The 72,089-nt window shown below is 33.5% G+C and overlaps 1 protein-coding gene across 1 annotated transcript; it reads left to right on the forward strand.

Annotated features, from left to right (window-relative positions):
* The first annotated feature begins 25,536 nt into the window (after positions 1-25,536).
* Positions 25,537-56,723, forward strand: LOC123533448 (sodium/iodide cotransporter-like). Its single transcript, XM_045315088.2, has 2 exons — positions 25,537-25,600; positions 54,985-56,723. Exons 1-2 carry the CDS (start codon positions 25,537-25,539, stop codon positions 56,721-56,723), a joined length of 1,803 nt encoding a protein of 600 aa, XP_045171023.2.
* The last annotated feature ends 15,366 nt before the right edge of the window (positions 56,724-72,089 follow it).

A 72,089-nucleotide genomic window follows, 5' to 3' on the forward strand; every position in this document is an offset into this window, starting at 1 on the left:
GAACCTAGCCGTTGTACGGTTTTCGTAGCGCCGTTTAACTTTTTAATGTTTTTGGGAGAAAAATGAATCTTAGCCTCGCACTGACAGGACGTTTCCAGTTCTTAAATTGGCTAAACGAGGCTAAACCCGAGACGGTGACATCAATATTTGCAGTCTTAGTGTGTTGTTCATAACATCGCAAGTGAATGAATACCAAGATTTTGTTACTTTATACAAACACTCGCCACCATTTTTATGAACTCGTTCCTACTTTTGTACTGAACAAAGTTTTGTTTGAAGTTTGATTTGATTTGGGTTTTACGGCGCACCAACACAGTATAGGTTATATGGCGCCAAACAGGACTACAAATTTTGGTTTCACATCTCATTTACATCGAAATAAAAACATGAGGTATGGAATCAAAATTTGTATACCTGCTGGAATCACAGAGTTACAGCAAAGCAATCTGTTAAGACCCTATTAGTCGCCTCTTACGATCATGCAAGGGTAAGACAGTGGTTCCAATTCTGTTCATACACAGATCGTCCCAGAACCACATGGGGCTTTGTTTGAAGTAGTCTTCACGTAGCATTCGCCACTGATGTTAATTCTTTGACAGATTTTTATTGCATGGACTCGTGCTGCCATTTTTTATTAAAAGCGCCCCACTCCTTGTACACTTGGGCAGATTTAATATGGAGTAGAAATATAACCTGTTGCAAGTAAGGGGCGTGTAACACTTGCATACTCCTAAAGAGGAATGTTTTAGGAAGAGTTTAATGGAAAATATAACCTGTCGAAAAAAGTATGAAAATCGAACTACAAACAAAAAAGATATAGAAATTCAAATATTGTCAATTTAATGAGACGAAAGCCGTTTTGGGCACAGTGACGTCATCGTTATTTCCTTATATAGGCTTTACCAAATATGGAATTTATGTCAAAATTATGTAAAATTCAATAAAACATGGAGCTTAAATTTAAAGTATACTCTTTTACACATATATTATATTATAGCCAACAAAATATGATTCTCTTATTTGTTATTCACTTATTTTCCTTATATGGTAATGCCCATATATGTCAAGAATGATGATGTCACTGTCCCCTAAATGGCTTCCGTTTCATTACATATGTGGTGCTCAGATGGCTATAACTTATTGTTTGTAGTCCGACTGCGATACTGAATAGCGAACAGTGAAGATCATGATCAGCCTACACGGATGTGCCTTCACTCACGGGTGGTAAACGCGCAATCCAACTCCCAGTGGGAATACGCTAAAAATGGGTTGCGCGACTTCCGGTGCTGGTGTTGCGCATCAATATATACAAAATCGAGGAAGGTGGGTTTTTGTTTTTATAAATAATGACACATTTACGAGTGCTTTCGAAAAAAAGCAAAATGCTATTCGACACAAAAATGAATAAAGATCATATGTGAGAAATACCAACTTATTAATTTAAGAATCAGCTCTGTTATCACGAAAACTCTGCTGGCTCGAACTGTCAAAAAAGCATGGAATCATGAAAATATGCAAATTTTCTAACTCTTATGCCTTCTTTCTGGAAATGTGACGCTTGTAATGATCAAACACGTGTAAAACAGTCATGAACATTACATACACTTGAATGAAATTTTGCTTTTTGGGGGAAAGATTGGCAAAAATAATCGGGAATGGGGATGCGCCCCGGGAATGGAGTTGCGCGTATACATTATATACATTATGATGTATACGAGCAACTCCATTCCCGGTGCGCAACCCCATTCTCGATTATTTTTTTGTCAATTATGTCCCCATAAGCAGGATTTGAAGCAAATAATTATGATAATCGTTAGTTTATAGCAGTTGAGTTATCATATAAAGCATCAGATGTCCTCAGATTAGGCATATGAGGTCAGAAACTTCCATTTTTGTTGATTTCCTACTTTTTTCACGCTTCATGTCGCCAGAGTTTTTGTGATGATAGAGTCGAATCATAAAATACCAACCAGATATTTTATATATATATGATGTATTATCATATTTGTGTCGAATAGCATTTTGCTTTTTTCGAGAAAATTTATTCTTGTCTCATACTAAGCAAAATCAGAACTTCACATGCCTCAATTTCGTCCTTTTTACGCGCAACACCAGCACCGGACGTTGCGCAGCCCATTTTAAGCGTATTCCCAGCGGGAATTGGATTGCGCGTTTACCACCCGTGTTCACTGGTCGCAAAGACAGAATTACTTGCCGGCAGCAGGCTAAAGGTTAAGCTTGTAATTTTTGTTTGACTGTTTTGTTTCTATGCTGTCTCTTTCTGCTGTATGTTATTTATGCAATGCCAAGTTTGTTTGCTGTGTCTAGCAATTTTCTGTAAGTATAGGCCATAATAGACTATTCAACACCAAGTTTCGTCAGCATCTTGCCATAGATCACGGTGTGTGTGATTGATACTTTTCGTGGAACAATGTTATCGAGTCATGTGCTTTAAGACTTGAAATTTTAATATTTAGTAATTCAGCCCTTAAATGCTGATCTGTAAACAATTTTTCTGACATGTATTATATAAACCGTTGCTAATTTTGTTTATCAAAATCATAATATAAGATGTTGTGTTTCAACGAATGATAACTGAACTGTGGTACACTTAGCCAAATTGGTCAAAATGTAAATATCTCTTCTTTTCAGCATCATATTGTATGGTTATCACGTTTATGCTGTAAATTATCAGTACCCATTTTTACATACCTCGTGTTCGGATTTGTGTATACACGGTAATTACGGCACTCGTCCGTGTGTCAGCCTATTTCAGGGTGAGGACGTATGGTGGTATGCTGTAATGATTAAGTGAGCGAAATGTATCGCTGTAACAAAAATGGCGGAAATTTAAACAGAAAATACACTTTGCAGACATATTTTTGACAGGTAAGTGGGTTTTTCCTTCACATTTCACGAAATAAATATGCCAGTGCTGTGGCGCAAAGCCTATTCTTTAGCTATATAGTCTTTACAGTCGGATAAGTATAGAGACAAAAAAGGTTTCGCGGTCGGGTGCAATGTTTACAAATAAAATTTCCAATTTTTCTCGTAATTTTGCCCTTTCCCCCTGTAAATACGAGACTTTTCTGCATGTTATACGTGTTCATTCATGTAGTTGTGCTTATTTTCCAAAGTTGATGGTTCTACTTCAACTTCCCACATTTTCTGGCCATTTTCTTTTACTGTAAGCCCTGATTTGGTAGAGTGAAAACAACTTAAGCACGTTTAGTCTGACTGTAAACATGTTTGTCAAAGCGGCTTTGTTTTTCAGATATTTCTGTCACTTCCAATGGAGATCATAAAAGCTGCATATTCATGATTTATTCGTTTCAGAGAGGTCACGATATTGCCACATCCAAGAACAAACGGACTTGTGACTGTGAAGCTGACCGTGCAATGTAAGTAAAGATGAAGCAAATGAATGAAAGGTACCTCTCCGGAGACGGAGAATTAGCATATATGTTATAGGGATTATGTTTCCTTTTGTGAAGAAGGCACGAAACTTTGCATATTACTAGCTTGAAGTATGCTGAATCCAAACATAAAGGAAACACGCGGTTCGCTTACTTCAATCAGCTTAAAATGAGACCCCAAAAAGTGACCTATGTTTTATTCATTTTAATCATATATTTTCGAAAGTAATTCCCAATAAAAATAATTTATGACCTCAGTAAGTAATAATTGTTGAGACAATATTTATTCAGTTACATTTTATACACATTTGATATATAAGACACAGACAAATGACATAAATGAGGCCAAAAAATAAAGGGAAAATTTGTTTAAAAATCTTATTTACAGGATGACTTTATTTTTTAGTATGAATATCATATCACTTAAGTAAACAAAACTAATTGTAGTGTTTGTAGTCAGTAGCGCAATTGTAAGGCGTAAATTAATTGCTTGTTCAGGGTAACGCCTAAAGAACTAGTTAAACGATAGGTAGGCTTTCTAGTTTTTTATAAAACATTAGAAAAATCATTTTTACATTATATGTCAGACAGGGGTGTACCTGGATGATTTTGAACTGTATGTCATATATGAGCAGCAGCTACGACCCAAGCAGAGTTACAGCGATAACTACGAAGCAAGCAGAAATGCTGCGAGTGTGGGGTAGGTAAGTGAGAGGGTCTCCATATATGAGCAGCAGCTACGACCCAAGCAGAGTTACAGCGATAACTACGAAGCAAGCAGAAATGCTGCGAGTGTGGGGTAGGTAAGTGAGAGGGTCTCCATATATGAGCAGCAGCCACGACCCAAGCAGAGTTACAGCGATAACTACGAAGCAAGCAGAAATGCTGCGAGTGTGGGGTAGGTAAGTGAGAGGGTCTCCATATATGAGCAGCAGCCACGACCCAAGCAGAGTTACAGCGATAACTACGAAGCAAGCAGAAATGCTGCGAGTGTGGGGTAGGTAAGTGAGAAGGTCTCCATCTCCGGGCGGGATAGGTTTTTTAGGGTTTCCCCTTGAAATGTTGAAAACATTTGGCAAGAAATGCGTTCTCTTGCTATATTCCAGCGTTAATATATTTTGTGTGTCACATTTGTACTACATATTACAACGATAATCATTCAAATTTACAGTATATCGCTTCGCTCGTGCTTACTGGCAGGGCTCGTGACCGTGTCTAAAAAATTGCAACTGGAGCGGCCCCGGATATTTTGAGGAGTATAACCATTTTTCGTATCGAGTCCTATGTAACTTTACCCAGGAACGTGTGTGCTTCAATAGCGTGATCGCTCTGGCACGATACTTGGTCCGTACTAGTATTCATTAATGATTTTATCTAAGATTTTAAAACGTTTAATATCTATTTCACAGATTTTTCCTTTAATACTTCGATACAACGATAGATAACAAAATGAATTATGCCAGACTTAGAATGTTGAAAAATCAGAGTTCCGTGAATTGCTCTATACAATACAGTCCATGACACAATTTTAAACCGACAGTAACAGTAGATATATAGTTTTGTTTCAAAATATTTGCGCCACTGAAACACTATGTCATTCTATGATATATTCTATTGTCAAGACCAGCACAGGCATATTGTGTATCGCCAAAGGGACCTTAAAATGTGTCTGTTAGGTTAGCTGCATCTAAACTATAACCTACTCCTAACTGCTAAACATGTGAACAAATCGCATATTCGAACCGTGTGCAAAGCTGTTATTTAACATTATTTATTTATTTGTTAATTTAATATCCTAATATCCTTTCGTTGCATTGGCAAAATTCACACATTAAGGATATACTAGTTTTTTGTTGTTATCGTTTTAAAATCTTCGTCAATGTTTAATTTAATGGATGAGTTTTGCATCCGCATTTTGACAGGTTTTTTGATATATTGCATTTACTCAGACATTGCAAATATTTCAAGTTTTCTCACGCGAAACATATCTTTTTTTCTAGTTAATTTAAACAACAACTAATATTGGCAAACGCAAATTAATTTTTAACTTCATAATTTGATATGTAAAATTCGGATATGGTATACTTTTGAGATATGGTCTGTAGCTTGTATCCGCTCGTATCTTTATATATTCTAAACCCCGCTCGAGGTGTCTACTTTTTTTAATAAGAGTAAGTCATCAAGCTGGCTTTGTGAACAATTCATAGCTTTATTCAGGTACCAGTTCATGGCTAAAGTTATGTCCGAAAAAGGCACCCGGGGTCTTTCTCGCAACATTAAACACTCTTAAAAGCTGGATAGTTCTTATGAGACAAATATTGCAAATTTACTTTAACTGATCAGCTTAAAGTTTCTAAACGTTTCATGGTTAACCTGCATATTTTCCATGGCATTAGTACACTTGTTTTACTTTCATTGTTCGAATGTTTCTACTTAAGTTTGTCACTTCGGCATTTTGGTTCGTGTGGGACGTATCGATGCGAATTGTCTTCTACAGAAAACTTTAACAAAGGGATGCTAAATATAATCAAGATCATATGACATTGTTGTAAAAACCTTTAAAAGTTCAATTAAAGATATACGATATTTGAAATAATTAATACATTATCGACACCAGTTGGTTGTTATGTCTATACTCACTATTCGAGGTCTATTCAAGTTCATGTTCTGGGGAGACATTAGGGCATGAAAAAAGAAAAATAGCTGGCCTTTTTTTTCTATATAAAAATGACAATTTTCACATGGTTGCAGCACACAGCATGACCCATTTTAAATGTCTGTAATTGAAGAATATTGTCAGAGCTGAAACAGAATCAAAAGAGAAATGTGTTCATATTTTTCAGCCAAACACACAAGCTGCAAAATCAGCTAAAAATGATTCCCCAAATTGTAGTAGTGGTGCATGACCTAAGTTTCCATGATAAATTTTGTCATAGAATCATTGCATTATGAAAATGCTTTCCAAATGTTAAGGATAGATCTGTTTTTGATTTCAGCATAAAAGTTACAAAGAATGAAAGGAAAACAGAGCAAAAAAGGAGTACCATTTTTTTTCGCACCAGTTTCCTGTTTAGTGCCTTGATTGTGACCGTCGCATTGCTTAATACTGTTGACTCTGTATGGACCATTAATAACACTCGAGTTCCATTATAGTGTACACTTCATAGAACCGATTAAATGCCAGTGCAATAACACAGTCATATGTAGGGAAAGTAAATTTGTCAAACAAATGTATAAATACTGGAAAACCCATTACAGTTCTTAGATATCTATTGGAGCGGTGCAAATATCAGTTTCTTTTATATTATGGGTCTTTGGATGAGTCATTGGATTTGAAAACATGATTGTGTCATATACTGTAATGTAACAGACAAAAGATTAAGGGAGTTGATTTTGATGTTCCCTACAAAAACAAACAATAATGATCCGTTGAGGGGCTTCTCTTTTTAATATAAATCTATTGCCCTAATGTATTACTATTAATATTTACTTCAAAATAAACCAAATACAGTGTTACTATTTTCAAATGGATGTGAGGATGAAATTAGTACAGGACTGAAAATTGAATATTCAAAAATTGTGAAGCGGATTATTCATTTATTACATATAAGTACATTTAAGTATGTTATATAAGATACCTCGTGGACCTCAAAATGTGAATAGCTTTTAACTTTTGATATCTTATACATGATATACATGAATTCAGTTTATTTGTTTGTGTTAAGTTCAGTAATATGATATTTTAACGATTAAAATAAATTGATTTGCCCTCTGAATGAGATTTTTCAACAATTGCCTCTTTGACCTCATATCATTTTTCCTGAGCCATGTATTTCAAAAGCCTATACAATGTAATTGAATAAATTTTTTGTCAAGAATTATATTTGATCAAGGTCATGAATTAACTTTTTTGAAAAATGTCTAGATATATTTGATTGAAATAAATACAATGAAGTTCCCCTTTGGCCTCTTTTTATGGTTGATTCAAGGCAACAAATCGTATTTGTAATCCTTTCCTGATTCAGTATACTTTATAATAGTTAACTACAAACTTTCGTGCTTTCTTCATAAGAAACCACTTTTCACACTCAGTTTTAAAATTCAACATACAGTAAATATCTGATTACATCCCTTTTTAGTACGTGTCTTGAGAAATAGAAGTGTTTTGAGGTAAACTTTGTATATTTGCCAATACCAAATAGTTGTCGGTCTATGTCAGTAATATAGATGATATGAAACATAACTATATAGATAAATTTCAGTTTAAAGGAAAAACTATTTTTTCAAGACATTTATACCTCCCTTTCTGAAATTTATTTAAAAGGAGATTTCAGGGCAGATAGAGCATGTCTCCTCCTCTTGTAGGATTTGGGATCCCATAAAGTAATTTCATGCAAACTTTGGTGCTTTCTTTATAAACGGGAACACATTTGCCGTTTTGTTCCATATCTTATTTGCTAAATGTGTAGTTTTTCTCATAGAGATAGGGATCCTTTTGGTTTCCTGTCCTTTTGTTTAGGAGTTGTTAAAATTTTCTGGAACCTAGCAGATGTACGAATTTCACAGAAAACAGAACATAGCGCCATTTAACTATGTTTCTGGGAGGACAAATGAATTTTAGCCTCTCACTGAAGGAAGATTCCAGTTGTTAAATTGGCTAAACGAGTGGTGATGGCTAAACCCTAGATGGCGACATCAATGTTTAAAGTCATAGTTGTGACAGGAAAGGCCGTACCGGCGACAGTAACCATCAGAACAAATCAACACCCTTTACAATATTTACAAATTTATTTACAAAAGATGATTATTAACAATGAATAGATATGAAAAGAAAAAAAAACTGATTATAAGAAAGAAAAAAAAAAAAAGTTCAGTATCTCTAGATACAAAAGTTCTTATAGTCCATTCTAATCTGACGTGACACAGGTCTTTAATGTAATTGTGAACTTTAAGTAGCACAAACAAAACATAGCTTCTAAATTCAGTCCCTTTAAACCGTGAATACGTTGATTCCGTGTTGGCTCCCTATGGTGGTAGGTGATTGCATCCCTGAGCTGACTTCAGAGGATAACAAAAATCATCGTCTTTGCGGTTTACGGCACAACCATGGGACGTAAGCTCTGCGCTGGGAATATCACATCCAGGCGAGTGAAGACAAGTGAACCTCGGACATTGTACTTCCGGGTTATGACATCACCAGGTAAAATCGTCTGGCGGAAGAAGCTCGATCGAGCATAAATTTCTAGCAAGAAAATAATTCAGACATAGATTCGTCTATAAAGTCGGAAGGTGGTGTGCGCAAGGCATATCTAGTCCAGTCTACTTAAAGGATAATGTCCCGCCAAATACTAAATTTCATGGGATTCACGGTTAAGCCGTGAGCTCCGACTATTGTCATTTTCACGGGATTCACGATATAGCCGGGAAATCTAACTACTTTGGCGCGAATTTAAATTGACAATTTGAGGCCCATTATAGTGGTTTTGGGGATAAAAACACGAATTACTGAAGTTTATAAAATATCAACTTTCTTATTACTGAACAGAATTCAATGAAATTTACATGGAAATTTAAGTAATGAAATACAGAAAAACATGAGAGGTATTTCATGCGTGAAATCTGACATTTACCTCAATAACTCAAAAATTTACAAAAAAATGATGCAATACCTGCATTTACACTACAGATAAATTAAGGCCCGTATGTCAATTTGTGACACACGTTCCCCCTTAAAAAGAAAATTTATAATTTTCTTAAATGAAAACAAAATGACATACTGAAAATAACAAACAAACACACAAAAAAGACACTGTCACTATCTGTACACCATATAATATAGCCACTTGTCTACACTCTACTCAAATAATCTGCGCCTACATTTTCTCTACCAGGAATTGCTCTAATACTGATCCTATATGGCTGTAAGGCTAATGCCCATCTCATCAGCCTGGAATTGCTAAGTTTCGCTTTATTCAAGTAAGTGAGCGGCTGATGATCTGTCTCTAAGACAAAGTCTTTACCGAACAAATACCGGTGAAACTTAGCTACTGCCCATACTATCGCTAAACACTCCTTCTCTATCACTGAGTACTTTTGCTCCCTAGGTAGCAATTTCCTACTAGCATACGCTACAGGTAATTTCTCTCCATCACTTTCCTGAAGCAATACTGAGCCTAAACCTAAATCTGAAGCATCTACTCTCAATATAAAAGTCTGATCTAAATCTGGCAACTTCAAAATAGGCGGACCCATTAAGCTAACCTTCAAAGTCTGGAAAGCCTTTTCTTGACTTTCACCCCACTCTACAAGATTTGGCTGACCCTTTTTCGTCAAATCTGTGAGCGGAACTGCAATGGCGGCAAAATTTGGGATAAACTTTCTGTAAAATCCAACTACACCTAAGAATGAACGTATTGCCTTCTTGGTTTTCGGTCTCTCGGCATCCTGTATAGCCTGTACCTTATTTGGAACTGGTTCAAGGGTCTGAACATCTCCTATCATGTGCCCTAAACATTCTAACTTCTGAAAACCTATAAAACACTTAGTCGGTTTTGCGGTTAACTTAGCCTCTCTTAGTCTGGTTAACAATTCAGAAAGTGCTACTACATGTTCTGGCCATGTGATTGTATACACCAGGATATCATCAATGAAGCTATCTGAGTGCCCTAGGTCCTTCAAAACCTTCCGCATTAGTCTACAAAACGTTGCAGGTGCGTTAACTAATCCAAAGGGCATCTTACGGAACTGGAACAAACCTTTCAGGGTTTCAAAAGCAGTCATGGGTTTTGCCTTTTCAGACAAAGGAACCTGCCAGTAACCTTTGCTCAAGTCTAGCTTAGAAAAATACCTATACTTAGATAGCTTTGAAAACATCTCCTCCATGTTTGGCATAGGTTCCGCATCGAAAACCGTCAGTTTGTTGACCTGGCGAAAATCTATACAGAACCTTATACTGTTATCTTTTTTCCTTATGAGGACGATAGGGGAGGAAAATGGAGCATTGGATGGTTCGATTACTCCCAACTCCAACATTTTATCTACTTCCTCTTTCACTACTGGCTGCGAATGAAAAGGAATAGGATAACCCTTTACTCTTATCGGATCTGTAGTTGACAACTGAATATCATGTTCAACTAAGTTAGTATTTCCAGGAATATCTGTCAGTACATCTGAGAAATTTTCTAACAAGTCTACTACTTCCTGCTTACATTCTACTGGTAACTCCGGATTTATCTCTACATCTTTGTACGTTTCTGTACCCTGCTTTATAGGACACAAAACTATATCCTTTTCTACTCTACTCGAAACTCATCACTACTTTCATTCGGATCTAATCTGTCATAATCTCTCTGATCCTCCTCTACAATAGCTGCTCCAACCTTACTTAAAAACCTTATCTGGTATAGACTTACTATCATCCTTCCTTTCACAGTACTGTTTCAGCATGTTTGCATGAAACGTTTTCAACTTTCGCTCTACATCTATCTGTAATCTAGTCTATTTACTACCTCTACTACTACGTAAGGACCCTTCCAATGTAACAACAACTTATTATGTTTCGTAGGTAACAATACAAGTACCTTACTACCTGCCTTAAACCTCCTATCTCTAGCCTCCTATTGTAATACTTCTTGTATCTAGCACTACTTTTTGCTAACTGTTGCTGAGCTATCTTACACGTATCTTCCAACTTTTCTTGCAAATCCATAACATACTGGTAAGTGGTTTTAAACCTCATCATTCTCCGTCTTACCAGCCCATAATCTCTTAGCACAGTTATCGGTCCACGGATTGTTCTACCATAAAGTAACTCAAAGGGAGAAAATCCCAAACTTTCTTGCGGAACTTCACGGTAAGCAAACAACATAGCATTCAAATACCTATCCCAATCTCTAGGTCTCTCACTACACATACGCTTCAACATTTGCTTCAAACTACCGTTAAACTTCTCTACTAAACCGTTACACATAGGGTGATACGGTGTTGTAGTTAACTGCCTTAATGACAATAACCTACTTACTTCTGCCATAAGTTCTGACGTAAACTGCGATCCACAATCGGTAAGCATTTCCTCTGGCACTCCTAATCTACTATACATATCTACTAATGCCTCTGCTACTCTCTCAGTTTCAATACTAGGTAGTGCTATGGCTTCTGGATATCTAGTAGATAATCTACCATAGTCAAAATGTACCTGTTTTTCCTATCAGTCATAGGTTCGATCGGACCAACGATATCGACGGCAACTCTCTTAAACGGAGTATCAATCAAAGGCATTTTTCCTAACGGAACTTTACTTACTCTACCCTTAGCTATAGTACGTTGACAAATACTACATGACTGACAGTACCTCCTAACCTCTGCCATTACTCCTGGCCAGTAAAATTCGCCTAATACCCTATCACTAGTTTTCCTTATACCTAAATGGCCTGACAGTAACGAATCATGTGCAACTTTCATCACAGTTTCTCTAAGACATTTAGGTACAATCAACTGTCTACTTTTGTCTAAATTCTGGGCGGTATACTCTCTATATAACAATCTATTCCTTATCTCAAACCTAACTGAACCTTTACCTCTACACTGCTTAATCGTACCTTCCTCAGCCTTCTTTCTACACAAATCTAAAGTGCTATCTTTCTGTTGCTTTTCTTAAGAATTCCTCTCTAGATACATCTAAAATCTGAGACGGAACCTTAAGCTTTACTTGCTTCTTAACTTTGGCTTGCGCCCTAGTTTCTAACTGCTGACGCTAAACTACTAAACTGAGGTTCTACAGCTCCCTCTACATTACCAATTATAACATCATTGGTAGGATTATCTACAACCAACGCCTCTACTGTACCTTGAAATACGGACAATCAATATCTATTATAGCTACATCTAGGCCTATGTTCACTCCCATCTATGTACTTACATCTACGGGTTTTCTCTAAAAACTGACTTGCTTCTACTAAGTCCCGTTTCACTATCACACATGTACAACCTGTATCCCGCATAGCGATTACATCCCTACCATTACAAGTACCGGGTTTTGTAGGACATGTATTACACTAAGCATACCTAACTCCTCTACATCACTTAGTTCTATAATACTATTTCCACTCTCTGACCTACTTGACTTACTCCTATCTCTATCTCTATTTCTTCCTCTACCTCTACTCCTAGATCGGTCACGGCCTCTAACCTCTATTTCTATTTTCCTTACTATTTCTATTCTCCCTTACTACTTTCCTGTTCCTGCTCTACCTCTAACTCTGCTGCTGCATGGCACTATTACGCCGTACTTTCCACTCCTACAGTAATATGAGCTATGCCCTATTCGACCACACTTTATTACACTTCAGTACATCAAAGGGTTGAAAACCTCTACCTCAATTAGCAACATTGCTACTACCTCTATTACTAGTGCCTACATTACGACTACTAGGATACTGTCTCTGAGGTATTTCGTATGGTTTATAGCTCCGGTCCTTATTGGTTCGATTCACGACATACTTGGGACTCCTCGAGTCTTTGCAAACAAATCTGCATCTTCTGCTCATCCTTAGCTTTAACTAACCTCTTACTACTCAAATTCTGTATAGTTCTCTATTACATACATCTAAAAAATTGGTCCCTAAGATAAAAAATCTAACAATCTTTCGTACGTTTTCTCTACATAACTCAATCTAAAGCCAACCATCTAAATATCTACTTATTCTGGCTAGAAAACATCACAAAGGTCTCATTATCCCGAGGCCTCTCAGTTCTAAACTTTTTCTTATAGCCATCGTCAGTGAGTTCGAACTGACGTAGCAAAGCGGCTTTCAGTTTATCATAATCCTTCCTATCTTCCAACGGAAGCCTATCAAAAACCTCTCTTGCCGTACCCTTTAGAAGGAACGGTAAGTTAAGTTGACCATATCTCTTTATCCAGTCCTGCGCAACAGCGTACAGTTTCGTACACATTTCAAGTACGCATCCATGGAATCAATTTTCTCATCAAAGGGAGACATCTTAACCTTTACCTTTTTCTTACATCTTTTCTAAGTCTGTCTTAAACTTAATGCTCTGTTTCTAATTTCTACTTTCTGCTTCCTCCATCTCTGTTTCTAACTTCCTAGCTAACATTAACTTCTCCTTTTCCATTTCTAACTTATCCTGTTCTAACTTACGTCCGTATTCTAACTTATCTAATTCTAACTTACGTTCATACTCTATCTTTTCCTTCTGCAACCTAGCCTCTAACTCTAATCTTTCCCTATCTGCTTCTAACCTTTCCTTCTCTCTTTCTCTCTCTGCTTCTAAACTACTTTGTTTTTCATATTCTATCTTTTCTTTCTGCAACCTAGCTTCTAACTCTAATCTTTCCCTATCTCTTACTCTCTCTGCTTCTAACCTATCTTTCTCTGCCTCTAATCTACTATGTCTTTCCTCACGTTCCCTAGCCTGCTCTTCCTTAACAAAGTTGCGTAACTCCTCTCCTTCATAACCTAACTCCTTTCCTACCTTCGTTAACTCTACTACACTAGTCATGATTACACTACGTTAACACTATATAACACTACAGTACAACAGCTACTATAACAACCTGAGACACTAAATAAACAATCGTGAGGGAATACTAGACTACACTAGTTTACACTAAAGCTCTACAGTTACCACTGGAGCCAAAACAAAATACTATACTCTACGTATAAACTACACAAAACGTCCTCACTAAAATAATACACTATGTTGCGCAACAGTACTATGTGTCAATCAAGGTTGCATAGGCAACAATCAACAAAGTACAGTGACAGTAGGCTGCAACAATACCCTAGCCTTATCAAATATCAATCAACTGTAACTAGTGTTAACACTTTAGTGTAACAAATAAAACAAATATAAATCAAAGTGTTTTATCCCAAGATCAAGTATAGGTATAACACAACTGTGTAGCACTAAAACTTAAAAGTAGGTAAAAGTATATGCAAGTAAACAATCTTGCTAACACACACACAATAAAATACTGTAGTATGTGTACAGTACACTAATACATATTAGGATCACTGGGAGAAGTAGGGCGACGCACAAGTAAAAGTGAGTAGGATAACTCTCCTTGTCAAGGGCGGTCACTCTCAGCACAGATATATGGTGGCTTAATCATGGAGTGACACAAAATAAACCCAAAAGAAAATAAAAAGAACGAACTCATCCCAGAATCCAAGTGTCGTAAACAACTGTCTATCAGTCTGTGACCACTAAAGCTGGTTAGCTGAAGCTATGGATCTGTCTTGTCTTGTCTGAGGTAAGACGTCACTCTGAAAAATGAATAAAACTATTATATGTGTACCAATAGGACAAAACAAGAGGAATCTTTACAAATTATTGCTGCAGTTAAATGGGTGTTAATAATGTTCGAATAGCTACTGTGTCTGGTCGACCAATCCCACTTCTGACACCATTGTGACAGGAAAGGCCGTACCGGCGACAGTAACCATCAGAACAAATCAACACCCTTTACAATATTTACAAATTTATTTACAAAAGATGATTATTAACAATGAATAGATATGAAAAGAAAAAAAAAAACTGATTATAAGAAAGAAAAAAAAAAAAAAGTTCAGTATCTCTAGATACAAAAGTTCTTATAGTCCATTCTAATCTGACGTGACACAGGTCTTTAATGTAATTGTGAACTTTAAGTAGCACAAACAAAACATAGCTTCTAAATTCAGTCCCTTTAAACCGTGAATACGTTGATTCCGTGTTGGCTCCCTATGGTGGTAGGTGATTGCATCCCTGAGCTGACTTCAGAGGATAACAAAAATCATCGTCTTTGCGGTTTACGGCACAAACCATGGGACGTAAGCTCTGCGCTGGGAATATCACATCCAGGCGAGTGAAGACAAGTGAACCTCGGACATTGTACTTCCGGGTTATGACATCACCAGGTAAAATCGTCTGGCGGAAGAAGCTCGATCGAGCATAAATTTCTAGCAAGAAAATAATTCAGACATAGATTCGTCTATAAAGTCGGAAGGTGGTGTGCGCAAGGCATATCTAGTCCAGTCTACTTAAAGGATAATGTCCCGCCAAATACTAAATTTCATGGGATTCACGGTTAAGCCGTGAGCTCCGACTATTGTCATTTTCACGGGATTCACGATATAGCCGGGAAATCTAACTACTTTGGCGCGAATTTAAATTGACAATTTGAGGCCCATTATAGTGGTTTTGGGGATAAAAACACGAATTACTGAAGTTTATAAAATATCAACTTTCTTATTACTGAACAGAATTCAATGAAATTTACATGGAAATTTAAGTAATGAAATACAGAAAAACATGAGAGGTATTTCATGCGTGAAATCTGACATTTACCTCAATAACTCAAAAAATTACAAAAAAAATGATGCAATACCTGCATTTACACTACAGATAAATTAAGGCCCGTATGTCAATTTGTGACAATAGTGTGTTGTTCATAACATCGCAAGAGAATGAATACCAAGAGTTTGTCATTTTATGTAACTCTCGCTATCATTTTCATGAACTCATTCCTACTTTTGTACTGAACAAAGTTTTGTTTGGAGTATTCTTCTCGTAGTATTCGTCACAGATGTTAATACTTTGACAGAATTGATATTGCATTGACTCGTGCTGCCATTTTTTATTACAAGCGTCTCACTTCTTGTACACTTGGACAGTTTTAATAGTGTCAAGTATTTTTCTGCTAGTATAGGCCAAAATAGTCTATTTAACACCAAGTTTCGTTAGCATCTTGCCGTAGTTCACGGTGTGTATGATTAATACTTTTCGTGGAGCTATGTTCTCGAGTCATGTGTTTTAAATTTTGAAATTTTAATGTTTAGTTATTCTGCCCACAAGTGCTTATCTGTAAACAATCCTACTAACATGGTTTATACAAACAAATAATTTTGTTTAAACAAATATTTTAATTTTGTTTATCAAAGTCATTATGTACAGATATTGTGTTTCAACGAATGATACCTGAATTGCGGTATATTTCAGATGCTTTTAAAACCATGACACTTGGTCAAATTGGTCAGATCAGATTGTAAATATCTCTTCTTTTCAGACTCATAAAGTATGATTATTATGTTTATGCTGTAAATTATCAGCAGCCATTTTTACATTTCTCATGTTCTGGTTTGTGTATAAAACACTGTAATTACGGCACCAGTCCGTGTGTCAGCCTTTTTGTTCTTCTGTCTTTCCATCAGCAAAATTTTGTATTAATCTTCTCTGCATAAAATGCGGAAGAGAAAGAAACTTACCTTATTTTCTTTGTTTGTTTTGTAAACATATAATATTTGTTTGTTTGTAAGCATAACTCTATGCTGTCATTCTACAATAATAGTATTTGAAATTTTGATCGAGTTTTGAATTTGTACAAACACTTTCGAGTTATTTTTTGTGGATTTCCATGAGTAAAAACTTTTATTGATAAAATTTTAACTTTGTAAAAAGAACGAAAAGTTTGCCCTATACAGTATGACATGATTAGGCGTGTACGGTAAAATTAACTGTCCCCTTCGTCACATTTTAGATTTTTTTTATGAAAATGTAGATCTAACCGGAAAGCATTAATTCCTCTGCAGTTTTCTTTTTTTCATTGTCAGGTTAACAAACACAATGTGTGTGTGTGTGTGTGTGTGTGTGTGTGTGTGTGTGTGTAAATACATATATAAAAATCAACCGAAATGCACAATAACATATTGTTAATTAATTTTGTTGGGTTTAACGTCGCACCGACACAATTATAGGTCATTTGGCGACTTTCCAACTTTGATGGTGGAGGAAGACCCCATGTGCCACTCTGTGCATCACGAGCGGGCACCCGGGTAGAACCACCTACCTTCCGTAAGCCAGCTGGATGGCTTCCTCACATGAAGAATTCAACGCCCCGAGTGAGGCTCGAACCCACATCGATGAGGGGCAAGTGATTTGAAGTCAGCGACCTTAACCACTTGGCCATTGTCCCGGCGCACATTGTCCACTGGATGTCCATTCCATACATGATATAAGTTTCTAATATTCATCTGTATATACTTTTCAGACATTCTAACGTATAAAATGGTAGAATAAAGGCTGTGTACCTGTTTAAAATGAACGTTATCTGTAGTTTTGTGTCGCCTATACCAATGTAAAGTGTCAGAATAATTTGTATATTTGATATATTGATAACGTTACACATAAGCACAGATAGTGCTTGACACCCTTTTCATGCCACCATTGCTATAATTATATTTGGATTGCTGTAAATAATAGGATTTGGGTCATTTATGGACAATTTGGATTAATTACAGTGTTAGCTGGATCCAAGCATTATATTATATACAATAGCTAAAGGGAACCAACTATTTGTTAAAGTAAGCACCCTTTGTAAAATACTATGAACTACTTTGGATCAATCAGAAATAAATTCTATAAATAGCACCAATCAAAGCTCAATTCTGCTAAGGTATTTATTTAAATAGGCAGATGGATCACAGAGAATAATAATGTATCCCAGTACATTGATAAGCATGTTATTGCAACTACACTGTCAGGGCGGATAAATTATTAAATTGAAGACGTTTGAAGTTCATAGCTAAAGAGGAGTTGCAGAATTTCAACAAGGTTTCGAGCTATAGGGCCGGCGCATAGGAGTTTTACCTTAAGGGTAGTTGAATGCTATTGACGCTAGCAAATATAGGCTGAGCATCGGTAAGCTGAGACAGAGACATAGTGTTTGGTAACCTACTGAGATAGTACATGTAGGAGAGTTCCAGCTTATAGACGAGGTTCAGCGCTATAGGCAAAGTACAGCCAAGACATCGGAGTTATATCTATATGATAGTTAAATGCTACATGTGATAGCATAAAGGCGCTGAGCATCCAGGAGTTAGGGCAATAAAGAAGACATAGGCTGAGCATCTATGCGATAGGACTCGTATGTTGTAGATTCAAAGACATTGTCTGACGGGAACTTCAACAAAAAGACCAGTCAAGTATATTATCTCGAGCCTAAAGGAATTTGAGTTGATATACATTAGTTGAAGGTTGATAGTTGAAACATTGAGTATTTTTTTGCCTGATCCATGTCAAGTCAAGTCAAGTCAAAAGTTTATTAAATGTAACAAAGGCCTCCGGCCCAAAATACACTACTAATATTTTAGTAAGTGGTTCAATCAGATAGTTGTGATCCCAAAAAAATGTAACATACATTTTTTAATTGGAAAATATTATAAAAACGCCACGCGATAGCAAAATATTTAAATAATAGTTCTCTAGGCTGGAATATCATAATTTTTGGATCAAAATTATTTAAAAGCTTTAAAAAAAACAGTGCTGTTTGATTAACACTTTTCATATCAGATAAGTATTTATAAAACTTTGTATATTTTGTCGATAATACCCCAAATTAAGAAGATTGTTTGGATTCCCAATTTTTTCCCCATTTTAAAAAAAAGCCAAAATTTACATTCAACAATATAGGTTTTTCTTATTATAACAAATTGGAGATACGGATTCCAAAAGGGGTATTTTTGTGCCCCCGTTTCAAATGCGCTTTGGCTTGCCGTTTTGCATCTGCCTTATTTAAAAGGCAAATTTATTTTTGGTAAGTTTTGTATTTTAAAAAAGTTTTAAAAGTTTTAAAAGGTGACATTACTTGATTCTCGAAGATCTTTCAGTTTTTTGTTGGCAATCTTGAGTCTTTGAGGAAAAAACTAAAGAAGTGTCAAAATCTCCAACATATGTGAAAACCCAAAAATAACCCAAAACCATACAAAATAGTAAATGTTTGACCGAGTGCCCCGGTGATTTTGCCCACGTTATCTAAAATTTTTGCATTAAAAACAGTTTTGGGTTTTTTCTTGAAATTATCCATCGTATAAAGTTTAACCCAAAACTTAACACTTTTTAAAAAATAGGTTTACAATTGGTTGTTGCCCCTTCTCCCCAAAAAAATTTATTATTCGTTTAGATTTTTTCTCAAAGAAATTTTTTACAAAACTTAGTATGTATGGTTTCTATTTCTGGCGATATTTATATCCCCAAATCTGAGATCCATAGCAGAGTACTGGTTTTACCATAGCATCAAATAACTGAAACAACTGTTTAATGTGAAAATATCCAAATGGCCTTTGATAGTTATACATAGCATATATCGACTTCTGTGCCTGTGACGCTAACTTTTCTTTAGCTGCTATCCAAGATAAGGTCGGCGTAAATAAGATGCCCATATACTTATAAACAGTCGTAACGCTAACTAATTGGCCACGGAAAAACCATCTTTCATTAATTCTTAAGGGTCCACCATTTCGAAATACAATTATTTCAGTTTTACTGAGGTTAACTTCCATCCCTGGTTGAATTACAAATGTTCTATTACGTTGAGTTGTTGTTGTAACTTAAATACAGTTTCTGCACAATTTGCAATGTCATCTGCAAACATCAGACATAATATATCAGGTATTGAATTGTCAATAAAAATACCTGAATTACATTTTTCACGCAGTAAGGAGGATAATTGATCAATAAATAAGGAAAAATCACAGGACTATTTTGTCCCTTGTCTTGTACCAATGTTACACGGAAAATAATCCGTTACTCTCCCTGTTGATGTCTTAACACAAGATTGTAAATTTTGATACATTTGAGCAAGGATCCTGAGAAAATTACCGTTTACACCTTTAGATTGTAACTTTCAAATAACTTTTTAGGTAATCTTTCAAAGCTTTCTTGAAGTCGACATATAGGCAGTAAAAACGACACACGAAGTATATTGAGCCATGGCTGTAACAAACACGTTATCAATGCAAATACCGTCTAAAACCTGCTTGGGCTTCATCAATTTTTTTATTGTTTTCAGCCCACGAATATAAACGTGAGTTCATTATATTAGAAAAGATTTTATACATTGTGGTAGTTATAGATATACCTCTATAATTGCTCGGATCATTAAGGGCTCCTGACTTATGTATTGGACAGATTATACTTTGACCCCATGAATTTGGGAAACTCCCACTCATGAATATCTTGTTAAATAGAACGCATAGTACATGAGCTATTATATCATCTGTATACTTATAAAATGCTGCATTCAATCCGTCATTACCTGGGCTTTTGCCGATTGCTAATTTTAAAATGGAGCTTTTAGTTTCCTCTAAGGTAATTTCAGAATTTAGAAATTGGTCGCGGGGACCTTCATCATTAATAACAATGACTTCTGCAGACTCATCAAATAACAGGCTACTGAAATATGTAAACCATTCATTTGCTGAAACAGTTAAACTATTTACGCTCTGATTGGGTCTAGATTTCTTCAGTACTTTCCATAACTGATTGATGTTATTACAACATTCAACGAGTTTAATGCGTTCTCTACTTTGAAAAGCATATTTTTTCTGATTTACAGCATTTTTAAAAATACTTTTCCTCTCTTTATAACATTCAAGGTCTTGATTACAATTTGTTGCTCTAAACTGACGCAGAGCCCTATATTATCTGAGTTTTAATATTTCGCACTCTTCATCCCACCATTTTGGTTGAGTTACTGATAATGTAGTATTGCTAGATTTAGAATACACTCGCATATGTGATGCTGCTTCTTGATATACATTAGTTAATGTACTAACTGCTCTATTTATGTCTGTATTTATAAGATTGAGAAAGGAGTCTCTGTGCTGTTGAAAAAGATTATTAAAAACAATGAAAAAAGTATGGCTCTTATTAGAATCCCATTTAAATTTCTGAAATATCATTCCAGATGTACTCTCTGAGACCAATGTTTATGTTTCATTATGACTGTATATACTAAAGTGTAATCTACAGGCTACAGGAAAATGGTCCGATTCATCTCTTTCCAAGACATCGAAATATGAAACATGATTAAAAAGATCTTCACATGCTATCATATAGTCTACCACGCTAGCTCCATCCCCAGATAAACAAGTAAAATTACCTTGAGAATCATCAAAACGACCATTTAAAACATGCATGTCGTGGGTACAGCAAAAATTTATAAGAGTTCGACCAAAATTATTACACCGATTGTCTTTACTTTGCCTTGGGATATCAAAGAAGCTACTATTATATTCTGTATCACCAAATACATAAAAAAAGGTTATCTGCTGGTATATAATCTAAAAGATCCTTAATCCTAGCATTCAAATCCCCAGCCCAGAAAAACATAGCATCAGGAAAACTTAATCGTATATTATCAATATTATCTTGTATTAGAATAATTCCATTTCTTTCATTATCATTATACAATGATGACCCTTCTGGTGATACGTATGAAAAGTACATGATAAGATCTTTACAGTCGCTTATCAACGAAAATTTAAATAGCATCACGATACAATCTTTGAATTCTTTCTTAATTCTAGTAATACTGATATGTTGAAACAATGACTCTTTAATAAATACGGATACTCCGCCACTATTACGAATCGAGTTCTTATTAACCTTCCGGATATTATCAAAATGCACATAATTACTCATAAAATGATCGAATTCACCTGTATATCTTGACCAAGTCTCACATAAACATATAATGTCAAAGCCCTTCAAAAAATATTTCAAAGTACAACCCTCAACGTATTTACTAAGTCCTTGAATATTCCAAGTCACAATATTTACATATTGTAAAAAACAGTCATTGTTTGGAACGCCTTGGCCGACTTCCTATTCGTCCACGCCACTTTCATCGTGCGCGCTCCAATCGTCTTCTTGCGCGGTAGACCACGTTCCTCCTACGTCACTGTTCACCTGATCGGTCTCGTCCAATCGTTCGCTTTCCCCAATGTTGTTTACACGTTGGCCATGTGCTTGAGCACGTGGCCGTCTAATCTGTCGTCGCTTGCCGATACACACGATAGCCTGTTTTATATCATCGTATTTATAGATTTGGTCATCCACAATAAGCTTATCGTACCGTATCACAGCATACTTATCTTTATCTCGTTCTTCCAACATACGGGTACCCAATACACGTCTGTGTCGAACTACACGGTCTGTGTAGTCAGGTTTTACATATTTGTCCGAATCTCGAGTTAATATTCCGTTAGCTTTATTCAAAATGCATTCCCGATATTTAAACCTACTGAATTTGACAATAATCGTGCATTTGGATGGGTCCTTTGATTTGACTTTGTGCGCTCTCTCTATTTCAACAGAATCCATTTCCGGCAAATCAAGAGCGTCCCTGATAAATTTCCTAATCTCAGACTCACAGACTGACCAGTCCTCACTCACGGGCCCAGGAATACCTCCTATGCGTAAATTGTTCCGACGAGAATGACTCTCTAGGCTGTCAATTTGACCTCTCAAATAGTTCAGCTCAGATCTAATAGCCTGGTTTTCAATTTTTAATTTGTCATTTTCATCACGTAGGCATTGCATAGAATCAGATAATGAGTCAATTTTTGTATTTACCTGTGATATGTTCTTTGACACACTAGTATACTGGTTTGCTATATCCGTTTTCATTTTCTTAAGAAAATCCATCATATGTGAATCTTGTAAGTCCGTAGGCCCCCTATCCTGTGACTCATTTGCAGCATATGGATCACCGACGGATGTCCGACGGCCTGTCGGCGGCAGAGACATAGAATACGAAAACGAAGACAATGTTCTCTGGCGGGACCGAGTTCCGATATTGTCTCTAGCAACTTGAATATTCCCGGCACCACGCCTTGTTGGCCCAGGGTTAGTCTCAATATCCCCATCAAGGATCAAGATTATCGACACAAATACAATCCAACGTAATCCTTTACTGCACATATATTTAGACACTTTTATTCCATATAATGTGAATCTTTGCTTATTTGGCTGCATAAATCCACCTATCGCAGCACGCCAAGTTTGTAAATCATTCCCCATTTTCACAAAACAAATATCAATGTCACTTATTTTGAAAAAGTGCGGCCATCTTGCCAAGGGACACAACTCCTTCTAGCTCATGATACAAATCATTAACGAATCAATGGTACACGAATCGTTTATGCAAGGTAGCCAGAGGAAAATTTTATATAAGAGATATTTGGTCTCACCAGCTATACGTTTTAACAAAAGACAGTCTACATTGTTTGTCAGCTAGTCTAAGATATAGTCACCATAGCGATTGGACCCATTTCATTGTTACAAATACTTAAGGCGTAGGCACTTCCCTGGGTCATATAACTCGTGTCCTGACATAAAGAATAAATGTCCCTTCCGTAACAGTCACTGCCGTCCGTCACATACAATGGCATTACGGTGTGGACATGGTCGTTACAACGTGGATCATATTGATGACACGAATGAACTGAATATCGAAATATTTACGTCATTAAGCACATTTCTAATTTATTACACTATTGTTAAAACGAATAATGCGTATCATTAAATTAGAATCAAGTATGTATTCGTATTTTTACGAAAACATAGATCTAGATTTAAATAAAACAGATAATGCTGATAGGAATAACAATAATGATAATAATAAAAGACATATTAATAGTAATAGTAATAATATATAATATACAGAAAATAATAACAGTAGTAATTATTTTCATTCAGGAATTCGAAAATGAATGATAGACCAGGTAAAGGTTAAGGAAGAGTCTATGCGTTCGGTTTTAGTAATTGTTATTATCAATTGCTAGTATTCATTGCTACAAATACTAGTAATTAACAGGACAGGTATACATACAATGTATGCCTGCTCTACAAAATATTTTTTTATTAGTTTAAACAAACAATTGCATTTGATCGTTACTTCTAGAAGATTTTCGAATGAAGAAACTTTTCTTTCAAACCCATGTAAAAAGTTTTGATTTACTTCACATTTATTTCTATGTTTTATCACTCTTACTCTAACTAAATTAACGTTTGCGAAAAAACATGCATCTTATCTAGGGCTACAACAAATTACATATGTTTTATATAACAATTTGAAATATCCATCTTTCTAGTGCTTTTTAAGTGAGGTATACACCTGCACACTCAGGAAGTGATCAATTCATTTCAAAACTGAACAACTGTAGTGGTAATTGTTAGCAAGGCATATAAGGTTAACTCGAATAAATTTATTTTGTAAATAGAAATTTTCTTTTCGGATCGCTTTTCTCAAAACAAAAAAGCAGGTCTTCAAAAGCGTCCCTGTTTGTGACATTGAAAATGCATAAAATTACACTGACATTATAAATATTAATAAATGCTCCCCCCACCCCACCACCAAAAAAAAAAAAAATAATAATAATAAGCATTGACCTTTAGGCTAGGTTGTGAGATTTGCATATTATCATGTTGTCAGCAGTGTATAGTTACAAACGTTGCTAGCAGACGCAAATCCTTTCCCAATTACCGTGCTACATTTTACCGTATTAAACACACATATTAATAAATCTATATGTTCGTTGTCAGCCGTTCTCAAAGATTTACAGGCTAATGCTACAGACATATTTCAACGGGTTAGTCTCATATCCAAGTAACTTCACAATACCAATGAAAACTAGTTTATCTCTACGGTTGACCTTGATCTATGAGCTCTGTGAATTTGTCGACCTTTGCTTAGTATGACAGAACACCTTTTTCAACTGGAATAGACTTAACTGGACATTTCTTTGCATGGGCCATTTGCATTTATAAGACTTATCGAGATTTGTCTGTGTCCGCATCAAATATGCATAGATCTTATTGAAATAGATATCTACTCCATGCATATCGAATGGAAACTATGGAAACATCAAATTACTCATTCAAAAGAAGTACATTCATTTATTTCTGATTTTGATTTACATGTGTCAGAGATCACATCGGGCATGATACACACCCAAATATGAATCGTATTTAGACACATTAAACACCACCACATAATTAATTCAAGAATTTTTTTACGATCATAACGATATCCACAACCATCAGTATAAATATCAAACAAAAAAAAATGCATGAAAATTGTAAACATGCAAAAAGAAAGAAATTGATATACAAATTAAAAAAAGTGTACAAACTACAAACTGTTCTTGAGATGTGCTCATCAGACATCTAGATACCATCGTCTACCAATTTTATTTCGGATGATAATTAACAACAATTACATAATAAAAGCTGTCACAGGAGACAGCGCGCTCGACTACTTCGATGCTGGAAAGTGAAAATGGGCACATCTGAGGAAGCTGGAGCAGTCACCGGAGTGTTTGATGACTCCAATGTGGATGAAGGTACTGGACAATAACATATTTTAGTGTCAAAAGAATGAAGTAATATGAGAGTTAAAGATAAAGTTATCAAAACTAGTATAACTCTAAGCAAAAAAGGGACATAATTCATGAAATATTGGTGCAAGAGTCCTTATGTCATATGATGTGGGTGATGATATGTAACAACTACTTTAAGTTTGAAACAAATCCATTGAGTAATAACTGAGATAGAGTGAAAGAAACTTAAACCTGAAATTCTAAGTAAAAAGGGGAGATAATTCATGAACTACTGGTGCTAGAGTTGTGGTCTTTGTGTTATAAGATGTGAATGATGATGCTGAACAACCATTTTAAGATTGAATCAAATCTTCTTTGTAATAACAGAGATATAATGAAAATGCATCAAAATTAACCTTAAATTCTTAGTAAAAGGGGCATTATTTATGAAAATTTGTGCCAGAGTAATGGACCTTGCGTCATATGATGTGGGTGATAAGGTGAAACAACTATTTTAAGTTTGAATCAAATCCGTTTAGTGTATTTTTGCAAATAAGTGGTACATCTGACTGTGCTTAATAAAAAAATACCTAAAGGTTAACAATACAACAGCCTTTGTTAAGTTGATTGACGGACGCCTAGATAAGGATAGGCTACGCGATCTTTACGATTACCGGACGAACAGAGACTGACGTCGTCGGTCTCATGGAAAGTTCCGAAGCAAAACCATGAGCGCCATCTGGTGTGATTATAAGGTACTTCTAACATACCGAAAGCAGGATGTTACATCGATATGTAATGAAGCATGATGCATTTTTGCCTCAATAACATTCCATAGTTTACATGTGTATTACTTTTGGTACCGCGGCATGCGCGATACAAAGCGGGTATCAAGAAGAAGATGTTCCCAGTGCCAGTTTTTCCGTTTCTAATCTTCTAGTATTTAGAGCATTGATAGAAAGAAATGCTTTTTTAAAGCATGCTGAAATTGGGACAAAGCATGTTCGATGGTAGCCACATATGACCAGTTCAGTAGTATAGTAATTGTTTGTGCGAAGTCAATCTGACCCCCCTGACCTATAACCCCTCGGTCCGAACTGACCAATGCCGGACAATTTAAAAAATAAGAAAAAAACAGGTTTTCAGGTTGCTTTAACTTGACAAAACCTTACCAGTTAACAAAAATGAGAACAAAATCTAAAATATATTAAAAATAATTAACTATAAAATAATTAACTATAAAATGTACCTCCTGTAATATTACTTCCGAATTTCTTATTTATATACTAACTATTATACCGCAGTTAAACAGACGATTTATTGTCGCATTCCTTTTATCAGCTGTTATTTGCAATAATCAATAAAGCGGCACCGGTGCATTAAACCAATATTTGTTTAAAGTTGTTGATATTGATAAACTTGAAAATGACACCGGTGTTGATAAATAGTTTTTGTTGAAACAGTTTATTGAGAATTACGCTGTAATCCGTCTGCACTTAATGACCTTAGTATAGAACGTTTCGCAGACGACATATGTGTCAGTTTTTGTTGAAACAGTTTATTGAGAATTACGCTGTAATTCATAAAAATTTTTAAAACCATTAAACGTATAGATTATAGCTTTGTAATTTGGTGACACACGGTGTGTTTACAATCAATATTATAAGTTAAACAGACGATTTATTGCATTCCTTTTAAGATAAACATATATCGAGGAGTTGTTTATACAACATATTTGATCTTATTTTCAATTAGTAAGTATATTATTAGGGTACATATAGTAATTAAACCTTTAATCCAAAAGGGCTGTTTCTATCATAGGATACAGGTTCATCTGATATGTAGAATTTGATGTAACTGCCCATCAAAAGCATAAATGTTAATTCTGTAAATGCTGAATCGTCATACGGGTGAATATCAAACATTGTTCCTTGTTTTAGATAAATTTTAATTTTTTTCTTATACATAGATATTAACTTATCAGTATCAAAGTCCTCAGCTGCCTCAGCTGTTATATTTACATTATCAAATATACCAAAAAGTAAAACATCATCCTGAGGCCTATTATTTCGCCACCTAAATATAAAATGTGATATTGGGCTTTTAGTCGGTTTATACGGTTCACCCGGGGAGCTTGCACCCTTTAATAAAATCTTAATATCTATTATATAAGTTCCGGTTTTATTGACTATAAACACACCACTCAAAAGCATATCTAGTACATCTATTTTATATTCTTGGTTTGTGTTTATAAAGTCTTTATAATCTACGAAAATTCCAGGTCTTATTTCAAATATATTTAAATAGTTCAGATCGGCCATATTTTTATATGTTGAATGTATCCAGGCACCACGACGGTCAAAATACTTTTTCATTTGTATGTAATCAAAAGTATGATTATAATAGTATTCAAAGAGAAACACTTCATGTTTTACTTCCTCTACCCTTTTTTCTATTTTCCTGTCTTTCTTTTTAAGTTTAAGAATTATTTCAGCTAAATCATCAACTCGTTTTGTTGTAGCAACTTCAGAAGCAGATAAATTGTCAACAACACCTTTTGTTCTAGCTAATTGTGTTTCTTGTTTTAAGAAAACATTTTTTACTTTTGTAATTTCTTCAGCATTAGTGGTAATTTCTTCAACATTAGCGGTTATTGCTTTAGTATTAGCAGTAATTACTTGGGTATTAGCAGTGATTGATTCTCCTTGTTTATCTGATATTTTAACTACAGAGTCCAAATCATTTATTATTTTTTTAATTTGATCATTAATTATCTTAATTGCTTCTTCTTGTTTAGCTGATATTTCAGCTACAGAGTCCAAATCATTTGTTATTTTTTTAATTTTATTATTAAATTCATTAATATCTTCTTGTAATTTTTTTGTAATATTACTTAATTCTGCATATTTTAAATTGTGACGGTTGTCAACAATACTAATCCAATTTCGAATTTGTTTTTTAAAGTCATCTATTTTAGAATTAATTTCTTTTTTAAGGTTATCTAATGCTGTATCATGATCATCACCTCTTTGTGAAGCTGCCTTTTCCAATTCAGATTTATATTCTGCAAATTTATTTGAAAATGTATCGAGTAAATCTTGATTCCCTTTTGCCATTTCAGTATTTAGTTTATTTATTTCTGTTCTGATTTCTAACTGATACATATTTTGTAACTTTTTCTCAGCTTCAATAATCTTGTCTTTTAGTTCTTCATGTTTAATCATACTATACTTGAGTGAATAAAATGTTTAAATTAACTCGAAATACTTCTTTTATGTTGTCATCTGTCAAATCAGATTTCTCTTCAAGTTCTTTAATAGAATCAGTCATAGCTTTCATTTCTTCTTCAATTTTACCTTGTAATTGATTAATTAATAATGAATTCTTTTTAAAATCTTTTGTTAATTCTTCAATATTCTTTACTTCTACTTCTAGTGTTTGTTTTATAGATTTGATATCTTCAAGATTATAGTCATCTATTACACTTTGAACTTTTTTAAACATAAATCGTCTTGAAACTGCATCGTTGGGTTTATCTGGATTTCCTAGGTTGATTATTTCATTACCTCCCATATCTAATGCTCTATTCATTGTGTTATCAAGTTCCTTATTTCTGTGAAGATATGATTCCGTTTCCTTTTTAAGCTTTTTGAATTGCTTTTTAGTAGCATAATCACTTAAATCAATATCAAATTTAACTTTACTTATACTGTCAGGTTGATTAATTTGTTTTACATCATTAAAAACTCCCATTATATAATTATTATATATTACCAATAAAGTTTTTTCTTAAAAACTTCCTTGGTTTGTCAATATATAAGAAATCATATTTTTGATCTGTTGCATTAGCAAAAGAATCACGATCTATATTTTGTTCATCACAAATCCTACCATTTTCCATTTTACCTGGACTTTCAAACAAAATATAATGTGAACAGTTAATTCGAATATCTTTTGGTGTTTTATAGTAAGACTGACTTAAATAAATAACACAACAGTTTTTGTGACGTCCTTGAATAAAGTATTTTGTTATTTCATTTTGAACTTTTTTATCTTCACATACAAAATCATCAAATATTACTACTTTTTGTTTTTCTGATTCAAGATTCTCACAAGGTTCAATTTGGTTGGGATCAGCTGAATATTCAAGTATTTCATTTGGATCTACTTTAATTTTTTTTGCAATTTGACTTAAGTTGTTAATTAATCTTGATATTTAGATTGTTTCTAAGCTTTTAGCATACAAGTATAATTTATCATAATATATAAGAGGTTTTCGAAGTATATGCATTAATGTATTTGTTTTTCCAGATCCAGAAGATCCACATATTAACATTCTAAAACATGAATCTGGCATAAAAGGATAAAATTGTTTAAAGTTATTGGATTTATCATTTTTTGTATCATAATTTGGAATTTCCATTTATATAATATTACATTATTTTACAATACTTACATTATCTTACATTATTTTACATTATTTTACATTATCTTACATTATTATATAAATGCAATCAAAACTTAATGAAATGATAATAAGAAAAAAATTAGTTGGGCAAAAGATGAGAAATCTTAGAGAAGAAATAATGAGAGAAAAAATAAGAAAAGCTACAAATCGGGATATGTACACTGAAATTTATAAACCAATTACTGAAAAAATAGAAAGTCAAAAAGAACAATTATCAAGTCAGTTAAAAGCATTACCTGGAATAAAACAACAATTAGCATTACTTCCAAAACAGTTTGCTGATAAGATACATGAAATAGAAAATCTAGAAATGGTGGAAGAGCCATCGGAAAAACCAACACGATTATTACCGCCGGAAGATGATATGGGTTTGGAAGAGCTATTCCGAGAACCAACACGATTATTACCGCCGAAAGATCATATGGTTTTGGATGATGAAGATGGTGAGCTTGAAGACACCAAAAAACCTCCCGAAGAATTAACAGAAGAATTTATAGCAAATTTAGATATAAATATCGATAAAGATATAATATCAGAATATGGATTGCCTACATTAACAGAGTTAGTAATAAACAAAAATAAAGATGATTGGATAAAAACAAGAAAAGAGGTTACCGAAAAATTAAAGGCCTTTACTCGTGATATAAATAAATATAGTAAAGAAAAACCAGATGAAATAATTGAATTTACAAATGCAGAACCTACGACTGCAGGTGAGTATGTTTCGGAGTTAGAATTACATAGAGAAAATTTTAAAAGATACAATGAACGCTTATTAAAAATTATTAAAGACTCAAAGGTATTTGGAAGGGGAATAAAATATCATAACCCATATAAAGTTTCACCAAATGGACAATATGGTAATTTAATTATTAACTTAAATAAACTTTATGGTCAAAATAAGTTAATTGCTAAGGATAGAATAACTGGAAAAGAAGTAATTAACACTAAAGTAGATGATGATTTAATTGATTTGATTAATAAAAGATATAACAATAATAAAAAACATTCAAATCATTCAATAAAAATATTCAAAGAATTAACAGAAAAGTCAGGATTACCTATCAATAAAAGATCTATGAAATTTAAAAAAGTAATTAGGGGACAAGGTTATGACGTATGTCCATGTAATCCAAAAGAATTGGTTAATGACTTGGAGTTAATTTGTGGTTCAATTGATGCTGGAAATAATAATGAAGAACTAAAAAATGAAGGTATTAGAATAATTGATGAACTATTAAAAATGAATTCTCTTTTACCAGAACAACATGAAAAGTTATATAAAAATTATTTTTCTTGAATATATAAATGGAACAAAAAATAGTATTAAGTTCTGAAACAGTTAAAGATAATAAAAATACTCCGAGTGATTTTACAATCAGATTTAGTCGTTCTTTAATTTTAGATAAAAATAAAACTTATGTTGTTGGTTTGGATAGTATTAACACTATGACCTATTCTTGGCATAATATTAGTGATGAATATGACAATAAAAGAATTCGTTATAATAATGGTAAGGATTGGAAAGATATTATATTTACAAATGGTTCTTACAGTTACACAGATATTAATAATTATATTAGGGAAACATTAATAAGTAATGGTGATTATGAATTTGATAAATCAGAAAATGCTCCAATAAGTTTGGAATTTGATTTAAGTAGTTTTAAGATTTTGATTTCAATTACAGATAATTTTATGTTGGATTTTGGAAATATCAAATTTTCATAACATTGCTTGGATTTGAGAAAAAAAAATTAGACAAAAATGAATGGGGAACTAAAACACAAAATATAACTAACTCTGTGGATACAATTTACATTCATTGTGATCTTATTGATAATTCACTTGTTGATGGTAATTTCAGTGATATTATTTATGCTTTAAGTACTGCAGATTTAACAAGAGCTTATCCATTTACAAAAGAAACCACAAGAGTTGGATATTCTGAAATTAATAAATATATATAAATTCAATTAGAATATATATTACAGATGTATTTGGTAGAATAATTAATTTAATGAGGTTGAAACAAGTTTTACACTAATTTTAAAAGAAATTAATTAAAACTAAAGTTTTAAAACTTTAATTATGAAATTAAAAATTTTAGTTTTATATAATGTACAAGAAAGTTTATGACAAAAATAAAGGAATATTTATTTATGTTGATGCTCACACGGGAGAAGAAAATATACGCGGAACAGGTATCTTTGACACTTTAACGAAATTGCTTTCAAGTTCAGCCGCATCTTCAATTAGCACAGCTGGAAAAAAAGCTTTGGAAACAGCAGGAAAAGCAGCACTTGAAAGTGGAACAAAAAAGGTTGGAACAGAAGTTGGAAATTTAGCTGCAGCTAAAATTGTTGAAAAACTTAAAAAGAAACCTGCTCCGGCAGTTGGTAATTTAATTGCCAAGGAATTACAAGAAAAGAATAATAATAAAAATAATAATGAGGAGGATATTCATATGAGAATAAATAGAATATTGTCAGGATCTGGGACTTTAGCTCGTGCTGGAACTTCAGCTCAACAAAAACGTATTAACAGATTAATTTATAAAAACTAAAGTTTTAACTTTAATAAAAACTAAAATAAAAAATAAAATAATATATAATATATACATGTTTAGAACAAAAGAATATTGTGAAAGATATGAATTAACTCCTATTCAGTTAGATACAGCTTTAATATCTGTCCTGGGAAATAATGTTAAACAACAAAAAAACGGATATCACTTTACAATTAATGATAGAAGTTCATATTTTGATTGGTTTAATGCTTATTTTGAAGTAAGTTTTAAAGTAAATAAACTTGCTAATGGTAATAATTATGGTGCTGGTGGAGATGATAATCAAATTGCTTTAATTAATAATGCAGCTTCATTAATTGATCAGTTAGTGGTTAAACAAAATGGAAAAATTGTTTATGATTGTAATAATTTATACAAAGTAATAAATGTAAAGAGTTTGGTTGAACTATCTGAGGATTATGCAAAATCAACTGGAACAAATGAGTTTATTTATTTAGATACTACTGCTGTTGCTGAAAATAGGAATGACCAAGCTGGATATAATAGTGGTTTCGCTATTAGAAAGGCATTAATCCAAGATAATAAAGAGGTAAACACTAAAATTCCATTAAATAATTATTCATTTTTTCAGGGTTTAGAAACTAATATTTTACCTCCAAGTCAAATTCAAATAACACTACAGCTGACAGATGATGATGAATTAATTTTTAGAGCTAATGCTGTTGATGCTGGTAGAGTAATTGTAACAAAATTAATTCTATGGGTTCCACGTTTGATTTTTAATGAATTTGGGTTTGATCTAATTACTACTGAAAGATTTAAAAAAGCAAGATGGTCATACCTTAGGGAAATGATGACGCAATCAACTGATACACAACAAACTAATATAACCTTTAGAATAACAGCTGGTGTAATAAAACCACAACATGTATTTGTTTATTTACAACGACCTGACAAAAGTAATTCACAAATACATAATCCACATTTATTAGATACATTTAAACTTAATGCAGCAAATGAAAATTGCATTTTGAGCTCTTGTCGTCTTGAAGTTGGTAATGGTGTTTTTTATCCAGAAACAGAATATACAAGTATATCAAGAATATATGATGATGTAATTAATTATTATTATAAACAAAATAATAAGACTACTGGAAGTCTTTTAAATAGATCAAATTTTTATGAATATTTTGGATTTATTCATTTTAACTTGGAATATAAAAAGGAAGTAACTACAGATGACCCTAAGCATATTACATTAACAGCTAAATTAAATATTCCACCAGCAGCCAATATTCGTGTTTATGCAATTGTACTGTATGAAGAAACAGTTGAAATAAATACTATTGGAAATGAACTTGTTATTGTTTAAATAAAATAAATATAATTTATATATAATGACATCAAATTATATTGAATATAAAATTAACCTTACAGATGGACAAAAGAAAAATTTAGCACAAGCTTATAATAATAAAATTCCACATACTTTTAGATTAAAACATGAACAATTACGTGGAAACTTCCCTTTACTTTTAACAAAAACACAAATTAATCAAATTAAAAAAGCTGTTGCAAATAAGAAGGGATTAGAAATTACAATTTCAAAGAAACAAATGTCCAGTCAAGGTCAAAATGGTGGATTTTTAGGAGCTTTGGCTGGTTTGTTAGGAAAAACAATTCTTCCAATGGCAGCAAAAATAGCTCCAAAAATATTAGCCCCTCTAGGCATTGGCGCTTTGTCTGGGTTAGCCAGTACTGGTGTTAGTAAAATACTTGGAAATGGTATGATTTCAGTAGCTAATGATAAGAGAAATATGATATCACCATATCTTACACCTAATCAAAGAAAGCAATTAGTAGGATCTGGAGTGATTAAATTAACACAAAAACAAAAACAAGACGGTGGCTTTTTAGGTATGTTGGCTGCTAGTCTAGGAATACCTTTGATTACATCTTTGTTAAGTGGTAAGGGACATGGTCAGGGTATACAGATTGATTCTCAGAGAAGACCTTACAGACGAATTCCTATAGTAAAAAAAAAATAAAATTTATAAACAAACCAATATCTAACTTTGAAATTGAACAATGGGTAAAACAATTAAAAATTAAAAACTTTAGGGGTGTATTTAGTAGAAATAATTTACTAAAATTAAAAGAAAAGGTTGAATGTGGAATTATAAATTTGGACGACTCTGTTGGTCCTGGAACACATTGGGTTTGTTACTTTAATAATATATACTTCGATCCGTTTGGACTTCCTCCACCAAAAGAAGTAATTCAGTATATACCAAATGTAAAATACAACAATGTTCAATATCAAGACAAAACAAGTATGCTTTGCGGATATTATTGTTTATTTTTTATTAAAATGTTACAAGATAAAGTACCGTTGTATGATTTATTGTATAAAATACTAAAAATTCATAATCAAAGAGTAAATGAACAAACTATTATGAATTATTTTAATAAAAAAGGACATTTATTTAACTGGAATAATTAATATAATGGGAATATTCAATAATATAAATGAAAAAGTAAATAAAATAGAAAAACAAATAGAAAGGCAATTAATAAGAAAACCTCCATTGTTTTTAACAAGTTATACCCAAGATACCGATGGTGGATTATTTCAATGGCAAACTGTAAATGCTAGTCCTGGTTTGGTTCAGGGTGGTAATATTGTGGCAATTAAACAAAATTGCATCTTAATTATTCTTGTTGATGCAATTAAATTAGATAAAGGAGAAGCTAAATTACAAATAAAAAATAAAGAAAGTGTAATTCTTCAAAGTTATCATGTAAAAAATAATAGAAAAAAATGAATCTATTTCTATTAATTATGCAAAACAGGTTATTATTTAATTATGTAATTATTTTATAACATGTAATTTTTCTTTTTTTTTTCTTACCTGGAAAGTCAGCAATGTTCACATATTCCTACCTGTATTCTACTAGTATGCCAAGGTTGTGTGGTTCATATGTATGCCACCAAGCTTGTAGTTGAGGAGTTTATGTATGGTGTTCAGGAATTGAATTTCAGATGGTCATCACATGTAGAAAGTATGTAACTCACTTTTTGTGCCTGGCACAAAATTATTGCAATACATATAGTACACAACTCACTTTGTGCCTGACACAAAACAAGTGGACTGTGCACAAAGCATATAACTCACTTTGTGCCTGGCACAAGGTTATTGCAATACATTATAGTATGCAACTCACTTTGTGCTGGGGAAGTTTTGCCCCATTTTATTTGCATACTCAACCCAACCAAACGGGTTTGCTGTTTGTACCTTTGGTGCTGTTTCCCTACTTTTTAAACCTCCCCTTGTCTATTTCTTTCACACCGGCTTTTTAAAAAAAGAAAAACAAATTTGAAAACAAAAATTTAAAAAATGAAACCCAAAAAAAATAAAAAAACAAGAGGAATTGAAATTTCTAGTTATGCCCCTTTCGATGGGGTGAAAATTTGGGCCGGGTTTCCCCCGGGGATCTGATGAATGTTATTTAGATACAAGGCCCAATTTGAAACGGGCCCAACTGTGATCAAAAACGGGTCAGTAATCTTGAAATAAAAAAACCCTTTTACCCTCTAGGGGCCCCATACCCTTGAAGGGAATCTTCATGAAAATTGGCCCAGAATTTTTCCCCTTGAAAAAAATTTAGGTCAAGTTTAAAGGGGGTTCACGTGCCTTAAAAAACCCTAGGTCAAAATAGGAAAAACCGTTAGAGAAACCTTGTGACCTCTCTGGGAAAACCATATTTTTCAAGGGAAATTTTTCCTAAAAATTTGGGCAGAATTTCATATTGATAAATCCTGGGTCAAGTTCAAAACTGGGTCCCATGACCCAAAAAAAAAGGTCACTAGGTCAAAAAATAGAAAAAACGACGTCATACTCAAAACCCGGGACCCTTTGGGGGAAAGGTAAGCCGGTTTCGGGCCCAAACAGGGTTTTCCCCCTCTTGTCTATGTTTAGGGTCGGGAACCCAAAATCCCTTTTGACCCAGTGACCTTAAAATCAATAGGGCTATGTACATATCAAGCCCAACATCCGGGTAAAATTTTTAAAGGGTTTTCCTAGGATAAATATTTTGCCCCATTTTAATTTGAATGAAAAAAAAAGGTTTAATCAAAAATTTTATTTTTCCCATCCATCTGTTTTCCCCCCAAACCCGTCCATCTGGACAGACCTAATTTACTAGCCTAAAATTTTCCTTTTGGGAAACCCCTTTTTTGAAAAACAGGGCCAAAATCCAAAACTCCCCTTTTTTTCCCTGTCTTTTTTTATACAAAAATCTAAAGCAACGATCCAAGACAAAAATGTCAAAAATTTAACTTCGCAAAAACCCAGAACCGTTCATTTTTTCCCCGGATAAAAACTTGAAAATCCTTTGCCCTTTGGATCAGTCAAAGACCAAGGTCAAAACTAAAGCAGAACATTCACTCTCCCCCCCCCCCCCCCCCCCCCCCAAAAAAAAAAAGAAAAACTATGTTTTGGTTTATGACCCAATTTAAACACATAAGTCATTTTTTAACTGGTAAATGATCCAAAATTATTGGCTTCAATCAGGCATCATAGTCCCTGTCAGGGGCAATTAAAAAAATGATTGAAATTACTGAATGCATCTAGAGGGAAATTTTGGTGTTTAAAACAACCTCTTCAATTCTGTTTCAGTCAACCAAGGGGAGAACTATATTTGTTCCCTCAGCCCTGGCAGTTTTTTCATGGGGGGCAGAGGATGCAAAACCGGAGTATCAGAAAATTTGGAAAAATTTAAAAGGTAAAAATGTTAACCATTTTTTTCTTGCTAACAAAACAAAAAAAATTTTTGTACCCCCACCTACATTTAAAAGCGCAATAAATGAAATCCCAAAGATGTGACAAAGACCATAAATAACAACTTTTTTTTTTTTTGACAAATCTTTTACTGGACAAACCCAAGTTTGGGATTAGCTTCAGCAATCCTGCGGTAGTGAGACCCTTTTTAAATTTTTTGCATTTTTAACCCCTTGCGTTACCCCCAGTTTTTTTAAATTTTTTAAACCCCCAAAAAGGGACGTATTATTTTTATGACCGGGTGTCCGTCGCCCTGTCAGCCCACAATTTCATGTCCCCCCCTCTGTAACTCTTGAACCCCTTTGGAGTTTTCAAAAAAATTTTAAAAACAAATGTTCACCAAAACCAGACAAGGGAAACAGAGCGCATTTTTTGGGATGCCCTCGCTTCAATGTCAAGGCCCACACTTAAGAATAAAAGGCCCTATCAGTTTTTTTGGGTTCTGCCCCTTAACTTTTAAACCCCCTTAAAGGGATTTGAAAGAAACTTACACAAATTTCACCAAAACCCAAGACAACGTACAGAGTTCTTTTTTTGGGAGGGACTTTTTTTCAAGGTCAAGGTCACCTTAGTAGGGTAAAAAAGCCCCATACATTTTGTTTCCTGTCTGCCTGTAACTCTAAACGCTGAAAATTTCAAAGAAATTTTGGCAAAAAATTTTTCCCCAAAAATGAAATTGAGTGCAGAGTGAAATTTCCGGATGACTTGCTTAAATAAAAAAGGTCTCATTTAAAAGGGTTAAAAGGGGCCCATATAACATTTTTGCTTGTGTAAAATTCTCGGGCTTTGGGCAGTGCTTTTTTTTTTTTTGGGCAGATCTTTTTTCTGTACTTACAAAAAATTTTTTTTTTTAATTTTTTCCCCTTTTTAGTTACAAACAATAGCTTATTTTAAAACCCTTTTTTAGTATTGCCCCAAGGGAAAATTCGAGATCACTTTTTTTGGGTACAACAGGGTTTGGGTCCCCCTTCCAAATTTTTATGGTGTTTTTTTTCACATACCTTACCTAAAAAGGGAAATTTTTTGGAAATTTTGAAATTCTTTTTTGACATGGTTTGGGTTTTTTTGAAGTATTCCTTTCATTTTTCCAGCCCTTTTGCGGCTACAACAGCCCAAAGTTTTTTAAAATTTTTGCTTTCATCCTATGATGTAAGCCTTAAAGCTGTATTTCCCCCGGGCTTGGGGGGGTTTCTTTTTTTGAAACTAATTAAAACCCTTTTAAAATTTTGGGAACCCAAAAAATTTTGATAACTAAATGCATAATGATAAATTTAATAAAAATTTTTAGTTTAAATACTCATAAATAGTAAGCTTTTGGGAACTCGCCCTTTTTCCCGGGGGTCTCGTCTCCCATCCCGATTTTTTTAAAGGGTTTTTAAAACATGTAACGGGGAAACTCAGAAAACCCCTTTTGTGGGAACGGTTTGAAGCTTCCACAAACTTATTCACTGTGAAAACTAAATTTGCTTTACACGGGTTTTCCAAAAACCCCATTTTCTTTTTCAAATTTACCCCCTTTTTTTCCGACTTAAAATTTTCCCGGTTAAGGTTTTGTTTTGGTAAGCTGGATCCAGTAACCACTTTTTGGGAAAAGGTTTGAAAATTCACATTATTCACTGTAAATAAACTGACCTACTTTTGCCGGGTTTCCATAACACTGTTTTGTTTTTTTTAACAGAATTAGGCCCCTTTTTCGACTTAAAAAAACTTTTGCAAAGGGTTTTTTGGTATTTAAGCGGATCTCAGTACTTACTAAGGGGGAATAGATATAAACTTCACATACTTTTTCATTTGTCAAATCTGACATCACTAAGCAAGTCCCATAACTCAAACCCCTTTTTTTTTCCCGAAATTAAGTCCCTTTTTCAACTTAGAAATTTTTTGGTTTAAAATTTTTTGTATGTAAATTTTATATCCCCATTGGAATGGATAGGAATTTTTCAAAACACTTTTAACTGCCCATGTTTCAAACATGCACTGTGAAGGTCCCTAACCCCAACTTTCCCTTTTTACAAAATTTTTCCCCTTTTTTGACTTACCCTTTTTTTTTGGTTAAGTTCTTGAAAAGTAAGCGGTACCCTCAGTATCCAAAATTTGGGAAAAGGGTTTTGGGAAACTTCACAACCCCCTGTTCAAGTCCCTTTAATATGACAGCAGTACAGAGGTTAAATTTCCCTCTATTTTGGGCTTTTTCCCAAATTAGGGCCCTTTTTTTTTCCTTTTTTTTTGTATTCTTCAAATGACAAGGCTATTGAATAGCCCGAGCGTTGCTTTTCCTCCGACAGCTTCTTGTTTTTTTTAAAATTTACATTTGAATAAAAAAATATTACTTTTAAAACAATTCCCCAAATTTTTTTCATTTTATGACACATTTTCCCAACGGGAAAGGCCACAGCCTCAATCCCCAAATTTTGTGGGAAAAACACTGGGGGTCCCATGACAACTGATTTTTCATTTAGGGGGCCCAAAATTAAAATTTCCCCCTTTAGACCTACTAAGCCCCAACCCAAAGGAAAACAATTTTTTTTAAGAAATCTTAACAATAACTTTTAGGGTTATATTCTTCCTTGGGAAATTTGAAATTGGGAAAACAAAGCATTTGATTCTTTCAAATTTTGACAAAAGACCATAATAGTGAAGGAAAATTTTAAGTACTCTTTCACTTTTTTTAATGTAAAGTTTTAAAGCGCCCAAAAAAAGGAAAACCCTCAAAAAACAATTTTAAAATTTAAACTTCAAAATTTAATATGAATCAATTGAAGATGGTTTTTCCCCTGAAAAAATAAAAAGATAAAGGGGGGCTTCCAAACATATGGACAAAATTTATAGTTTTTTTTACAACCCTTTTTTTTTTCCATCTTCCCCAAAATTAAACTTTTCAGACAAAAAGATCAAAGGAAAAAATTAAAACCCCAACACCCCGTTTTACACTGTGGGGCAGCCAAGGAATATAGGGACATCCAGTTGGCAGCTGCAAATATTTCGTCCACCCTATCAGTTAAAATAGGGGGCAAAGAAAAAAATTAAAAAAATGACCCAACAAAAACACATTCAGAATACATAGAAAACAAAATATTTCACAAATTCAGAAAAAATTTCAAACATTTGCTTTGAAGAATAGAAAGAATTTACAAATTTTGGGCTTTGGGCTGTGCAAACCTTTCCCCTGTTCCTCGTCTGTCCGAAATTTTTTTTGGGCGCGCCTAGTTCGAAAGAAATTTTATATAAATTGAGAAACCCTTTCATTAAATCTTTATTTATGATATAACCCCTTTCACCTCCTGGGAAAGGGGGCAATTTTTTAAAACCCCGGGGAAATGAAATTTTTTTAAAAAAATTAAAAAGGTCACCGCTAATGGGCCAAAAGGTTTTACCCTTTCACTATCTTAAAAACATGGCGGGGGGGTTTCCCCGTCTTTTCCCAAATGCCTTGTTTTTTTGGAAAATTGTCGTCAAATTATTTTTTTAACTTTTATAAATATATTTATCTCAGGAGTGATTCCCTTTTTTTCAGAAAACATAGAAAATTCATCACAAGATTGGGAAACCAAGGATAAAGAAAAAAAAATGGGTTTTTTTTCAAAAAACAAACCACTGTCTGAGACTTACTTTTCTTGATTATTTTGAAATTTAAAACCCCCCAAAATTTTCCAAAAGGGTTTTTTACCTGTATCTTTTTAATTTTGAAAACCCGATAGTTTTCATATTTTTATTTCATTTTCTGGTCTAGAATTCAGAGAAAAATTTTGACATTTTGGGTGTAATACCCCCGTGGGAAAAAATTTTTATTCGCGTAAAGGAAAATAAATTTTCCCCGTATTACGCGCTAAGGGGCGATGCGCGAATTTTCAGACCCCTGCTATTATTAATTTTTTAAACCCCCGAAGGGGGGCATATAGTTTTTTGGGAAACCCCGTTGGGCTGTCAGTCTGTCTGTCCGCAAATTTTTTTGGGCCCGGGCCATATCTTTTTCATCGATGGATGGAAATTTTTAAATACTTGGCATGAAGTGTAAACCCCCAGTAAGACCCAACGTGTCGGCGCAAGAAACCCCGGTTTGTAGCTCAAAGGGCAAGGGCACAAATTTAACATTAAAAGGGCATTTTTTTTTGATGGGTGCATTAGTGTCTGGTCCATATTTTAAATTTTCACATTGTTTGGGTTTTCAAATAACCCTTTGGGAAAAAATGTGTAAACCCCAGAAGACGACGGGTTTCCCCGGCAAGACCCAGGGCCTAGCTCAAAAAGGGCAAGGTCACACTTAGACTTTTAAAAGGGCATTTTTCAGGGTAGTGCCCTTCGGCCGGTCCATATTTTGTCTTTCCCTGGGTGGATTTTTAAATAACTTAAACATGAAAGTTACCACAGAAAAAAGAAAGTGTCGCACCAAGACCCAGGTCCAGCTCAAAGGGGCCCAAAGGGCACACTTACACGTTAAAGGTCATATTTTTTATGATAGGCATTATGGGGATGTCCCCGTCCCCTATCTATGTCCCTTCAAGCATGGATTTTTTTTTTTATTGGGCATGAAAAGTGTAACCCCATAAAGACGACTTGTCGCCGCAAGACCCAGATGCGTAGGACAAAGGTCCTTAACTCTTAAATCGGCTATAACTATTTATTCAAAGTGCCATTTTGGGGCAAAGTGTCTCCTATGGAGACCGCTCTTGTTTTTTTTTACTTTTTTATTTTTTAAATTTAAAATTTCGCGAATTAATGTCCTTGGGGAAACCGTCACTTTTTTTTTTATGTAGCGCGAAATTTCATACCACAAAATTTAATGATTTCACGTAATTATTAGTACATAATTTATTTGTTTTTGCATGACATTCTAAAAAATTTTTCCCATTCATTTTCTATTCAACAAAAACGGCTGGAAACAGTAATAATTTTAAAAAACAATTCCTGTTCTGAAAAATTTTACCTCCCAAAACCTTGTTGACTACTGGGTGGGGAGCCAAAAATATAGGGACATCCATTTGAAAAGCTGGGAAAATTTTGGGGCCACAATCAGTTTTAAAAAAGGAGGCCCAAAAAAATTTAAAAAGACGAAAAAATCAAATTCTAGATAACATAGAAAACCCAAAAATTTCACAAATTCAGAAAAAAACCTTTAAACTTTTCTTTTTAAAAAAAGAAAGATTTTACAAATTTGGTCTTGATCTTGCCTCCCCTCCATCTGTTCCCCTGTCTGTTTCCCAAATTTGTGACGCAAACCCAGTTCAGAAGTTTTTATATAAATTGATAAACCTTTCCCTGAGTTCCCCTTTAAACATGATATGAACTCGTACACCTCCTGGGGCTGGGTCCAAAATTTTTAAAACCCGGGGGCCTGATTTTAACAAATTACAAGGTCACAGCAAAAAGGCAAAGGGTTTAAACCCCTTTCACTATCTATAACATGGCGGGGGGTTTACCTGTCTTTCAGACTGCCTTGGTTTATTGGGAAAAAAGTCGTCAAAATTTTTATAACTTAATAAAATTTATCCAGGTAGTTTATTCCCTTTTTTTTCAGATTTCATAGAAAATTCATCACAAAAGTGAAAAACCCAAATGATATAGTAATAAAAATGGTTTTGTTCAAAACAAAACCCCTGTCAAAAATTACAAACTTGAATTTTTTTGATTTAAACACATAAACCAAGGGTTATTACCGGGATCTTTTAAGTTTTTAACCCGAAGTTTCATATTTTATTTTATTTTCTGGGCAAAAGTTTTAAGAAATTTTGACCCTTTGGGTGTAATACTTTAAATCATTTTTAAATTTGCGTAGGGCAAATTTTTAAAGTATTTCGCGCTAGGAGGGGATCGCGAATTTTTAAACCCCCGCTATTATTAAATTTTTTTGCCCCCCGAAGGGAGGCCTGAAGGGTTTTTAAAACCGGCCCGTCGGTCCCGGCAGTCGGGCTGTTTCCCCAAATTTTTGTGCCGGGCCAATCTTTGGGCAACGATGGATGGGTTTTCAAAAAACTTTGGGTGAAGTTACCCCGGGAAAAACGACGTGTCCGCGCAAGACCCAGGTCATACTCAAAGGGCAAAGGGCACACTTAACATTTTAAAAGGGCCTTTTTTCCCTGTTTCTGCATTTTGTGTCGGGGCCATATCTTTTGGCCCCTCGATTGTTTTGGGTTTTCCCAAAAAACTTTGGGATAAATGTGTACCACAGTAAAACCCACGGGTCGCGCCAAGACCCAGGCCGTAGCTCAAAAGGGCAAGGGGCACACTTAAAACGTTTAAAAGGGGGCAAATTTTTATGATAGTGCATTCCTTTTCCGGTCCATATGGTTTTTCATCCCTTGGGTTTGGGTTTTTCAAATAACTTACAAGAATGTTTTACCACATAAGACGACGTGTCGTGCAAAAAAGAAACCCCGGCCCTAGCTCAAAGGTCAAGGACACACTTCAAAGTTAAAGGTCATATTTCCCTTAAAAGTGCTTGATGGGCATGTCCCCGTCCCTATCTATGTCATTCAGCAAGGATTTTAAAATTTTTTGGGCAAAAAAAGAAAGTGTACCAAGTAAGCGGGCTTTTCGGCGCGCAAGACCCAGATGCGAAAGGGCAAAGGGCCTTTTAAATCTTATAAACGGGTATAAATATTCATTCAAAAATGCCCTCGGGGGGATTTGTCCCTCCTAAAGGATACAGCTCTTGTTTTATTTAATTTTTCATTTTATTTAAATTTAAAATGCCCGGGAAAAAAAAGTCCCGTGCGAAAAAGCACTTTTCAAATTTTGCGCGAAATTTCATTTCCACCAAAAATTTTAAAGATTTTTACAGTAAATTTTTAAAAAACAAAATGTTTTGTGTTGCAAAGACCTTCTAACACCACCCCATTCATTTTTCAAATTTAACAAAGACCCGGGTGGAAAAAATTTAAAAAATTAAAAAAACAATTACGTTCTTTAAGTCCCAATTTATTTCCCTCATACCTAAAACAGCGTAGGGCGGCGCGCTGGAAAAGAACCCAAATTTAAAAAGGGGAAAAATTTTAAAGCATTCCCGACAAGGGTGTCCCTTTAAAAATCTTATAACTTTTTAAAACGAAATAAATATCTCATTTAGTGATTTGCTCTTGAAAAAATCACGTTTTCGTTTTAGATGCGTAGCATTTTTTTCACTCGGGGTACGCCCCCCTGATATAATTCCCTTCGCATCTGAACTCCAAGCAGTGATTTTCAGCTTAACAAAAACACCGATGAGATATTTATTTCCCAAAAAAAACAGTTCCATTCAATGTTTAAAATAATTTTTGGAACAAAATGGAGGAAATTTAAAAAGAACATCAAAAACCCCCAGCAGTTTATTTTTAAGGCAAGAGACCCTACAATTTTAGTTTTTTTACTACCAATAAGATTTTGAACAATATATACCTGCACATCTAATTGATTAAATTCCCCCAGGGTTTTTGGAATTTTAAAAATAAAATTAAATTTTGGCCCTTAAAAAATAATCTTATAGCATCCCGGGAAAAAAATGTGGTGTTTCCAAAGCCATTTAAATAGGGGAAAAAAATTTGAAAACACATCTACAGTTAATTTTCCCCTACTTGGGTTTAAAAACCCTTTTTGGGACTATAGGGAAAGGGACTTTTCCCCCTCATTTCCCTTTCCCTCCGTCCGCCAAAAAAAAATTTTTTGTGGGCCGGTCAAAGGTCAAGGGTTCCCAAAGGGGGGTTTAAAAAGGGCAACAGGGGTTTTTTTTCCTTTCCGTCCCCCAACCTCCCATCCTTGAAGGGATTTTAGTTAATTAAAATTAAGGGACAAAGTTCCCCATGATGAGATATGTGTCATGCGCAAATCCCGGACCCCTAGCTTTAAAAGGTCCCAAAGGGCCCAATTGGATCAAAGGCCCAAAAGGGCTTTTTTTCCCGTCGGCCCGGGCCATAACTCTCCCCTCCATGAAAGATTTTTTAAAATTTCTTTTGGGACAAATGTTCCCCCCAAAGGGAAACGACGGTCTGCGCAAAAACCCCGGACCCCTAGCCTTTTAAAAGGGCAAGGGCCCCCCCCCCCCCAATTGGAGGTCAAAGGCAACAAGCTTTTTTCCTGTTTCCCGGGCCATAATCTCCCATCTATGAAGGGGTTTTTTTATTACTTGGCAGAAATGTACCTCAAAAAATAAGAAGATGTTCATGCACAACTTTTTAGACCCCACCCAAAGGGCAAGGTCACACTAAGCATCAAAATTAACTAGCAAGAACAGGTCTGTTTTCGGTCCAAATCCAAAACTCTGACATTCCCTTAAAGGGGGTTTTTAAAATCACTTTTGCACAAGTGTTCCCCATGATGAGACACTGGGCATGCGCAAATCCCGGACCCCCAGCTCAAAGGTCAAGGTCAAAATTGGGGGTCAAAAAAGGGCAACAAGTTTTTTTCCCCGTCCCGTCCCCTAACGTGCCATCCATGAAGGGATTTTTTAAAAATTACTTGGCACAAATGTTTCCCATGATGAGACGAAATTTTCATGGGCCCCCAACCCCGGAACCCCCAGCTTAAAGGTCAAGGGCACACTTTTAGAACAAAAGGGCAAGGATTTTTTTTTTCCCGTCCCGGGCCCATAACTTTGGTTTATGCAAAAACCCGGTTTTGATATCATTGGGACAAATAATTCCCTGGATGAGACAACTTGGGTTTAGCGCAAGAACCAGGTCCCTAGATCTAAGGGCAAGGTCATAATTTTTGATAAAAGGTTTAAATTTAAAGAAATTTCTTTGTACGGAAAATTTTTTTCCCTTTATGCAAGGAGGGGTTTTGATGTAAATTTGGAAAAAAAATGTTTTTACCCCCCCAAGGCACCCTTTTTTTTAGAATTACTCCCTTTGTTTTTTACATAAATTGATTTTATTGTAACTTTTTTTTTACTGGCCCGGGAGAGAAAAAACGAGCCACTTTTCTGTGGTACAGCATCAGTTACCCAAACCCAATTTTTTGGGGGTATTTTGACCTATCTCTACCTGGTAAAGAGTTTATTGTGGACTTATATTATATATCACTTGTTTTAATTGAAAATAAAAATAATCTTTCATCATATACATACACTATATGTGAAGAGTTATTTCTGTGTTAAATATGTTCATTACTCAAATTGTATGTACTGAAATCCACTTTATACCATTCATGCACAAGTTATATATTTTGGTATATTTAACTGGTAATGGAATAAATTATTTATTAGGATCAAACATGTGTTTCTGAAATTTTTTCCATGAATACATACATACTGCAAAGAAAAAACAGCAACTGTTGCACACATGTAATCATAATATCTTTTATACAGTTATGTGATGTCATTTGATTCTCAGACCTGCAAAAAAGAAATGAAAGCTGTGTGGTTTGTGATCAATCTTTGTCTGCTGTTTTATAACTTTCATATCATCTGCATGCCCTTAGCATAGTCAGCTATCTACCACCACATATTCACATACACTGAGTATAGTACATAGTTTAAGTGCCAGGCAGAAAGTGAGTTATTCACAATGATTATTGACCAAGGAACAAAGTGAGTTTCATACTATGTGCACAGTTAACTAACATTTTGCCAGGCACAATGTGAGTCCATTGTCTACTTCATTTGTGCAAGGTACAAAAATGAGCCAAAGATCATGTACATAGACAAATTAGTTTGTGCCAGGCACAAAGTTAGTACATTTTCCACTTACTTTGTGCCGGGCACAAAGTCAGCAACATCCTATTGATTACTAAACCACAAAGTGAGTTACATACTTCTGCCTGGTCCACTACCTTTGTGCCAGGCACAAAGTGAGTTTCATACTATATGTATAGCAATAACTTTGTGCCAGGCACAAAATAAGTAACTTTAGGCACAGCCCACTAACTTTGTGCACAGTCCAATCACTTAGTGAGTTGCATACTATATGTACTGCAATAATTTTGTGCCAGGCACAATATGTGTTACGTACTATGTGCACAGTCCACTACCTTTGTGCCAGGCACAAAAGTGTGATGCAGATTCCCTATATGTATTACATATATATGCAAAGGCTGACTATTCAACATGTGATGCCTATCTGAAATTCAGTTCCTACACACCAAGCATAAACTTTTTAAGGACAATACTAACATCTTTTACATTTGTTGCATACATCTGTAACATATGAACCACACAACCTTGGCATACTAGTAGAATACAGGTAGGAATATGTGAACATTGCTGACTTTCCAGGTAAGAAAAAAAAGAAAAATTACATGTTATAAAATAATTACATAATTAAATAATAACCTGTTGCAAATGAATTTAAAATGGATGATGTTTTTTATATTAATTCTTTAAACGTTACGAATATTCAGTTAACAATTTATGGTTCTATAATTTAAGAGTAAGCTAATGTATCAATACCATTATCAAGAATATATCTTTTATCATCATAACATGATAAAGATGTTTTATTTATAACATAACTGGAAAGATTATGCTTATCAGAACGAATAACTTTAAAAGTGTGATTACTTTGGGTTGAATTAAACAAAGTATCTTTGTAATTTTTATGAACTATTGTTTTCTTAACAACAAGTTTTTTAATTCCTTTACATTTTTTAATGTTTACTTCATTTTCTAATAAATAAGAATACATTTTACTTCTTAATCCGACAAATTCAACAATGGGAATGCCGGCAGCTTCATCTTTAAATTTTCCAATTACTTTTTTATTATTATCGAAATAAAATTTTGAGTTGTTATCGTAATCACTATTATCAAATAAATCTTTGTCCTTATAAAAGTCTTTATACGCATCTTTGGTTTTAATTTCATAACATAATGAATCAGTGTCAGTGAATAATAATTTACAATTACTCTCGTACTTTTCTTTAATGTAATTATAATGAAAATCATACATTAAATATTTTGATAAATCTAGAATGCACATTCCAACATAACAAGGTCTGTTTAATAACAAACTTTCTTTTATTCTATGAATACCAAACAGGTTAGAGTTAAACATTGTTGAACTAACAAATGAAGGTTTGGCTATGTATTTTAATAAAATATTTTCATCATGAGTTAATTTAATATTAACCCTTTTGCGTAAATTCTCCATCGTCTTACCGAATACAGAGTTGTTCATTAACTTAAAAAAGTCCTTTTCAAATGAATTTTTTGCTTTAGATCTTTTTTGAGTATTAAAATCAATATACTTTTTTAACCAAGGACTTTCGTCAAAAGTTAATATTTTATGTATTTTTGTTACTTTTAACCCTAATTGTGTATATAGTTCAAGATTTTTATAATGAACTACATAATTTTGTTTTTTCATTAAAGTTGGAACTAACTTCTTTACATTACTTTTTCCTATTTCAAATTCTGTTTTAATATTTTTACTATAATCAGAAAGCCATTGATCTGGTATTTTAATTTTTTCAGGAGCTAAAGGATAATCATTGTGGGTTTTATGTAATTCTTTTGGATATTCAAGATCACATTCAACTATAAAGTTAGTTTTACCTTTTGCAATTAATTTCTTAAATTGTTTTTCGGATATAAATTTAAAGTTTCCAGAGGGCAAAGGTTGACACATAGCCCAACCGTAAAGGTTATTGGCGTCAAGGTACATAATGTATTTGCTTTCTTCTTTTGAATTATAATCCTTCATATATTTATTGTTTGCTTTACTGTATCTGTTTGAAATATAACTTATTCCTCCTCTCAGTCCCTTTTCAATAAAAAGATACATATCAATATCAGTTATTAAATCTAACTTAATTCCAGTCATTTTTAACATTGCATCCCAAGCTAACCCAGGACTACTAAAATAATGACAAGGATCTAATTTGTAGTACTCTAAACATAATTTTCTAAAATTTTCGAATACATCAGCTAAAAGTAATACGTCAGTTTTTAAATATAGATCATGATATTCTCCCATTGTTTTAATTTTAAATTTTTTCCAGATATTTTTAGCATGTTCATATTCATTATCAGAAATATTAGTTTCATTTAAAATTGAATAAAACTCTTCTTTAGAAGGTAATTTTGTTTCTTTGAATTTTTTAAATGAATCCATGTAATCATATGGATAAACACCTTTTGTCTTTAATAATTCAACATTTTCACAATCAAATTCTTGAGATAAATATTTAAATTCTGGAATATTTTTTACTAAGTTATCCAATGATTGAGACATAAACTGGAATGAATCAATAAAGACCAAGTCAGAAATCATAAATGCCATATATCTTTCCATATTGTTAGGAATAACATTAATTTCTTTTTTAAATTTCCCTATTTGTTGCATAATAAAATGACCGTCATAACCTCTTAAATTATGAAAAATAACAGGAATTTTATGTGTTAGTTTAAAATTAATATTACATTCTGAGTGAGCACTTCCTCTGAATTTTCCTGTTATATGACAATGATCACGTACTGGCACTTCACCTTCTATATATTCTTTTTCACAGATATGACAAAACTTTTGTTTTTTAAATTCGGTTGAATCATTTTTAGACATTCTTAGTTCTTTGTTGAAATGTTCTTTAAATATTTCTTTACAATATTCATATTCCTCAAGCATTTTTTCAATAAACTTATAAACTGCATTAGGTCCTCTATAAATCTGGGTTGGTTTAGTATATTTATCGTCATAACAACAAACAACTTTATAGCCGTAACCACAATCTATATGATTTTGATATGGTTCAGTAAATGAAGATTCAGTTGATGGTAAAGCAGTTAAAACTTTTTTAGTTATTGATTCAAAATCAGCATAAATTACAAAAGGTACTGCTAAACCTTTATGATAATTTTTAAATTGTACTTTACTTCCCTCTTTTGGCATTTTTACACCTTGGGTACCATTAATAGCTAAACAATTTGGAATATGTTCATTTAATATTCTTTCTTGAGTAAAGTGTTGCAGACAAGATCTACAAAAATGTTTCTTGTTTGTATTTTTTGTTTTGTTATTCATTAATCTGTTAAAGTCTTTTATCCAAACATAATGTTGGACTACAGTTCTTGAGGGCTTACAGTCATCATCAGTTATTTTATCATTTATTTTATCATTTATTTTATCATTAGTAATTAGCAACATGTCACAGTGTTCTTCGTATTGATATTTTGATATGTACAATGGATAAATACTATTTTCTTCATATCCAAATATATTAAATGATATTTCATTTAAAACTTCTATTTTAGGTATTTGATTTAATGTAACAGGAAACTTAATTCCAGTATAATCAAGATCGTTTATATGTTTTTTATAATTTGAAACTCTTTCAGAATGTTTTGTTACAGGAAATTTGTAAGCTAAATGACACCATCTAAAACATTCATTATCATCATTCTTTATATTTATTAATCCTTTCATTGAATTTTGTAATGGTTTTGGTAATTCTAAATAACTTGAAGCAGCCAATGGACTATACTTATATCTATTTATATAATGAGCATCAACTGACTCTATTCTCCAGCCACTTCCTTCAGAAATCCAATTACCAATTCTATTTATTATTTCATCAAAAGCTTGATGTAAAGTTTTTTTTATTTCGTTTGTGTTAATAATTTCTAAAGCCTTTGATTGAAAATAAGCTGATTTATATATTGTATCAGTTTTATCCATTTTTGCAAAAGTTATTTTTAAAACAACATTTATTTTTATACCTTTTAAAGTTTTAAGTTCAGATTTAAGTATTTCATAAGAGTCGTTTATAGTTAAATATAATTGATTCTTTGGATCTTGTCTATATGTAATTTTAATTTCAAATTTCTTATAATATTGTTTTGTAGATCTCTCGATTTCCATCTATATATTATATTTAGAAAAAAATCTTCAAGCAAAAAAGGATTAAAAAAATAATTAAAAAAATAATAAAATAAATAAAGTTTTAAATTATCTTTAAGAAGAAATAAAATATTTAAATTTATATCTTTTTCCATTAACTTTTGATATTCCACATTTTACTCGGTTTGTCCCTTCACAACACATTTTTATTAACCCAGCATTAATACCAAATTCTTTAGATGCTTTGTAAGTGCTTCTATATATTTTTTCTTCATTAGTATCACAGTCGGTTACAATAACTTTTTTAGGATTGTTTCGATAATTATTTGGTCTGGGACAATCACATAATCTTTCATCATTTTCTTCTTCAGTTAATAGACAACCACAGTTCCATTCAAATAAATTATTTTTTAAAAGATAAGGATCTATAACATTTTGTAATTTATCAATAACGTGATTTTTATATTCATCGCTAACTATTTGATCAAGTTTTGATTTAATAACATTTCTTCTTTTAAGAACTTTCTTATATGAATTTTCATCTGGATTCATTATTTCTCCTAAAGTGCTAGATAATTTTGGCATAATCATTCTATCTACCTTTCTATTAACCATCTATATATAATATACTTATAGAAAAAAATCTTTAAAAACGCACCTAATGAAATTATATTGATTTGAGAAATTTGTTTATATTATCTATATCTTTTGAATAAGATTTTAAAGTCATTTTTTCTAAATTGTTATCAACTGTTAAAATTTTAATACCTTCTTGAAACATTCTGTTTAACCATTCTTCGTGTAATTTGTGTAGTTTTTCTAAATAATCTAAACCAACTTTGTTTTCTTCCGTTCTGTTTCTTTTTTGAAGTCTTTTAAAACATATTTCTGGGTCGGTTTTAACATAAACAAATCCATCAATTGGATTTTTTCCGTATGGTTTTATAATATGATCAGTTAATAAAAGATTGTATACTGCCCACTCGGGGTCATTTATAACACCATTGTCGTGATGTTGTTTTGTAAAAACGTTACTGTTAGTTAAATAACAACGTTCAAGGACAGAAACACCATCAAACTGTTTAGCAGAAGATAACATTTTTATATGACTGTTTAAAGTTGTTAGCTGAAAAGGAAATAAATATTTGGAAGGTTCTTGAGCAGCAAGTTCAAAAAGGTTATATGAATTATAATCAGAGTTCATAACATTTTGCCATTCGTGAATTGGTTCTGGAATTATATTAAAATTAGGATTATATTCTTTAATAATATCTAAAAACGTACTTTTTCCTGATGCAATATTACCTTCAACTGATATAATTTTTCTCATTTATATAAAATACTTATAGAAAAAATCTTTAATTAAAGTTAATACAGCTCTTCTTCTTTTTTACTTTTATATCCGTTAAGTTTAAATTCCTTCATGTGCATTTCAAGAGGTGTTGAATAATTTTTTTCTTTCTGCATTTCTAATAGTATTGTAAAAATATCCTGAATAACTTTATTTGGATCTTCTTTATTTACTTTTCCAATCCGTGCTTTTGTTATAAGTTGTTTTATTTTGTGATGATGTGTTTTTAAAATAAATTTCTTGTCGTCAAGTTTTAGTCTGTTAGTAAATATGGTAATTACTGATGGAACAGCACCAGCAACTGCTACAAATACAGGAATAGCTGGAACAAGTGCTAATGCAGCTGAACAACCAAAGACACCTGCTGTAATATATAACCCAGTACTTACTCTCCCACAAAATTTATAACTTTTTCTGTAAGCAGCAGCTAGTTTAGTTAAGTGAATAATTAATTGATCTATTGTTTCTATTCCATTATTATTAGAAATTAGATTTTTATTGCTCATTTATATAATTAAACTTTTTATTTCTAAATTAAATTTGTTCAAGATCGCTAAACGGAACCCAACTATTAAATTTTTCATTGTAACCTTTCCATTTTACTAAAGCTTGCTTTTTCTTATAGTCTCGTCTAATAACTTTTTCTATTCTAAAAACTTCTTGTGTAGTAGGTAAAAGTTCTTGTTCATAAAATGAACCTTGAACTATTTCACCATTTAAATCTTTAATAGTGTACGTTCTGGGATTTGTATTATTAATTTTATAAATTATAAATATTTCCTCTGTCCAGTTTGGTGTATATCCTTTTTCAAAATGTCTTTTAAGTTTGCTTAAGCGAACTCGATCACCAATTTTAAATTTTGCTTTGCTCTTTGGTATCTTTAAATCACCATATAAATTAAAGTAAACAGTACCTTTATTTAAGTTTTTACTAGCTTCGGTTGGTGTCATTTTTATACTAGAATGTTTTGTTTTGTTATATTTATCAACCATATCCTGCAAATTATTTAAATAAGTATAAGTATTATTTGCTGTAAAATATTTCCACATTATTCTTTTTAAACTTCTATTAAATCTTTCTATTACTACAGCCTTTCCTTCATTAAATGTATGGTACATATTAATCTTATTTTTATTCAAAAATGATTCAAACTTTTTATTATAAAATTCTTTTCCTTCGTCTACCCATAAATTTACTGGTAATCGTCCTTTTAAAATATTTTTTTCAAATGCTTCAGTAACAGATTCTCCAGTTTATTCTTTAATGGAATAACCAAAGCATATTTACTAAATATATCAATAACGTTAACAAGTACTTTACTCCTTTTATTATATTTTGAAAAAGCTTGCATGTCGACTAAATCAGCTGACCAAGTATCATCAATATCATTAACAATCACTCTTCGTTTCCTAAATTTTCGTTTAATTGGTTTGTGTAATTCTTCTGCTAATTCATCGCTCCAGCGGTAGCTTGGTACAGTGATTCCGGGGGTATACTCTACCCCCTTTTCCCGTTTTTTTTATTTTTGTCCCAACCCAAGTTTGTATTTCGTTTTAATTATAGGTTTTACAACTAAATGTTTTGCAACCTTTTCTCCAAATGTTTTTGATTTAGTTTTATTTAAATTGGAAAGCATTTGCTTATCACATGTACCCTTTTTTACATCGCTGTCATAGCAAAAATCATGGTCCATACATACTGCATCCAGTTCATTGACAGGGGGTCCATTATCTAGGGGATTTCCTGGCCCACAATAATTATATCCTGGAAGTGTTAAACCTTTCTTAGGTAATAAAGGTAACATTGCTTTGTGAATATCTAAATTACCCCCTGTACTTTTAACAAACTTTGATTTCATCTTTCCACAAGATGAACAGATAGCTTTTATCATTTTTCTCCCATTTTTTGTTATAACATAATGGGGGTTTATATTATCAGTAAATCTTCTTTCTTTCAAACAATATATTTTATTTTGTAAACTCATCTATATCATATGTATTTAAAACTTTTAATTGGGTTTAAAACCTGTGGATTTTAAATTGGCCGGCATTGGTCAGTTCGGACCGAGGGGTTATAGGTCAGGGGGGTCAGATTGACTTCGCACAAACAATTACTATACTACTCAGTTCATATTAAAATGCTAAAATATATTGGCTAACAGTTGATAGGGTGATCCAGACCCGAAGTGTCTGTGCCAGTGTGGGAAAATGTACATTAGTGCAAATTACACTCGTCTAGTTTTTATACTAGCTTTATGAAATTGAGGAATAGCTAATTTAAGATAACCTTACTCTCCGATCTACTTTATACGGTATATGATTTGCTACTTGAACCGGTGATTTGCGGTTTAAATACAGGCAATGTCATACAATAAATGTTTCAAATCCACTAACAACATGTCTTTCGGAGTAACTGATTATTTAGTATTTGTCTGTACTATTGGCATTTCGTTGACTATCGGAGTTTTCTTTGCAGTATGGGAGAGGAAAAGAAACACACCCGTGAACTATTTTCTTGCAGGCAGGAACTCTAGAACATTACCTGTCGCACTGTCATTTGTCGTGACATTTCAGTCGTCTTTAATGATTCTTGGATTTCCTGCGGAAGGATATGCATATGGCATTGGAGTTGCATATTGTGCAGTTGGAAGCAGTGTTGCTTATATATTTGCTGCTTTGTTCATTGTTCCTGTCTTCCATCCTCTGAAACTAACAAGCGTGAATGAATATTTCCGCTTACGATATGGAAACAATGTTGTTCGGTATATGGTTCTAATTCTTGGAATGATATATAGTTTATTCTACATGGCAACAGTGATGGTTGGTACATGTGTTGCTCTCGACGTAGTTCTTGGAATTCCTTTCTGGGGAACAATACTTATCTATTCTATCGTCACTACGATATATACATCAGTTGGAGGAATTAAGGCCGTGATTTGGACAGATGTATTTCAGCTTCTAGTGATGGTTACTGGAATGATAGTTGTTCTTGTTAAGTCAACAACTGGTGCTGGAGGAGTAGAAAATGTTTTTGAATATGCAAAAGACAGGTTCGGTTCGACTGACTTCAGACTTGATCCAACAATACGTTACCAGGTTTGGAATACCTGCTTTGGAACATTCGGTAGCTTTCTGTATTTAACATTTCTGCAGCCGGCAATGCAAAGAGTTTACTCGACACCAACTGTTCAAACTGCACGTAACATGTATTTTATATCCACACCGTTTTATTGTGTCTTTATGTTGATGGCATCATTTGAAGGTGTATTTATATTTGCCTACTTTGCAGCAAAGCAATGTGACATTTTAGGCGCGGGCATTGTAGATAACATCAATGCAATTCTGCCATTTGCTGTCCTAGATCTATTTCAAGACTTACCCGGATTAGCAGGATTGTTTACAGCTTCTTTATCAAGTGCAGCTCTCAGTACGATGTCATCTTGCCTCAGCAGTTTGTCTGCGGTAACATATGAAGACATCATAAAAATCAAGTTTCCGGACTTACACGCTAACAAAGCCACTAAACTTTCGAAAGTCATAGTTTTGGTGTACGGTCTTATCGCTATGGGACTTGCGTTTGCTGTCGCGCTAATTCCAGGTTCAGTTCTTGCTATATTTGTCGGTTTTATGGGGAGCTTCGGCGGACCGACAGTTGCAACATATTTATTATCCATGATGTACCGTAAAGCAACCACCAAAGGTGTTGTTATCGGTACAATATGTGGGTCTGCGATTGGACTTTGGCTAAACCTTGGGAGCACATCTTCTGGCTTGTCATCTTATCCGTATCTTCCCTCTGGACCAACCGAAGAGTGCAGCATCTATAGTGTAGGTCCTGAATTTTTGAACGTGTCTACGGCTACTATTCATTCTGTTGCTAATAATCTTACTTTCTTTTCCGTAAATAAGCAAATGTCAACTTCAACTATTTCTGCAGGTGGAAATGTGCGCAACCTTTCGATACTAGAGACATTTTACAGTATTTCTTACTTATTGTTCTCTCTCATAGGCACTGTAACCTCACTTATCGTTGGATTTCTTGTAAGTCTGTGTACAAGTCCGCCTGAAAAGTTTGATGAACGATGTTTGTTCTCATTTAGGAAGCATATACTGCTAGAATTACGCGGACGTAAATCCTCGACTAATTCTAATGCGGATAACGTAAATGATATAGAAGAAATGGTAGATTTCATTACAACTGATGTTGAAAATTGAAAGAATATGTTAGTCATTTGAAATAAGTGTTGAAGGATTCTGAAAAGGCGCCTGGATATGCAGAAAAGACACTTCACTAAAAATGCCATAATTAAAAATTTTTCGTTTACAATTTTATGTGATGCTTATAAAATGATCAAAGCAAATAAAATTCAACATGTATTTAAAAGTATGTAATGAATTAAAGTGACGGTTAGATATAGAGTTTTATCTATTAAGTAAATGCAACACTGAAAACTACCATTTTGTAATCTTTTCATCTGTACTGAATTTATTATCAATGTTTATACTTCAGCTGTCATATTTATACTTATATACTCGTATAATCATTTATGTGAAATATTGAAATATTTTTACTTTGTTCATGAACAAAAATGAACGCTATATATTATCGACACTTGGTTTTCTAAGGTGTAGTCTTTCTTATTTCTAGTAATTTAAAAGATATTATAAATTGTTATCAGTAAATAATCAGACATTAATTAATGAAATAGTATCAGTGCAATAACTGTACTGTAAAGAATAATTAGTGATGCGTTAAACTGCTTTGCAGTTTACAGTTCACAATTCGAATCGCTAACTACATACTATTCGGAATGCAAATCGATTTTCCATTTTTATTTCATTTTCTTGCAATTCAAAATACGAGATATTAAAACGCGATTTGGTTGTCCATACAAATGGTAGTTTTAGAGTATATTGGCTTTAACATCGAACAATTTTACTCTCATTTGCTCTTTGTTATTTGAATATTTTGTATTTTGTGATTCGGATAATATATTTTGCAATTCAAGATACGATATTTCAAAACGCGATTCGGGTTTCGAGACAGATGATATTCTAGGGCATTTCGGCTTTAACAGTGAACAGTTTTAGTGTCTTTTGCGCAATGACTATATTTAAATTAATTGCAAACTGCAAAATATTTTTGATTTTCAAAACAGGATAACTATAATGTTCAACCACGATTCGCTTTCTCAGAAATATTGCATTTTAGGGCATTTGTATCATCTTTTCTGTACATTGTAATTTTACACAGCAAACTGCAATATATTTTTCCTTTGGCGATTTGAATCGAAAGTCGACTTTTTATTCTGCAGTTAAAGACGTATATTGAACCATGATGCAATTTCTCAAAAAAAAAAAGATGGCTATTCTTTAGGCATTTCAGGCTTTAAAATTTAAAATTTCAGTCTCATTTGTATTTTGTAATCTGAATTGCAAACTGCAAAGAATTTTGCATGTTGTATTTGAAGTTCAAATTGAAAAAACAATATCTATTTTGTGGTTCAAGATCATAATATTGAACCACCACGCATGTTCTCAAAAAGATGGTGTTATTCTGCGCTTTTCTGCCTTTAAAATTTGAATTGTATTGCAAACTGCAATATAGTTTGCATATAGCAGCTCAATTTGCAAAATTAACTTTTATTTTGCGGTTTATATTAACCGCGATACAGTGTATTTCTTTGGGCGTACTAGAATTTCAATCTCGTTTGTGCTTTGTAATTTGAACTGCAAACTGCAAAATGTTTTGTATTTTTCTATTCAAATTGTAACATACTTTTGCAATTCAAGATATTTATTGAATTGCGGTGCAGTTTCTCAAAAAAATGTTATTGTTTAGGGCTGTTCAGGATTTTAATTTTTGTATTTCAGTCTCATCTGCGCTCCTTGTAAAACTTGTAAACACGATATATAATACTCACACAATTGATTAACATCTGCAATGTACTTCTCACGAAAGGTCTCGTCCAATCTTTCTGTCTTGCAGTATTGAGCTTACAACTTTCTTAAATAAATGTGATGCAGATAGATTTTAAGAAGTATACTAAAGTCATACAGTGTAACATGCTTGTATAGCCGACGAAGACTAAAATACTTGTCTGATAAACAAGTAGTTTGTCAAGTTATTGAAAACATAAAAGTATCAATACATTATCAATATTACCTGCTTTAAAAAGCTTACGGCTTTGATATTCCGAGTTCAATATTGAATGTGGAAGGAACGGTTCTTAATTGATTATTCTGTATGTCTTTTGCAGAAAAAAATATTTCCTAGCCTTTCAAATATGTATATAGTAAGCCTTATGTTATTTACTCAAATTAAATATATTTGTGCTTTATCTCGTTAAGCATTTTGAAATGTGCAGTTTCCATCTTAGGCAATATTGGTTAAATAGAATTCGTCATGTAATTCTTAGATATGTCTGCTTTAACAATATCTTAATAATTCATTGTACATGTATATAAAAATTTTTCCAATAGATGTTAAAAACAGATTGATGTGTTGTTCTTATCTTTATAATTTATGTCCCAAACGATATGATATCCTTTTCAAAGGTAACCTAAAGCTGTTGGATTTAATAAGAAGACAATTTCGAGCAGTATGAGGATTTTCCAAGCTTGGTTAAGTAATACCGACCTCGAACTGCGCCCTCGGTCAGTATTATTACTTTTAACCCAGGTCGATAAATACAGAATAACAGGTTACTAGTCTTTTAATATCAAAGTTATCTTGTCGAGGCTGACATGAGCTGAGGAGTGGGTGATGTTCACCAAACACCGTCCGCCCATATTTAAAACCTGGACTATTTCTTTTGATTTCAATACTATTTCTTTTTCTATACTTACATTTGACAAATATTGGGATATTTCAACACCCTGAAGCAAAGAAAATTTTTCAAACAGTGTGTAACTTCGGAATTCATCTATTGTTGCACAACCAAGATAGAAAAGGGGAGGTAATAATGATTTAATAGACTTGCATTTCTAATTAATTTTGGCAAAAATATGTACTAGTCAGTGTAAGTCTTTCGCAACTTTTATGTTACTATCACTCCTTAGGCAAAATGTGTTTGTTTGTTTGCCTTAGGTTTATGTAACGGCGGGCAGATAATCTAACTAGTGTTCCTGGATTTTGTACCAAAACAAACCTGTTCTCCACAATGAACTGCCAACTTCCCCACATGAATCACAGGTAGAAGACGAATGATTTCAGACACAATGTCTTCCATCAAATCGACACGGAGTACATACGCTCCGCCTGGGGATCGAACTCAAGACCCCGTGATCCGTAGATCTGCGCTCTCCTTATTGCGCTAAACGGGCGGGCTAGGCAAAATATGTTTATCTCAATTATACTTATGCTTGGGCAACCAAGATAGGTATATCAAATTTTAAAAATACTTCCAGTGAAAATCTGACGTGTTTTAAGTAACTGGTGAAAATAGACAAGTGTAAATGGTCAGTTATTTAAATTCTGAAGAAATCCATTAGTTGACAAAAATCTAATTAATGGCATGCGCATAAACATTTTCGAGAAGAATAGTTCTGGTGTACCGGAATGACAATCAGTGTACCAGTATGTATACTTTTTCATTCGATTATAAGATACCTTAATACAAAATAGTTGCAAGTGTGTAAATTACATGCTAAATAGGAAATCTATATGCCTTTTAAAAACAAAGTTATGATATTTGCATTATAGTTGGTTACTGTCTTTCTATCCGACTTATGTCCGAAAAATTTATCTCCCTCGGTGAATAAGATTTTATCCAACTTACCTGATAAAGACTGAAAAATAATCTAATATTCCCTATCTACATTCTGATTTTGTGAATTGAGCCGTGCCATGGGAAAACCAACATAGTGGCTTTGCGACCAGCATGGATCCAGACCAGCCTGCGCATCCGCGCAGTCTGGTCAGGATCCATGCTGTTCGCTAACAGTTTCTCCAATTTCAATAGGCTTTAAAAGCGAACAGCATGGATCCTGACCAGACTGCGCGGATGCGCAGGCTGGTCTGGATCCATGCTGGTCGCAAACCCACTATGTTGGTTTTCTCATGGCACGGCTCATATTTATTCTGGATTCGTTTTTCAGGTATGTTACGCTAGCTGATGTTCTGTACTGCTTATGTCTCTCTCCTTCTTTTTTCTAAGAATGTATTGTTTAAACGTTTCCATGTCAGTACTGTCGCTATATTTTGGCTCTTCAATTCGCCATTTTTTCTGAAAATCTTAAAAAATAGATGTGGTTTATTTTGTTATTTATATGTATATAACAATATGATGCAAACAACCTTTAAACCTATTCGTATTTGTGACCTTAAATACGATAGACTCTATCAATTTATACCGGTAATGTACCTATTTGTAATGTATCTGTATGCAAAAAAAAACATACAAAAGTGGATCTGAAAATCATTTATCATGTCACATTTATGAACAAAAACATTATTTCACATGATGGATTAATGTGACTAAATATTCTAACGTGCCTATTAAGGTGAATGATACTCAGTAATTAATGGTGGTAACGTATCTATGTCCGAGTGATTTTTATTTTTTCAAAGTATCCGCCGTTTTGAAAAATGTTTCTTCAAATATGAGCCGTGCCATGGGAAATCCAACATAGTGGCTTTGCGACCAGCATGGATCCAGACCAGCCTGCGCATCCGCGCAGTCTGGTCAGGATCCATGCTGTTCGCTAACAGTTTCTCCAATTCCAATAGGCTTTAAAAACGAACAGCATGGAGCCTGACCAGACTGCGCGGATGCGCAGGCTGGTCTGGATCCATGCTGGTCGCAAACCCACTATGTTGGTTTTCTCATGGCGCGGCTCATATTTCTTTCTAACAAAATCTATTCCAAAAGTTAATGCTAAATAATCAAAATATGACCTGTAATGTACCATTTGACCAAATATATTTACTTGTTGAGACAAAATCACCCTTATTTTTGCTAGCATTTGCCTTAGTGTTGTAAGATGTACAATGGGGTAGGGGACGGTAATGTCAAATACCTAGGCCTACTAAAGTAGATCAGGTTGGTTCTGATATTTTTCTGACAGATACATTGTATATATAATGATAAGCTACAACTGAAATAAAAGTTTTCAACATAGCACGTTATATTGTTTAGGAAGTATAAATTAAAAAAAAAAAAAAAAAGAACTAAAAAGTCGGAATTTCGCCAGTTTTTAAACGTTTTTCTTTTTCTAAATATATCTCTTTAATGCACGGTGATCCCAACCATTTTAGTAGACTGAAATACGTTTTCCCATTGCAGATAATAAAGCAGTAGCGGTAAAAGTGGAAGAGCTTTATTGGTGAAAGTTAGGGTAATATTAGCGGTTATCTGATTTCCCAGAAATTTGATTGAATGTGCAAATATATTCGTTAAACTCGAACATAATGTTTGCCAAATCAGATAACGTTAAAAGTATATACTCCAACCAGGCCCGTAGCTACACTGAGGCACAGGGAGGCCGGTGCCTCCCTGTTTTTCTGCCAAGATTATGAGAAAAAAGGATATGTTTTGAGTCACCATCTTAAAAGGCATAACCAAACTAAACTGAGGCACTATTATTTCATTTTAATTTGTTAAACTATTTTCCGCCATTTTCTTAATATCACGAATAATTACACTATACATGACCGTAGCGAGAGACTAAATTTTACCGAGGCAAACGAGTATGTGCGTTTGTTAGTGGTTGTTAGGTAAATTTGAATGGAAAAGGCAAAGCCCCGACAGGCATTAATTTGGAAGGTTGTGTCCCACCCTCCTCCATAGGAGGGTTTGTGGGGGCTCCCCCAAAAATAGGATATATGATATGAAAAACATACTTTGTTGCGCTGTTTTTATATTAAAGAGAAAAATTACCCTTTCACTCCGCGATCTACCCCGGGTACTAATACCGATTTATGGTTCGTTTGTAATGTCTCTCTTGCGATGGAGGTCTCGGATGCAACACAGGACTTACTTTTTGGGAGGTGTATGTCTATAATATTCTTCTTGATGGAGCTGCTGATTTATCTCATACAAGTAAAATTAAATGTAAAAATGTTCAAACAATTTTCCCTAAAATCAAAGTTCCGTCTAATGTTGCTCTCATGCTGAAAAGGACATTAGTTTTCTATAAAAAAAAATCTTCTTTCATACAATGACAAGGATGTTGCTACAAAGACTGGATATCAGTATAACTCGCCACAGAGGTAAGAGCAAAATGCGTTTTAACAAATTGTTTGTGGCGTGAAATTAAAAAAAAACTTCATTAGGTTGAAAAGAACATTCAAATCCGTATTAATTAATGATTACAGCATAAATGGAGTTTCATCAATTGCTCACGATACACATGTTCTACCTATCGTCTGCTTCAACAAAAATTTCGCGCTTAATATTCTTCAAAATAAATGAAAATAAACTGCGCCGTTCTCCATCAATGATATTTTGATAAAAATGAAATACATATAAACTTTAATGATAAATCATTAAGTTTCAAATGATTTTGCTTTTGGCACCAACAAATTCATCGATTTATTTTGAATCTTAGCCATACTTTGAAATAAATTAGGTTTGAAAAAAAAAGATTAATTTTATATTGTAGGAAATTAGACATAAAGTAGCTAGAAAACGTAGGTATGTAATCTTTTCTAGTCCCCCTACCTCCCGATCCTGAGGTTCCGTAAATCATTGCTCCGGTTATAAGTGCCCAAGTACGAAATGACGATGGGAGGGATGCAAATATTAATTCGGGATCCGAATGTTTCACAAATGAAAAATGCAGTCCATGTGAATGTTTAGAGAAACTTACTTTGCGGCATTCACTACGCTTCATACATTTTAAAATCATTTTTTTCCACAGTATTGTATATATTGTTTCACTTAGCGTGTTTAGATTACGATGCAAGTGTAACTTAATGAGTAACTTTTTTGACTGCAAAACTTGATTTAGTATTATATTTGGTAAATCGTTTGAAGATTATTAAATTTTCCTTTCTTTACTTGCGTGTCTGAATCATGAAATGATATCTTAATATGTCAGCCTGACATAGCCTTCAGTGCTATACTTAGATTTTTGATTTTAAGTACAGTCAAACTTGCTTGAGAGACCACAACACTCAATGACTCAGGTAATAATCCTACCTTGCATTCATCCATACATCTGCATGTCACAGCTTAGTGAAAAGTCATTTCAATGTAATGTTAATTTTCATGGTAAATATTGAATAGTTTTTCTTATTTTTATATATGATATATGATATGGTTCGAATAACATTATATCTAAATTTCAGATAAAATTATCGATCTGAATTTATTTTATTAGATTTACAACATTTTCTGATATCATACAATATGCATGTATCTTACAATTTTCCGTCATTAAGAGAAGTTATTCCCGCAATAATTATCAATAGCTTGATAGGTAGGACTATCTGCAGGAGCGGCTACATGGAAATTAAAAAACATTAAAACAACATGCTCAAAATGATCAATTCAAGATTTTTTGGTCTTGCATATTATATATAAACAACAAACAAGAATTTTTCAATTGCATTTCATAATTTAAAATTTGGGTACTATCTCTATAATATGAGACCACTTGCATTAAGATATCAGAAATGCACGCAGTTTAGTTTAGTTTAGTTTAGTTTAGTTTATTTACAAATAAGCATGGGTCCCACTTTATTTGGGCAGCATCAGCATATACATTTCTATAATACATACATTCAGTAATATATCACATGACCACCAACTGAAGTATGATACTGAAATTCTCACAAATACCACATAGTTATAACGTCGTATCGTGTTTTACGCTGATGTCATATATCATACCTATTCGAAAATGAAAATTGGAGACATATTTGTCACGTCCCATATAGCTCCCTTCGGATATAGTTCCCGGGGTGCTGTATTCGGCACACGTTTTCGTATATAGCACCTTGGGACAGAGGAGCTGTGTACGACAAACCCGAATATGACTCCTTATACATGGAAAAATTAAAATTCTATAACAGTACTGTTCGAGTAATACAAAACATGAATATTTGGCAGAGTGTCAATTTTTATGACCGAGGCAAGTGCCATGCTATATAGCATAGTTTTCGCACAACCTATGCGCCCGTTGGTTTATATTGCAGCTTACACTATCGCTGTCAGTTCATGTTCTTGCGAAAGAAGTTTTATGTTATGCATACCTAAATAAAACGTGGCGTTTATCTGACTGAATGTTGATATATTTTCTAAATTGATTCATTTTGACATTACAACAGAATGAAGTCTTGCAATCATGCGGTTTTGTTTTTAACACGCCTTTGAGCATATCATTTCTAAAAAGTCACGATTATAGATCTACGTACAACATTTCAAAACATCGTTATAAGATTTCTCTCAAAAATATATGGTCACTTAAAAGTTAAGAACTTATATCAGATACACTTATTAATTGTTCGTAAGTATGGAATCTTCCCGTTTATACTTTTCTTTTTATGTAAATGTGTGACATTTTAGATTGAGATTAACTTATAAGTATAACTTTATGATGACATTTGATCTTTTAGATCTGACATGTGATACACACAATTTATCCAAGTGCTGAATTTCAAAGATATAATATTATTTTAAGAAGATTGACATATATTATGTACTATAAGCTAAGTAGATTAATTTTGTATTACATTTCTGTATTGTATTTGTAAATGCATAAACTGTGTTGCTTCTTTCAAATTTTCGTTTCACGTCAGCCATGCTAAAAAGTTTATACATGTACATATATACATTTACTCAACCGAAGATGTAAGAACCAAGCAAACATGACCATATGCCTTTAAATTAGCGTTTTAGAGTGACAATAATCGCAAAGACGTTGGCTATTCCAAAACTCTTATTTTTCTGTAGATCTACATTAACTATATTAACTAAAATGTACGCGAATCTTTTTAACGTCATTTTTTTTTTCGAAATCGGTATCTTAAAAGTAACAAAAACAAGTTTGAAATGCAGAAAAACGCACGAAATGGCACCCTCGAAAAAAAAAATCCAGGGGAGCAAGCCCCCGGGCCCCCTACCAAATGCCTCCCTATTTTTTTACCTCTGGCTACGGGCCTGGAGTATGAAAAGAAATCGTAACGGTAGAAAAAAAACGATCCTACATCAATAAGATCTTATTTATATCGTATCGCCTATGTGAAAATATCTTAGCTTTTGCAATTAAATAACTTACGGTTTATAAAACATAATATGAAATCATATTAGGGTAATATTAGCGGTTATCTGATTTCCCTGAAATTTGGTTGAATATTGAGATATATTCATTAAACCCGAACATAATTTTTGCCAAATCAGATAACGTTAAAAGTATAGGTATGACCTTGTGAAGAATAAATTTGCTTAGAAAAAGCAGACAGGAGTTTTTTGCACGTGTGCACATACCCCAAAGTACCATTACACATACCGAAATCGTGTTGTTTTTAGGTACAAGAATTTAACATTCACATTTTATAAATAAAACAGTTCATCCATATAAAATGATTTTTCAACTAAATGGTAAGAAAAATAAGTTTATTTTCATCATAACTAAGAGTAAAAATGACGTTATTCAAATACAAATGTATCCATCCGAGCAGGAGACAAGGCAAAACTGGCCATAACCTTAGGACGGCCAGCACATTTTTATACAAGCTCGCCAGGCATACGTATGTTTTAACGACACAGAAAATGACGTCAGATTACCTTCAGCTTTTCTCGGAAGTAAGGAAAATGAAAGTACACAAACGAAAGTCGCAATGGTCTATAGCCAGTGTTCACACGCAGGCACATGAGTCACACCGTCTAAATGTATGCGCGTGGACATTTTTTTTTTCGCTAATGAGGAGTCAATTTTCAGCACTTTCTAGATTTGATAATACCTAGGCTTTAGCACGACATGTCAGCTTTTCATCTATGAAAAATATTGCACTAGGAATAAACACAAATCACACAGGGGTCCGTAACGAACCAACGGCATATGGAGATTTTTGGAACTACGTCAGTGGAAATTGAGTTCTGGAAATTTATAAATTTATATCTTCACTGATGGCGACATTTTACTGTCAGTCGATTGTAGATACTGCGCATGTGTTTCTTTTAAATTTAGATATTATATAATTGAAGTCAATATAGATATTCTCAAAGGGGGATTATCCATCTATGAAAGATATATTAAAAGATACAACTTGCAGTGAAATTGAGTGTGATGACATAGAGGAGTTCTTGGAAAACATTCTCTTTAAATTGAGGATCAAGCATACTTACAATCAAATAACGATGAAACAGAGACCATGATAACATAGAGAAGCTTTACATACAATTCATGAAACGAAAGTATCATGTTGTAAAACTACGACAAACTTTCGGGATTGTATTGAAGTCCGAAACAAAACAATTGGAGCAAGTAAAGGCACTAAACTGAACTATGGAAAAACTTGAAATCAGACTCAAAAGTATTTTGAAAATTGTGTTAGAGCTCAGTCACATACAAAACCTTGATAGTTGACCTAGTATTGACGGTAGCCTTATGTTGTCCGACTCACAAAGAACTCCTTAACGTATTTAACTGGAGAGTGCTCTTACACAGAACTTGTCAAAGATACCTAGCTTTAGTTAGGTGAAGTGATAATTCAAGAAAATGTTAGGAAAACCGTCCTTGTTAATTTAACTTCGCAAAAATCACCAGCAGGGAGTCGATGTATGTGTGTGGTGTTCCAGCTGGGTTTCAGTCAATAACGGAATAGCAAGTGGCAGTGGTCTGGCTCAAAGCTGTTCCAGAATTATATAAGTCATCTACCAGATGAAGTCAACAATGTGTTGAAATCATTTCCCAGCAATACTAAGACAGCCAAAATCTACAATGTTAGTAGGAGTGCGCTGGAATATTGAAGGATTAACACAACATACAAGATCATGTTCAGATTTTATGAATTTATTGACAAATACGATATTATTTTATTAAGTGAAACGTTGACAAGTAAATAGTCTCAAACTGACGTAAATGGCTACAAGTTATTTCATTTCAAAGTAGAAGATCAAAGAGAAACAGTGGCGGAATTTTGACGTACGTTAAAAGCTCTATAGTGAAACTTGGCTTAGGAAATAGAGATCAATATTATTGCACATTTACTAATTCTATCTGTTCTATATAACAAAAGTGCTTCTATGGTGACATTTAGATACAAGCAAAACTGTATCCACACTGTAAAATACTTTCTGGTATTTCATTTTGTTACCGGTTTGTTAAAAGTTAATTTTTTACCATATGTAAGCTGACAAAATCGTACGAAGCAGGTTTAAAAGAGTAAATCAAACACATATGAATAAATCCCAACTGTTTTTGTTGGAAGTAAATTAATAGATATCTCTGCTTATAAGTACAGGCCTGAGGCAAGCTTTGCGGATCACAGCTTTAAATTAAATACCAGAACTGATGTTATTGATATTAACATAAAATAATTCTAAAATCATTTTTGGTTATTATTAGTGTATTTCTATCGTTGGTGTATCTCTAGTGAAATGTGTTAAATTGGTAAAAATTGACGTTGATTGCATTCAGTGCTTTCGATTAGATGCATCGTTTGTCAATATTAAAGAATGTTCAATTTATATTGCACTTGAAAATTCACCGATACATAACATTTATGATTTTGATATATTTACAAATGTAGAGTCTGGTATACGTTATTTTCGAGATAAAGGACATGTGTACTTATTTGATGATTTTAACTCGCCAAAAACGGTGAACCTCATCTGTAAGCTGGAACTCTCCTTCTATCTCATTAGATTAACACACTAGGTGTCACTATCTCAGTTTTCCGAGGCTCAGCCTATATATGTTATGTCACATCCTATACGGCTCCCTTCGCACATGGAGCTCTATTCGGTGCTCGATTTCGTATATAGCTTCTTGCTATAGAGGAGATGTATACGAACGCAAGCATGTTCAAATCCGAATATAGCTCCATAAACATGGATTAAAATGCTGTAACAGTAATGTAACAGTAATACAAAACATAAGTATGTGGCAGAGTAATACAAAAACATCAGTATGTGGCAAAGTGTTATTTTCAACATATGACTTCATTCTCCTTTTGGAAGAGAGGAAGGCATAAAGATTTGCTCTTATATGTCCCTGCGTACTAATGTGTAAGAGAGTGAGCGTACGTAGGTACGTACGTCCCGAAAATGGATACCATTTGATTTATTTATTTGGGTTTTACGGCGCACCAACACAGTATAGGTTATATGGCGCCAAACAGGACTACAAATTTTGGTTTCACATCTCATTTACATTGAAATAAAAACATGAGGTATGGAAAGATACCATTTGATTGATAATCACCAAACTGTACTAAAATGAAAAGTTATGCACCTTGGTTTAAATTATTATTATCTGGACTGGCAGTTGTGGCCCTTGGTTTAATCCAAATACATACTTGATCATACTATGACAGGCATCTATCTTCTGAACTATGTCACCAAATTCGAAACAAATTCTAATTAGGTGTAAGTGACGGGTTTACTTTTGTATAGGACTAGTAACAACAGAATAAGAGCCCTTGACGAAATAAAGTAATCGGCCCCAAAGTCGTAAAACTGTACAGAAGTATTGATTGGCAAAGACTGGCAAAGAGTGGTCAAGTAACGAGCCTTCCTATAGATTTTAGACATCATATGTAAAATATTGGAAACAGTTACCAGATTTAACACAAATTTCATGAAGTCTCAAAGGGGAGTATCGTATCAATGTTTTTGTTCTTTGAAAATAAAAGTGACAAAGCGGGCACATCCGTATCCTATCGACAGAATTCTAGTTTCGTATGTGTAGAAGACCCTACAGAAACATCCTGAATGTCTTTTCCCCTGGAATAACACGGTTACCTTCAAAAGAACGCGCGATGATGCATCTACGATAACGCGATATTTCAACGACTTCTTAATTTTTCGATGCGAAAAAATATGTCACGACACATTGAGCATGACCCTCAGGTGCCGGTAGCAGAACTCTGCATTCAAACTCCACACCCATTAAGTACTACCAAAGATTAAATTTCCATATATTGTTTTTGTTAAGCGATACAAAAATGGATACCGATGGCCGAGCTTCGCGTTGCAGCTGGGTATTCATTTTTCGCTATGTAAATGTAAATGCTGATAGCTAATCCTTGAGCTAACGTCACACACATTACTGAACGTACAATACGGATACGGACTATTCTATATTTTAAGTCGCATTTTAGAAATAGATCTCAATATTTTGAATTATTGAAATGAACTAACAACTACGTGGTCAATGTTGCATAACAATACGGGGAAGCTAAATGCGGAACGGAGCTACATTTGTTTCGTTTATAGCTCCAATTCTTGCAAGGGAGCTATACACGGAGAATATAGCTCTGCAGGAGCTATATACGAACACATGCTCCGTACACAGCTCCGAGAAGAGCTATATCCGAAGGGAGCCACATGGGGTGTGAAAATGCTATCGTCTATAGCATTCGGCTATCGTATTTATTTTACTTAACCATTTGGGACCCTTGACAAATTTAATCGGAACGTAACAGCTAGAACATTACAAAAACAAAATAATTGGGCAAAAAGCTGATTTTATTGATAATGACACACAATTACAGAATCAGTGCGATTACGAAGTTGACGAATACTTATCACGTGCAACAATGGTCAATGGTTCAGTGGTCAAATCAATTCGGTGATCTTTTGTTCTTTAAAGAGGCACCAAAAAATAACAGTATTTTTTTGTGTTTCCATCATGGAAATTATACATGATTTGCATAAAAATGTGAGAAATACAAGTATCTACTCACAAATTTGCTGTGAAATATTTAAGGCCAAGATAATGTGTTTAATGGTTAAACATTGTATTAGATACATGTAGCATGAAGAACAGTATTTGATATATTAAACTAAGTTTAGATCAATCTTTGTTTCTACATGGCAAGACAATTATTTATCAATGTTTTTAAACTTTATACTGAAAAGCGATTGACTGAAGAAGTTTGTAGATGAAGTTGTAAAAACATATTAATTCAGGGAGGGCCTGAATTATCCACCTGTCATCATAAAATATAGCTGTTTTATTAGAATGATTTTCAGTAAGTTCTTGTGGGAGAAAAAAGGAGGTTACTAGGTCGTGGTGGGTCTTTAAGTCACCAAATAGCAAATTGTCGCACTGGTAGTGATGTAAATACATGTGTATAGGAAATGCACATGTTAACGCATACCTGTGAAAGCCTCGTTGACTTGCTTATTACTAACAGTTCAAATTTTAGAAATATTGCAGCGTGAAACAGGAGTGTTCCTAATAAGTTAAAATACGTATAACAATAATTTTTCATGGGCTACTTGGCCTAATGATTTCCGAATTTTCCTTGGGTTTCTTAACCTAATGAATGTCGCAAAAAGCGAGCGAGTCGATACATATTTAATGAAGATAATATTGACAAATATCGAGAAAATCTTGATATAACTTTGACTGCATCTTTCATCAATAAATTTACCTTCGAAATTGCTGATGTTTCGAAAAGTTTATCTGATATTGTAAATAAATTTAATGAGCTTTGTATTCAAGCGGAAAATGCTGCCTGAAAATCTCGAGAAATAAAACAGCTTCTCAACCACAATGGTTTTATACTTAAATATTTTAAGTATAAGTATCTTCGCATTTTTAGACGCCCCAGAAGTGAGGAAAACCTAAATGCTTATATATTGGCCAGAAACGAGTTTAGAACATACTGTGACCATGCAGTTACCATGAAATGTTCTTTTTAATATTTTCGATACAAAAGTAAGCCCTGTATTACTGTACGAGTCGGAAATTTCGGGTATACAGAAGCAAAACTCAACGGAACTTATGCTTGTAGACGTTATATTTGTTGTAGTCAAACTACTGTAAATGCAGCGCTGTTTTAGATGATTGTGAAAGATTCCTATGGTATATTAACGCGGCTAAAAGAAGTATTAAATATCGGTGTAAAATTTTGAAAATGAATGAAGATAGGCTCATTAAGAAATGGTATTTGATGATGAAAAATTTGGCTAACTGTGGTCAAATCAACCGGGTTTCAGGTGTAAGAAAATTATTATGTACTAATGGTTTTGGGTATGTTTGGTTTGATCAATGTATAAATCAAGAAAATATATTTATGGCAAAATTTATACAACGTTTAATTGATCAGTACTATCAAGAATGGTTAGGGACAATTATAGAAAGCTCCAAACTGTACTCGTATTGTCAGTATAAGTTTCGTTTTATTCACGAGTCATATTTGAATTACGTTTATATAAGAAAATTTAGACATTTACTTGCTAAACTAAGGTCGTCTTCTCACAATCTTGAAATAGAGAGAGGCAGATCTCACAATGCTCCGAAAGAAGACAGAATTTGTAAATTATGTAACTCTGGTATAGAGACCGAGTACCATTTTATTTTAGTGTGTCCAAAGCTGCAATATATTAGAGAAAAATATATACCTAAGAAATATTTTGAAATTGCAAATGTGCATAAGTTTAATATGTTAATGTATTGCAA

This window comes from Mercenaria mercenaria, chromosome 12, assembly GCF_021730395.1.
Source record: "Mercenaria mercenaria strain notata chromosome 12, MADL_Memer_1, whole genome shotgun sequence".
Classification (NCBI taxonomy): Eukaryota; Metazoa; Mollusca; class Bivalvia; order Venerida; family Veneridae; genus Mercenaria; species Mercenaria mercenaria.

Bases quoted from the DNA above. Each gene is read 5' to 3' on its own strand.
- LOC123533448 (XM_045315088.2), top strand. From the start codon at position 25,537: ATGGGCACATCTGAGGAAGCTGGAGCAGTCACCGGAGTGTTTGATGAC. The intron at 25,601-54,984 runs GTACTGGACAAT...TTTTCTTTGCAG, and splicing joins TGACTCCAATGTGGATGAAG to TATGGGAGAGGAAAAGAAAC.